General features: G+C 41.5%; 4 protein-coding genes across 5 annotated transcripts in view; 2 read left to right on the top strand and 2 right to left on the bottom strand.

The window, feature by feature from the left end:
* Positions 1-22,271, bottom strand: part of bahd1 (bromo adjacent homology domain containing 1) — a 33,588-nt gene extending 11,317 nt beyond the window's left edge. The window contains exons 1-2 of one of the 2 annotated variants that reach the window (XM_004540521.6): positions 21,904-22,271; positions 1,728-3,485 (exon numbers count right to left, since the gene is read on the bottom strand). In XM_004540521.6, the coding sequence (XP_004540578.1) occupies positions 1,728-3,354 (1,627 nt within the window). In that variant the 5' untranslated portion in view covers positions 3,355-3,485; positions 21,904-22,271. Of the gene's footprint in view, positions 1-1,727; positions 3,486-11,904; positions 12,412-21,903 lie in introns of those variants that run through there. The other variant, XM_076877251.1, reaches the window with a different exon arrangement.
* A 9,976-nt stretch (positions 22,272-32,247) lies between these two features.
* ivd (isovaleryl-CoA dehydrogenase) lies at positions 32,248-41,388 on the bottom strand. The gene is made up of 12 exons (XM_004540520.4): positions 41,095-41,388; positions 40,213-40,302; positions 38,802-38,853; positions 38,469-38,638; positions 38,277-38,370; positions 36,017-36,147; positions 35,843-35,939; positions 35,645-35,738; positions 34,573-34,654; positions 34,339-34,443; positions 34,006-34,078; positions 32,248-33,199 (listed from the first exon to the last, which is right to left on the bottom strand). Exons 1-12 carry the CDS (start codon positions 41,224-41,226, stop codon positions 33,066-33,068), a joined length of 1,254 nt encoding a protein of 417 aa, XP_004540577.1. The 5' UTR covers positions 41,227-41,388; the 3' UTR covers positions 32,248-33,065.
* A 1,127-nt stretch (positions 41,389-42,515) lies between these two features.
* On the top strand, positions 42,516-69,427 carry LOC106676766 (ubiquitin carboxyl-terminal hydrolase 42-like). Its single transcript, XM_076877386.1, has 16 exons — positions 42,516-42,966; positions 43,552-43,758; positions 43,835-43,929; positions 50,307-50,430; positions 50,551-50,600; positions 50,692-50,774; positions 50,822-50,932; positions 61,468-61,556; positions 61,669-61,841; positions 62,005-62,094; positions 66,393-66,598; positions 66,882-66,942; positions 67,218-67,358; positions 67,598-67,698; positions 67,879-68,044; positions 68,140-69,427. Exons 1-16 carry the CDS (start codon positions 42,732-42,734, stop codon positions 68,917-68,919), a joined length of 2,712 nt encoding a protein of 903 aa, XP_076733501.1. The 5' UTR covers positions 42,516-42,731; the 3' UTR covers positions 68,920-69,427.
* LOC111501293 (uncharacterized) lies at positions 63,697-65,489 on the top strand. Its single transcript, XM_023154537.3, has 2 exons — positions 63,697-64,365; positions 64,617-65,489. The coding sequence occupies exons 1-2, from the start codon at positions 63,725-63,727 to the stop codon at positions 64,717-64,719; spliced, it is 744 nt and encodes a 247-aa protein (XP_023010305.3). The 5' UTR covers positions 63,697-63,724; the 3' UTR covers positions 64,720-65,489.
* Positions 69,428-71,845: the final 2,418 nt, after the last annotated feature.

Below are 71,845 nucleotides of genomic sequence, written 5' to 3'. Positions count from 1 at the left end.
GATCTATCGCTTTATCACCTATTCAGGTTGTAAATCCTGTTTTTAAAAAGTAACTAAGTAACTAAGTAATTAATTACTTTTGAAAATAAGTAATCAGTAAAGTAACGGGATTACTTTTTTGGGGAAGTAATCAGTAATTAGTTACTGATTACTTTTTTCAAGTAACTTGACCAACACTGGTTGTGTCCCAAATTACTAATCCTGATTCATTTTTTATAGTAAGAAGGTAAAATTTTCAGACGTTCAAACATCCAACCAGCCCTTTTTCTTGCACTTACATACATTTATGTCTGTATTATTTATAATAGTGATAAGACATCTGTATTTTTCATGCATTATGTGATGAACAGCAGGTCCTCCTGCACATTTGCTGAGACTCTGAATCATGAGGTATTGCCATCTTTTCTTAAAAACTGATGCTTGGGTGAATGAGCACTTCGAGACATGCATTTCCTCCATCCTTGCACTTCTTCCTCATTTCCTTCCTCGCATCCCCCGCTGGGCGAAGCCGAGATTCGAGGAAGAGACGAGTGAGGGAAGCGAGAGGGCCCATTAGCCAAATGAAATGCAGCTTAAGCTGTACACACCTCGAAAGATGCCACAAAATGAGCAAGAGAGCGAGGAAGCTGTCAATAAAACCGGAGGTGTATACACCCAAACAGTAATGAGGTCTGTTCAGGCAGAAAAGTGGCAACACCTGTGTGGGTGGACCACAGACCTCTTTGACAGCATACTTGTCACAACAGGAAAAGCACAAGTGTACTAATGACATTAACAATGGGTCTGTGCTATTTAGGTCTCCTAGTAAGCCATGACAGTATGACACAAACACACCCCACACACAATACCAGCAGCCAGTAAGTAAGCAGCCAAATGAAATTCAGCCATTATTTATTCTATTATGTACGTCTGTTCTTTTCCAAGTTAACATTTCCACTGAGATTAAACTTGGTTCTCTAGCAGATAAAAGCGTAAGTCCTCACAGACAGCGTGACCTGGTTGTGACTGCTAGAGACCAAAGCGTGGCAGAGAGAGAGTGCGTGTGTGAAACTAGTGTTATTTTGAGATCGCATTCAGGTGTTTCTAACCATACCCCCACATATTCAGACACTGTTTAACCCCAGCGTGCTTTCCTGTTCAGGCTCACATCGCTCACTTTGAACACAGAAACTCACAGCAGACACTCGAGCCCGTACAGCTCAATTGTATTCAGCCGCACAGGCCTCGTGTTCACCGTCCAATGACTTTTATTCAAACGGAGACAAAAGGGGTCTTGCCCTTTATCTGATATTTTTTTTTTCCAACTTCCCACTCAAGTGACATGCCAAAGTGGGAGAATATAAATGGCTCATATAATAGCTATTCTCAGCACATTGTACTCCTTTGGCAGCTGGATGAGCGGGGCTCTGCATGCAAAATAATATACCCATACTGTGCTGATGAACATTTAATACTTCTTCAAAACGCTTACTTAGATAAAAGGAGCCCGTCACAGAAATACGACTCCACTTGTGAAAACAGCTGTTTTAATGTCATTTATGAATCTTGAGGGCACTTTCTGAAGCCTAAAAGAAATCTGATCTCAGTTTGTATTTGGAAACAGAATACTGATGCAAACTTTGACAGGAAAATGTAATTTTGGTTGCACAAATGCCATAAGTAACTCATTAACTTGGAATTTCTACTAAATGAATTCTTGCAAATTAAACCGTGTGATCTCCGCTTACCTCTTTTTACGCTGTGGTTACATTTGATGCAGTCTGTGGGGCCAGAGGAGCACGCTCCTCTGTTAATTGCTGGAATCACACTGGTATAAGCAGAGTAGCCGTTGATCCTGCAGGGCTCTCCGTAGCACGGTTTCACTGAGGTGCAGCAGTACACTGGATGGCTAATCCCTGAGGGTTGGGGACCCGTGCTGGGGAGCAGCTTCGGCCTCTTGCTGCCGCTTGGGCATAAAGCGAGGGGTGATATGGTGGAGGCGGAGTTGTCCGGGTGGCTGAAATGGACGTAGTAGCCTGGGAAACAGGTGTACGTGTGCGGGCTGATGGTTATGGCCGCCGGGTGGCCGACAGAATGGTGGTGGTGATGGTGGTGGTGATGATGATGGTGGTGGTGGAACACCTCAGACAGTGAGCCGTCCTCTGGTTCCTTGAAGGTTTTGTCATCCAGGAAGAGGGCTAGCCTGTGAAAGTACTCGACACATCTCTCCTGGGAGCAGCAGTAACAGGAAGACACCTCCGTCTCCACCTGCTCCTCTTTGATTGTTTTTAAGGAGAATCCCAGAGAAGAGCCACAGTGGAGAGGATGCTTGACACACTCCTGCCCCCCTGTGGCACCCTTCCACTCCGGATCCAAAGTCTCCGTCTTACACAAACTGCAGCATTCCTGGATGGCGGGGCTCACCTGGGAATGGACTGGATCTTCTGTGCCCTGTTTTCTGTGCTTTAGTTGCCCCTCATGTTTGGGATGTGTTCTTCGTTTGGTGTGTGTTGTTCCTTTGCACACAGGCTTACCACTCATTCCATCCTGAGTCGTAGCTGCAGCTTCACTTCTACTCCCTGGCTTGGACTCCACCTTCCTTTGCCGTTTGGCCCCATATGGGGCACTGGTGAGTTTGAGCAGCGTTGCAGCGGTGAGGCCTGCTTGACGCCGAGGTGTCGGTGCAAGCAAACTCAACCAGTCGATGTTCTGAGCCTCAGCTGTGGAACGCTTTTGTTTTTTCGGTCTCTCTTTTTGGACTGCTTTCCCTTCCAAAGAACCTTTTTTGGTTTTCTGATCTCCGTGTTCAGTTTTAGTGAGCTCTTTTGCTGGCTCTTCGTTGGATGGCTGACATTTCTTTGCGTTATTCGCCATGAGTGAGTCGCCTTTGTAGAGCAGCAAGCTGTTGACAGCCTCAGCGTTAAGCGAAGCCATTCTCCTTCTGCGGGGCTCAAACATAGCTGAGGGCATCATGAGTAAGGCGTCAGATTGGTTGTTTTTTGGTTCCAGTGCTTGCTGATTGGCGACAGAGGTTTTCTTGAGTCTATGTTTGGTCCCTCTTTGGATGGAGTGTTGCTTCTTTTTAACTTTTACACTCCTTTTCTTCCCAGCTTTTAGTGCATTCTTCTCTTTACCAGCAGCTGCTTTCTCCTCCAGACGGGTGAGCAACACGCAACAGTCCAACGCATCTCCATCACTCACGGCTAGTTTCTTCTTTTTATTTCGGTGCAAGTCTTTCTTGTCCCTCTTTTTCTTCCTCTTCAGCTCAATCACCCCCCCTCTCCCTTTCTTCACACCATCCTGCTTTTCCTTACTTCCCCTCTCCTTCTTGGGCTTTCCGCATTTCGCCGTCTGGCACCGCTGAGCTTTCACCATATTCTCAGCTTCTGGGAGCAGATTCACTAAACTGTCTTCATCCACGGGTTTCTGATTGGTGGAGGGTTTCAGCTCAGACTGGGCTTTCAGTGGATATCATCATGGATCATCATCTGGGTCCATATGGCTCTCTGAGAAGACACAGATCAGACATTCAACATTAAAGCTTAAGCCACACACAGATGTTACTCATGCAGAACCTGAAAGTGACTTAATGTAACAGACAGGATCTTCTGATGCATTATGTAGCAACCAGTTTTACTCCGTTTGCTGTCAATTTTCCACATCCACAGAGAATAGGAGCACTTAGGAAACCCCTCTCCTTAACATGCAAATACGCTTCATGCTCAAGACAGAGGATCAGACACCAAAAGCACATCACACGCTGCACGCACATTATGCATTCAGACTGCTCTCCCTTTTTCTTTTTGATGCATTTTAGATTTAATTTTTCTCCTTTTACACTATCTTGATCACAACACGCTGATAACCACAACATTAAGACCACTAAAATTAAGTATCATTAATTAATACACTGTTAAGCTGAGAAACTTTGGGTCTAGCCATTCATGTGAATCTTACTTTGACACCTACCGCCTACCTAAACCTGTTCTTGATTGTTAACTTATTGTTCCAGAGCAACAGGTGTGCTGTTGCCATCACACCTGTAGTATGGGAACAACACACCTCGACAGCAGTGGTTTTCCTCTGGCTGAACAATGCAGCCAGCCCCCCCACAAAAAACAGGAACACAACAAAAATGCTGCAAAAGCGGTCACTGTGGTATCTGTGACATGATCATGACAATAGTGAGAAAGGGCACACAGCCAACTCTTCACATAAAATGCTCATATAGATAAATCAGAGTCCTTTGTAGTAAATGCACACATACTTACTTAGTGCCTTTTAAATTTTTTTACTCTCACACAGCATTTTATTCTATGCCTGGCGTACATCCATCCATCCATGGAGTTCAGTTCCTTGGCCAAAGCACAGATTGCAATGAGGACTGGAGCCTCCTGGAATTGAACTGTAGATCTTCTGATCAGTAGATGACCTGCTTTGCCTCCTGAGCTGGCACTTTAACGTTTAGGTTTAATATTGAGAAGGGCTGAATTTTGACCTAACCCACCATCTTGTCCTAAATAAGATGCACAAAAAGGACAAGAGGTGGTTGTAGCTCAGGAGGTAGAGCAGATCATCTACAAATCGGAAGGTTTGTGGTTTGATCCCTGGCTGCTCCTGCCTGCATGCCAAATATCCTTGGGCAAGATCCGAACCCTAAGCTGCTCCCTGATGCATCCATCACAATGTGAATGTTACACAGAAAACACATAAGCATTGAAAAAGAACTGTTTGTATAAATGAGGGAGGAAGTGTAAAGTGTTTTGAGAACTCGGTTAACATAGAAATGCCCTGTTTAAAAACCAGTCCATTTGCCAAACTGACCCAAATTTCCTTTTTTTTTAAAAAACAAAACAAAACAGGAAGTGAAACTCTTGCCATTTACATTTACAGGAGTATCCTGGGCCAAGATAGGCAGCATTAGCCTAGCATGTTATATGGCAGGAGAAACCAGAGCGCCTGTAGAAAACCTGCAGAAGCACAGGAAGAAAAAAAAAAACTCCACACATAAGTGTTTGTCCTGGTTTGAACCCAGGATCCTGTTGCTGTTAGGCAAGCACTGTGGCTAACCTCTGAGTGCAGTAAAAGCCGTTTTTGCTTAACCTAAACAAGCAGCAAGCTGTGCAAAACACAAAGCTCACAAATATGATTTGAACTGCGGTCTCTTGGCAGACAAACCAGTGCCTTCTTCTTCCACTGCCTCCCCCTCCAGCATTCTGATCTGGACTGTTTAAAGGAAGGCCGTTATCTCTCTGGATCCAATACTGCTGTGGCTGTTGTGTTCAGGCACCAGTGCTAAAGGGCACCTTGTTCGTATCACTGTGGCCCCACTGCATCTAACTGAATGGCAGCATTTGATGCCCTGGGATGAGAATGCACTGGATGCTCCCAGAGGACCCGTGTGTCCATGCCCTGATGGGTCTGAGCTGTTTTAGCCGCACGAGGGAGGCTTGCACAATATTCCACAAGTTCTTTTAATGTTGTAGCTGATCAGTGTATGTTTAGTTTAATGTGCTGTAGCTTCCACGTTTCGGTTTTTATTTTGATTCGAGTTTTAAAAGAGAACTGTTGGCTTTTGATCCTTCGTATTAAAAGACCATTTTGCCTTGAAGTCACATTGAAGCAGATTAATGACTCAAGCAAGTCACTGAGAGCCTGTTGGGTTGCAAGCACCCACTCACTGCTAAGACACAGAAGCCAAAAACCAGAAAAAGGTGAGGCATTTGAGTGATGCATTTAATATTTGATACGATGGATGCTCAGACACTCGCTTCTCATATTCTCATTTATAGTGTCAACGACACAACAAACTCTTTCAATTCACTGTAAGATATGAAATTAAGCAATGATTGTCTGACACTTAGAGGCACAAAACAAACAGTACCACGAACAAATGACTCATGAATCGATCCCGATTCTACAAAAAAAAGAAAAGAAAGGGAAAAAAACTGGTGGCAGAAACACTTGTCACACAATAGCCTCTTCAGTTTCCATGTCAACAGGCTGATACCAAAGCAGCTCCAGCAACTTTAGAACAAACGATGCATAACAAGACTTACGGCCCTCCGTAACTCACGGCTTTCTGCTCCCTCAACGGGAAAAAACACCTCACTTAGGAAAAGCCTTTAGATATCCTGATGACTCAACTCCAGCGACCTTTATGTAATGACACTCGTGTGTGCAGCAGAAGGAGATGGATCGTGCTTCTTGCTGCAGCAGTGGAACACAATTATGCTACTTGACCTCCAAGGAGTAAGTCAACATGGGTCCTTTTATTATAAGTGACTCTCCAGTGAGAAAATCCCTGAGCTTTCACAAACATACACAAATGATCAAGTTCTGAGCACGCTTCTTATTAATAGATTCAGTGTAAGTGTATGATATGAGTTAAGAGGCTAACGATACTACATTTCAATCACTATATTTCAGCCAATCATGGAAGCCTATTTCATTTACACACTAGTAAAGGTCTGTTCAGTATTTAATGTGAGTCTAAAAAACTCTTCACTTCAAAACACTGCTAGGTTTCAGATTTAGGGTATATACATATAAATAGAGTAAATGTGGCATAAGTTGTTTTTTACGATCTTAGGCACAGACATATGGGCAAAAGAAATAAAGGAAAATGACAAAAAATGTGCACAATTACTTTTAATGTTGAAGGAACTACTCATGTCATACACAACTACAAATCCCAGATTCCACAGCGACTTCGCAACTTCCTTTCTTCTTCTCAAATGTAATGCTTTGAATTTTTACTGTAGTATTTATATGGTTATTAACAGTGTTGTATGTTAATAGTTATTTAAATAAATTATTTTGTACTGTGCATGTATAATTATTCACACCTCGAATGTCTTAACATTAGTGGGTCGAAACATTTTCACAGGTCATTTAAATTAAGGGTTGTAGGTAGAGTAGTTCTTTACATGAACAAATGTATTCTTGTTAAAAAAGGTTAATATCATGTAGACTGATGGTTTCTATCCGGTCGTTAAGTCTGACGTCACTAGCCGTGTCTGGACCTAAACTCCGCTGCAGGTCCATATATCAAACGATCACTATGGCATTACTGAGAGTTGAAAAACTGTCTAAAGTCTTTCATCTTTAATAAAATGATCAGCGTTCTGCTCTACCAGGTGTAACAATTGAGTTTAGCATCCAGGCATCCATGAAAACGGAATTTATGACATTTAATGGAGTTAGAAGTTAGCAGGGAGTTAGCTCGCTAGCTTCTATCTAAATACAATATAGCATGTCCTGACTGCGGGGTTTTGGAAACAAATTAAAACGTACAGCTCTGCTATCACTTCCAACATAAATGAAGACAGAAAACTAAACAGCAGTGACGTTTGTAGGGTTACTGAAGTTGGGCTAGCTGGTATATAATGATGTGCTACGTGACCGCTAGCGACACAGCTATGTTAGCATAATATAAACAAGCTAACTTTTTTTCCACTCGATAAAAGTTAACGTGAGTGTTCTCGGTGGTCAGGAACAAATGTAATCGCATGGCAGGATGCTGTAAAAGGACCAAACTTCAGCCAGAGAACAACTGAGATAATGCAGCCACAATACGAGGTTAGTCATTCATATACTGCTGCGTGGGCTGGGCTGTAGTTACATCCTAAGGTTTTAAAAACTGAGCTTAAATAAATGATTAGCGGTAATAAAAGCCGAGGGAGGTCAACAGTGATCACTGACTGTTTTAGGAGCTTTTTGAGATCAAATAGAAGAAAATACAAAACATTAAACATGTTAACAACACAAAAGCCATATTAAACGCAGACTACTTTAGGCCCGGAAGTAGGATTCGTCACGTCATCACTTAACGACCGGATAGGAGCACATGCCATCGTTTAACAATGTCTTGGGTCGCAGTAAGTCTGCTTTAGATGGTTAAAACATTATGGCTCATCATCAAACTCTCTATGGAGAATATGAGTGGGATTTTTACGTCCAGAATGCCCCTGTTGAGACATTAATAATAATTTGAAATATGCATATTATCTCATTTACTTTAATGGAAAAAAAATCCTATAAGTCACCAGAAAAAACAAAAAACCTTTCACACTTTGAACACCGAGCAACAACCGCCTGCCATCTTTCTAAAGGCTACGATTGACAACAACTGATTGGAGCTGATGGTATTGTGAGACGCTCTTACAAGCCCACAGTAAGTGATGTTTATTATCTGTACTCATGTTGGCTTTCTATAAATCAAAGCGCATCACATCATGCTGTAATCTTTTTTGCCCGTTGTCCTGTTTTTAAAGTGAACCACTTAGGAGTTCCAACAGGGCTTTAATGGCTGCGATGGGGGCATTCAAGGAGAGTGTATGCGTGTGTGCGCCGGAGAGGGTTATGAGAAACAAAACAAGGATCTCATACACTGCACGCTATGAGCTGTCTCTTTGAAATTCACCTTTAATTATGGATTTAAATTTTTTAAATTTTACAATTAGGCAGCGCAAGTCTAAAAAAAAAAAACTACATATAGGGCTGTGCCGTATAACATCGTCCACGACATTGTGATATTGCTGTTATAGCAACGCCACACGTTCTTAGTGCGCATAATAATGAGACAAACCCGGGCATGCACCTAAAAAAGGCGAGCCACTTTAGCAACCTCCAACAAAGCACGATGCTTTGCAAAATAAACAAGAACACTGTTCCTGCCGAAGGTGGAAACAACAAACTAGTTTTCCACTCGAGGCTGAAAACATTGTCAACTATAACCGGGCTACAAAGGAGTAGATACTAGCAGCTGGTGATGTGCAACCCAAAAGTAAACAAATGACTCAAACCAAGCATCGCCGGCTGCTAGTTGCACTCCATATGGCAGGAAGAGCAAACGGTGGATGGAAATTACTGATGTGGTTACACGGTGGAAAATCAGTGCTTTAAGCAGCTGGTTAAAAAGTTAAGGTTAACTTAATATACTAAAGTTTTAAGCAGTTATTCTATATTTTTACTTAAAAATTCCAGGCAAAAGCTAGCTGGGACACTTTTGTGCTTACATTTGACTTCTGCCATGTCACTGGATATACTGCTGTGCCACTACTATCACACTATACTGCTGATGCTGCTTCTGCTGGCACCTTGTTTCAGTAGATTCACACTTTGATTTAGAAGGTGTGCCATCAGTGACAGCAGCTCACTGGAAAAAAAGGAAAATCCCCCTATTTACTTACACTGACTGCAAGCATCACTGAAATGTAGCTTGCTATTTTTTCTATGTCATGAGAAATATCATTGCACATCATCTTGAAATATTTTAATATCATTTTAAGGCTGTATTGCCCACAATAAATGGTGTAAAATAATATTTTAAAAAACCATAAGGCACTCTAGTATTTACACGAGTTGACCTTATCAGCAAGTGTGCAACAAAGTGCATTTTTTTACTATGTCAGCTTGCTCTCAGGTCCCACTTAATGAAAGGTTGATTAAACCAAAACCTTGTGTAGCTCCTTTTGGAGTTCTTTAATTATAGTGTGAATAGTTTTATTCTGCTTTTCCAGTCATTTCCCCCCCGTCTGCTAATATAAAATATGTGCAAGACTTTCTGCGCTAAAACCTGAGTACAATTTTTTATAAGCCACAGTGCATTAAAACGAATAACGACACCGAACATACTCGGGCTTAACCAGGCGAACCACTGTAAACCCACTTAGATCCGGAGCGGACAACTCCGCCCGGACGTTTTTGAAACCATCTCATAGCTCGGTCTTACGGCCCTTATTGGCGGATGAGTCGGTGAACCGTGAAATGCAATCCATGAGGGAGAAATTTAATTTTCAGATAACAAGAGGACAGAGGGAGCCTCACATTGAGTTTCTGTCTGTGGATATCAAATCAAGTTACTTCATTTGAATAAGACAAGCGTGCACAGTGGAAGGACAGGAGCTCATTGAAGAGCATCATCGTTTCCCCTGGCTAAAGCATCGCCACGCTGACCACAACAAAGAACGCGGCCTTTCAGCAGAGGGAATTAATGCCAGAGTGTTACGGTCACTTTTCTTTCGTGCTGTTGCGAAAATCTAACTAAAACACGTTGCCAGTTTAGATGAGCTTTGCTCACACCGCCTTATGCACAGCAGCAATGCCAGTAGGCTGCATAAAGCCACCCACACACACATACACACACAGTTTGAAAATATTAACATTTGTATTACGACTCTTTGAGGGAACATTAAACATAAGTCTTGAAAATCCCTGTTAGCAACAGTTTGTTTTTTTTCTAACATCCCCCGTGTCCATATAACCCATTCACAGAGAACACTGAGTCTTAATATACAGTGAAGGATGTTTAAACCCTGTTTATCTTTATTTTACACGGGAAACCTTTTTCTCCACTATCTGACTTTAAGACAACAGTAGACATGCCGAGTACAAATCTCTGTGACTAAATCTGTTTACTTTGAAAGGTCAAGGATTTAACAGATGAATCCAAAGAGGTCAAAGGCCATCGAGTGACTAAAGGCGGAAATCCATTTTTGCCTTCTTTGCTTTTCTCATTACCTTTGTTGTCGTTTTTTAAATAAATGTATCCCATAGCTGAGAATTAAAGGCTCTTTCCACGACATACTGCATTTACAAAAATATTTCATCTTTTAAAACCTCCTTAATGTGATACACTGCTATATTGTATTACACTGTTATATTCTTATACAGTTATAATGCTTTTTTAAGGACTCCTTAGCCCAAAAAAGGAGGATTTGATGATTTTAAGTAATCCTTTTTTTGGCGGTGACTATTTTCAATGTGCAAACCTATAGAATACAGTGTCAGTGTGAATATACAGTATACGCTATTTCATTTTTATAGTATTAAAAAAGCTGAAAATGCTGCAATGTTAACATTTATTCATTTTAAAGTCCTTCTTTCCAAGTGTTACATAAGTAACACTATTAAAACTAGTATCTTGCAGTATGAAGTTTCAAAAGTAAAAGGGTGCATTCATAATATCATATTGTTTAGTGCTGTGTTTTACTACTAATCTTCCAACATCTAAGCTGCATTTACCTGCTGCTGGGATTCAACACATTTATCTGCTTTTAGGCAGTTTGTCCTGCAGGAACACGTCACACAATAGAAGCTGTTAGTATTACTGTGTAGAAAAACCTTAATTTGCACACAAATCGCCAACCAAATAAATGTAGGAAAGGAAAAAGCTCAATATTTAAATGTAAAGTACTAAAACTGAATTATTCAAGTACTTCATCAAGTACTTTGGTTGATGCAGTGAAGAAATATCAAGAAAAAGAAAACATAAAGCAAAAGTGAGTAAAAATATAGTCATTTTTTTCCTTTTAAATCCTTTTAAATATCTTGAGACTCCCTTTTGACCCTGAGATTAGTCGGCAGATGATCAAATGCCAGTGCAGCTCTACTGTGTGAATCTTACGCATTTTAAAGTAAATGGAGCATAGTTCACACATCAGACCTACTTGCCATTGATTTGACTCTCTCCCTGCCGATGGCACATTAAGAGACTGTAGTTTCATCTACATCAGAAGTCCGATAGATACAGGATTAGGAGGAGGAGGAGGCGGCTCTGCCTGGCTGTCTCACAGGCTCATTCAGAAGAAGGACATGGTGTAGCGCTGTCATCATGAGGGAAACAGCCCCGAGGCTGGAGCTCTCGGAGACCTAAGCTGCTGTGCTTCAGATAATGCATATAACCAAGTCCACTTTCCTGGAGCAAATCAGCAGTTCCACAGTCTTACACCACCAAACAAACGCTAACCATCCTCCACCAACACCAACACCTCGCTTCTCCTACACGCAGGTTCGGGCTCCAGCAGTTACACAAACACCCACATCCACTACTGTTTCGCGAATATATTGGGTAGGAAAAAACGATTAACGTTATAATCACACTGTTCAACAAAATAAAGAAAATACATACAAATGACTCGCCTCTTGAAGATCGTAGTTGGCCACGGTGGTGGTGGTGGTGGACAGTGTTAATCTGACAGCATGCCGTAGCAGGAGTGCAGGCTGCGATATGAGAAGTAGGAAATAAAAGGAGAGATCCTCAGCGGGGAAACGAGTGGAAAACACCCGACCATCCTCACTCAATCGGGCTTTTTCGGAGCTGCTAGTTAATATCAGTATCATTAGGAGGCTCGTATTACAGCCGAGTTGTTAGAAGCAGCCTAACCACCGACCCTGTCATCTCCAACTGTGACTGAAACACAGCAGCGATTCACCATTACCTCGCGTGTCCCGTTGGAAATAATCACCCACTCAATTTGAAAAAAATTAAATAAAATAATAACAATAAAAATCTCCCGTCCGTGATGTTTGTTTCTTTTCCCGATGATCAGTTTCTACTCGGTAGAGCTGCGGACCCGGGGAGCGATCCGTGGACCAAACAGCCCACAGTAGCTGGAGACATGGTGAACAAATCGGTGAGCGGTGACCTACTTCCGAAGTGGCAAGCTGGAGATAATATTCATGCGCTGCCTGCATTCGCATTCGCCGTTGCACCGGGACATCCCCGTGTAAAATCACGGTCACGTTACTGTAATATTCCTACAGGGACTAAACGGTGTCATCGTGACAGTTTTTTCCACACTTCCTCGTGGTTTTTCTTTGCTTTTTAATTCTTTAAATCTTCTGTGCATATGCGCCAAAGACAAGTGCAATTTCCCCATTTCCCAAACGTCGGTCTGTTTTATGATGCATTTGTACCAAATGAAACCAGCTCTATTTTATGTCCCAAAAATAAATAAATAGAGTTATTGATAAGTAAGTTTTCCCTCTGCCTCATTGGCTGCAAAGCAAGAGTGAATGTACTGAAACCTGACTGACTTTCAGCCATTAGATGGTCAACTTGAAGCCGCACATCCACAAAAAGCGTAAGTTAAACATAATAAAAGCAAGTGGGCATGAATAAAAGATGTGGAATATTAAAATATTCTAGCCATAAAGACCATATCATCACCCAATTCAACTACAAACTAAATCCTTTGTGTAGTTTACTATATAAAGGATTTCAAGTTTCAAACGACTATTTGAATAATTGTTTTAAAACCAGCTGAAAATACAAGTATACGTCCATCTAAATGTTTCATCTTAATGTTCCCACAGCTTCTATACAGGCACATAATGCCAATAGGTACTATTCATTGAATTTTTAACAAGCCTTTGTTCAAATACAGAAGAATGCTTATTACAATAGCTTTAACAACTCATTGCGTATAAAACAAAATAAAACTACAGTAACTAAAACTTTCTTGGGTGCAAAAGGCATAGGAATATTCTAACATGCAGCCCTGCTATAGGTTGGATTGTGTTCTGGTTTTCTTTTAATAATAAAATAGGGATACATTCAGTTCAACTGCTTGTTAATGCAAATATCGAATCAGCCAATCACATGGCAGCAACTCACCGTGTTTAGTCATACAGATTTGTTTGAGATGACCTGAAGATGACAAACTTCTAGCCAAGCTTTAGAATGGGGAATAAAAGTGATTTAAGTCAGTCTGAGTGTGGAATGGTTGTTGGTTGTCTGCAGAGAGCAAAGAACTTTGTTTGTGTAAACAAACTTAACCAAATGAAGATGAATCTGATTCTAACTCAAATCATTTATAATACAACCAAAGTGTGCAGACAAACATCTCTGAACGCATCACGTGTCCAGCCTTGAAGCAAGTGGGCTACAGCAGCAGAAGACCACACCAGGTGCCACTCCTGTCAGCTAAGAACAGGAAATGTCAAAATTAGACAGCAGAAGACCGGAAATATGTTTCCTGTCTCATGAGTCTTGATTTCTCTTTCATTAAAATGTTAAGGTCGAATTAGAAGTAAATAACATAAAAGCATGGCTTCATCCTGCCTTGTTTCAAAACTTAGGCCGATGCTGGTGGTGTAATGATGTAGGGGACATTTTCCTGTTACACTTTGGGCCCCTCAGTACCAACTGACCATCAGTTGGTACTAACACCACAGCGAGCAGTATCGTTGATGGCCATGCCCATCCCTTTATGACCACAGTGTACCCATCGTCTGTTTGCCACTTCCAGCAGGATGACACACCATGTCACAAATGTGAATATATGAATATAACAATGAGTTCACTGTATTCAAGCGGCCTTCAAAACCAGCAGCTCTCCGTCTAATAGAGCACCTTTGAGATGTGGGGGAAACAGGAAATTCGCGTCCTGGATATGTAGCCGACAAATCTACAGCAACAATATGGACCCAAATCTCTCAGGAATGTTTCCAGCACCTCGTTCAATCTGTACCACAAAGAATTAAAGCAGTTCAAAATGCAAAACCCAGCAAGAGCAAGATGTGCCTAATAAAGTGGCTGTGACTTTATATGAAGCACAGTTTATCTGTAAAGAAGCACAAAGATGAATTGCATTAAATGCATTCATGTTAAACTGTATTCATTTAAGTAAAAGCTACAAAATATCACAACTTCCATCCATGTGTTGACAAAATAAGTCATCTGAACAGATCTCGTTAGAGAAGAAGAGACATTTTAATCAACATTGATAACATTTACATAGAGCCCCAGGAAAAACACTAAATAATACGATATATTATGTAATGACGAATATGCAATGAGCTATAAATTCATCATGTTAATGCCTAATGTAGTAGGTTAGTAATGTTTTTCTCATGAATAACATCAAAAAAATAGAAGCATGTATCCCTCTTAATTAGGCTAATTTACTGTATCCTCTGCTCTGAATGAGACATTCAATCTAAACATGACTGATCATTTGCTGCTCATCATTTATTACCTCTTAACACAGATAAGATCGGCCCGTTGCGATACACACAAATTACGGACTATCACTGACGGCTGCTGGACTCACTCAGTGGGCGTTCAAGTTAAAGAAAAGCTTAACGGACGGTTCAATTTTGTTTTTCCACAACAGCCTGATTGGAAAGCCACCATGTTGTCAAGTTACTGACAAGTCAGAATCAAGCTTAACTGGGATAAATGCTGTCCTCGCTGATATCAGCTTTACAGTGTGTAATTAACAGCTGCAAAGGACCTGAGTGTGTTGAGCTAATGAGGCGTGAGCACCGGGGGGAGCTGAGGGAGAATGGACTGCTGAGAGGTGACCTGCGCTGCAATAAACACGCTGCAACACACTGCGGAGAGGTGCAGGGCAACAACTTAGAGGGCTAAATGCTTCCTACATGCAGGATGCACTCACTTACCCGCTCAGTGCTGATCTATAGACATACAGCAAACATCTCAATCATTTCAGGAGAAGCAAAACAAAACAAACCCACCAAAACATTTTACCAGAAGAGACGTTTGTAATGTGAAAGAGGAAGTACGTCCTTTTCCACTACAAGGCTTTTATATATTAGGAGATAATTTTAAAAAAAAAATCATTTGGTCCTTAGCAGGATCTGAAATGATGTAAACTCAACCTCAGATGAACCACAACATGACATACTACACCGTGTCATTACTTATTTAGCAAAATGAAGAAGAAGCAGTGTGTGGAAACTAAGTACACCCTTCCTGCTTTTGTAGGAATTATTGGATAAGTAGCATCCAGACTCTTAATCAAATGCACTTATTTAACTGATCATCAGCAAGTGAACAACTCTATGAAAGCAGATGTTCTGGCAGTTTGCAGGTCTGGTGCTTTCAGCAACAGAAAGTCAGTCAGCTTCACTAAGATTGGAAAGGCTAATGTCTCCTCGTTAAGACGTTGATCGATTGATGATCTAAAGTTAATCTGGGAATGGATGTAAAACCATTTACAAACAATTTGAAGTGAAACAAAAGATTATTCACAAGTAGAAAACATTAAAGGCATTTGCCAGTAAGCGGAAGATTGCACAGCACGTTTGATGAAAACCTAACGCAGCATATCAGCACGAACACCTCATAAAACTATGGTGGTGGTGGAGTGGTGATGGTTTAGGCTCGTTTTGCAGTCGCAGGACTTGGTTATCTCGCAGTCTTTGAATTGACCTTGAATGGTTCCGTATACCAAAGTATTTACAGAGTCAAATGTGAGGCCAACAGCCATTCTCTTGTAGACCGGCTCCTTTAAATAATCAAGATGTTGCAATGGCCCAATGAAAGTCCAAACTTCAGCCCAACTGAAATGCTTTGACAGGATCTTAATAGAGCTGCGTATGAATCAGTTCAATTGTACTTATATAATGCCAAATGACAACAAAGATATACCAATGCCAACAAACCTCAATGAACTGAAGCAACTCTTTAAAGAAGAGTTTGGAATTCAAACTGGGGTTTTTTTTTTCATGCCAAATGTTTATTTATACCCTCAGCAGACACAAAGTACTTACAGAGCACTCATTCACTGGAGATGAGTTTTTAGTCAGTTCTAAAAAAAAACTGGCCTGAAACAAACAAAAAAATCATTTATTTGTTCTTTTCTGGTCTCCAACAAGTCCTCAGAGGAGTCATTTTCTAGCAGATAAATACTAGAAACTAAGAATAATGTCCCAGTGCAGTTAGGCTGCACACAGTCATTTGAGCCACTTGTTGTTGTTACAACAAAAATATTAATTATGGCTGCTCTAAAGAGCTAGTTAATGACTGGAATAATTGTTATGAGATTTTCAATCATGTCCCACTAACTGTGAGCCAACACCTTCAGTCCTACAGCCATATTTTTATATAACCAGTGTGAAGCAACCCAAATGTGATTTTTTTTTTTTTTAAATCCCCAAACTAAAACATCACTACACCAGGAGACTAAATATTTGTGACAGGCATCAATATGTTCAGGGAGTGAAGCCCTGATGAGACATCATGCAGCGAAGGTACTGCAGGTGGGCTGAGAGGTCATTTCTCATAAACACACACAACACACTAAAACATTCAGTTAGAAAACTCTTAACTGAATATTTAATCATAATTAAAAGTTTTAAGTTATAAATTCTATATGATCAAATACTTTGGGAATTTAAAAATAAAATCACTTGAGTTGGTTGTGACTAAAGGTTTGGGTGGGCTGTGGAAGATTTTCACATTTCAAGCTTTGCTGTGGCGGACTGGCAAGGCAAGGCCAGCGCAGTTAGGAAGCCACACTTAGATGTGAATGCACTGCCTAACAACAGTGACACAGGCACAAATAATACCTTCAGGTCAGATCTTTAAGAATAAACTTGCAGCAAAAAAACAGGATACAGAAATGTACGATTTAGGCCTTTTGAGTTGAACTATGCACTCAACCTATTATGTCACCACATGGGTTCAACACAGTCCGTGGGGGGGCATTTGATTCAGATCGGTCATGTGCCCTTTGCCCAGCTGCCTGACTACGCAATGCTGGTTTTGTGTCCACAACTCGCTTTGCCTGCTCAAACTGACTGAAACATCGTGTACCAGTGGAGCTGATGCAAATACAGTTTCTACTGTTGCTCAAAACCTGCTTGTGGTATTATTCGCTGCAGCTCTTATGACTCTTAGCCGAGGTGTCCTCACTCTCAGGCTAGCTACAAGTGGCTGATTTGAGACTAATGGTCAGTTTGTCATTTTCCCTACAGTGTTTTGGCTGCACAGCAGCTCTGAGCCTGACAGTGATACCCACAGCAGATAATGTGACTGTTACACACACCAGCAAAGCCTGAATGCAACAATGATGTAATGAAAATCACATACAACCGCACAAAGCTCCACATAAAACAGCTGGGTGACACCCTAGAGATTAAAATAAAAAAGTACCAGCAGTGCTAATGAATGGGAAGAGTCAGTTTAAGAACAGAAGAGGAAGTGCCGTGTACACCAGTCTCCTGTCATTAAAACAAAATGGACTTTTTCAGCAGGGCATATCTCTCTAACCACTTTAACAACCTGTCATTGTTTGGCTGCAGACTGTTTGTTTACCAGGGGCTTTCTAAAGGGAGCGTGTGTGCGAGAGAAGTGTTTGTGTCAGTCTTGGCTGATAGCAGCAATGTGACAAATAGCTGGTTATCATGTGATTGAGTTTGCATGTGTTAGGAAAGATTTTAAAGTCTAATCTTAAACTCAATTTTAACTTAATCTGACCATTTCTGTTAGAAATAGGAAGACAGGGTGCACAATTCAGTCTGACGCAGGCGGGGGGGATACACGGAGCAGTCAATGAAGCTTTTTAAAAACAGCCAAGAAACTGATAAACATGATAGACAAAAATCATCTTAATTGCACACGTGCAGAGGCAAAACGCAGCTTCAAAAGAGAATGTGTCATGCACACAGAGCAGCGCTTCGAGCTCAAAACTGGTTGTAAGCTGTTTATCGTCTTCAACGTGTAGCCTACCGATGTAAAGATGACAGTTGAGCAACACAGAGCAGATACAGGACAGGAAGTGTAATTATCTGCTTCTACTGTTCTGCTTCAAAGAGACGGGGCAAGATGCCAGGCTGCCTGACTAGCAAAAGGGGAGGAGAGAGGGGAAAAAAAGAGAAGTAGATGGAGAGATACTGATGAAGATCGAAGTGAAGCAACAGAGAGGAGAGGAGAGGAGAGGAGAGGAGAGGAGAGGAGAGGAGAGGAGAGGAGAGGAGAGGAGAGGAGAGAATCTCACCTCTTACATCTCACTGAGCAGAAGAAAAGTCAAACTCAGTAGAAGTCAGAGAGACTTTTTTTCCTTTCACATTCAGCTTCCTGTTTTTCTTTGCCTGACAGCTCTTCAGAGATACAGGCGTTTGACACAGACTTTGTGAGAGAGCAGGGGAAAACAAGAGGGGGGGGGGGGGGGGATATTTAAGAGAATGTGTGTGAGACAGCGATGGAGGGAGGAGGCAAGAGACAAGAGAGTGATGGATTGAGATAGCACGGTGAATGGAGACAGTGAGAGATTGTCATCATCATCATGAACAATGACTCTCTGATAGAGGAGGCCTGAGGAGCTGAGGAGTGAGTGAGGAGGGGGTGGGGGTGCCCGCCTGCCCACCTGCCAGGGTCTCAGTCATGCTTTTAGCATCTGCCAAACTGAAGGACGCTTGGTGCCATGTGCTTTTCGCTGAAGGAGCCTGACGTTTGTCAGTCACAGGGAGGACTTCTGTTCTGTTTAGTCGCGGCCAAACAGGATTTACTGTAATGCCTCCATCAAAACCCACACACACACACACACACACACACACACACACACACACACACACACACACACATGTAAACAATCCCAGTGTGTGTCAGAAGTAGAAGTGAGTGAGACCCCATCTCTAAAATCTCCACTGCAGCTGTGGACCAGTGGACAGCTGACAGCAGTCTGTGGATCTCTGCTCCACTTCTCCTCCCGTCCACACCAGCCCTGCCTCCTCTTCTTCTATGTTTCCATGAAGCAGGCCTGTAATTTTCACAGCTGTGTCTTGGAACTGAGCCAGCGTGAGTCGGGGAAAGAGAGCGCAGAGCAGTATGGGCTGGCTAATGGCTTTTAGACAACTAAGGGCTACAGAGCAGCTTTGCTAATCCCGAGGTTCGCTGCTCATTCAGTACAGAGAAATATTCATACCAGTGAACAGGGATAAGAAGGAAACTCATTAGCATTGGAAAACATTTAAAAAAAAAAGGTGCAAAGTTCTGTAAATTGTATGTTAACCTGTAACAAGCACTTCTTTTGTGGTTATGATGGCATTTAGTCAAGTAACAGCTGAAATCTACGATCGCAGCAATTGACCTCATTATAATGTCAATAAAGACATAATTACAGGTCAGCCTGGCTATGTGCAACGCTGTGGTTGGGGGTTAAACTTCACTATTTGCCCTATTTTCTTCCCAATAAGGCCAACTAACCTGTGGCTTTGTACAAAATAAAATAATGATGTTACTTTCTGTTCCACGTGCATTTCTTTGGAATCCCATCATACACCCACATCTCAGCTGAGGCTGGGTTACCTGCAGAGGACAGTGGGCACCTGCTCTGAGGTTTCGTAACTTTGCTGGGTCAGGGTTTAAGGATAAAGCTCCCAGGTAGCTCTGTGTGTCAGCTGGTTCCTTTAGATGTATTATATGAAAACATATCTGGTTCTTGCTTTATGTAAAGTTAATTTTAGGGCTTTATAAGAAGTAAGTTTGGTATTAGAAACAAAAAAGCTCACTTACTGAGCTCAGCGCATGAAGGCAACTTAGATAAGCATGATTATTTTTAACATAAAGTGCTCTTTAAACTCAGCTGGTTTGGACAGCACTGTGATCATGAAGAAACGACTTGTGTTCTTCACTTAGTGAATAAGTAAGTACATAATATAGGAAATGGATTTCTCTAATGTTCTCCCTAAAAAATTCTTTAGAAATACAAGTTTCTCTGCTAGAAAACAAATCTTGAAAATGTAACAACAGATATTAGATTAAAAAGCAAATTAAAAAACTAAACTGTTACAAAAAAACCCCAAAAAACAGCCCAAAGTGGTGTTTCTATTAGACAATATTTAACATCACTCTGTGGGGAATTACAGTGTGATGACAACCACACAGTGATGTTTTGGAAAATTGGGACTTGTCAGTGTGCTTTTCCTACGCAGCTGTAGGCGGAAATTGTTTCACTTTCAGATGATCTTTTCAACAAGTGAAATATATTTTTAAAGATGATAACAGGGCGACAACACAGCCACTGTTTCAGTTAGTCTGCTAACAGCTATTCTTTTCATTTCTGCCCTCTCCTCCTCCTCCTCCTCCTTCTTCTTCTGACCACATGTGTCCCGACTGCAGGCTGGAGGTATTCGTCTCCTCTGGGACATCTGGGAGGTCAGTGCGTCTTTCCTCCGTGGCCACATCAGGGCAGTTCTTCAGCAATAATGGGATTAAGTCCTGGATTGATATCCAGCTTTATGGCTCACGTGTGGGCAGCGCAACGCTATTCAACATGCTGCTATGGCAAGCCTGTCAAGGTAACGCTGGAGAACCGACCAGACACAAATCTACCACGACCTCCAAAGCTGGCGTTCTATTGTCAGGCTCTTCTGCTCACAAGGGCCTTTACAAACACTATTATGCCCAGGAACTCACCAGGCAACTTGTGTTATAAAGCTCATGTCATATGAAAAGCCTGCACTTTCCAGTGGCCTTTAACAGCAGGAGATGATTCTTCCCAGATTATGGCATTTCATTTCCTTGACTTACTGATTGTTTAGTCTATGAAATGTCAGGGAAAAGTGCAAAACAGTCCAAGTTAAACCTTCAGATTGCTTATTCTGTCAAACCAGCGGTAATGCAAGACGTATTCAGATGTTTTACCTGAGTAAAAGTGCCAAAACCGCAGTGAAAAGGCACACAAGTAGGCGAACAAAGCATTAATAATCTTCTATAGAAACTACAGCTGTTAAATAAGTAACCTGCAGAGAACTTTCAACTGTTTGGAGCAGATGGATTAAACCACGTAAAACTCTAACATCAGTTTGTTTATCTTTCTGAGTAAATCAACGTTTAAACCGTCCAAAACGCCACTACTACCACTACTACTTTGGTGGCATCATTAGCTTGAAAGTGTATAAAAGATTAATAAACCCCTCAGATTCGACTAATCGGCATGCTTTAGCCGTGTCTTTAGAAAAAAAAAAAAAAAAAAACCAACCCCTTACATGTTCCAAGAGGATCTCCCTGCTCTTACAAACCCACAAATACAAACTCCAACACAGAGCCGAGCCTCAAACTTGACTCTAACAGAAGCTGCTTGCGTGACATTTTCTGCGATCACGAGCTGGGAGTCTCAGCCGATCGAGCCTTGCTACCCAGTGTTTGGCCGATTAAAAAAAGAGGCAGCTTTGCCACCTGCACAAGTGACACCACTGACAACAGATGTCTCCGAAAGTTACCTCCGAGGGTTTTACAGATCCCCGGCAACAAGAAGGATCTGCTATCTGTCAATAGCTGACAGATTATTCCAACCCGAGCTGCCTCCTCTCTCTCGATCCTGTCCTGCCTGACACTTTCAGTTTTGCCTCGAATGCGATAAGAGTTGAAACGCTTTCGCGTCTTACCGTTTCGCAAAGTGGAAAATAACCCAGCGGGAGTCGGTATGTTGGAGAGGAAGATCAGTTCCACGGCAAGAGAGAGTGATGCGTCAGGTGTACGCTTCCCGCAAGTGAAGGAGGAAAACCGTGCGGAGGGCGACTCATGTTGAGTTGATCGGCTGAAGCCTTTTTTCTTCTTCTCCTCTCTCCTGCTCCGATCTGCGCCGCTCCACGCTCTACGCGTAAAAATCGCCACTCGGTAAACTTAGAACTAAAGCAGAGGTCAATAAGACGGAGCGAGGCGCACTCGGCACTCCGCAGAAATCCTGCAAACTACGGCTCACTTTGGCATGTTTTTACATAACAGCATCATCCGCTTTTTGTGTTGACGCATCATGTAGCCTAGAGAAAACATGGAGTTTCTTAAAGGGCCACGGACGCATCGTCCACATGTCACCGTCCCCAGCAGCCCCCGCTGTGGCTGACAGATGGGTTTCACCCAGTTAATGTATTTAAGCCTTTTCCTTTTGACGGGTGTATTAACCTAACCCTGGAGGGGGGATTGAGGGGAGAGGGTCGGGCTCTGCTGCTGAACACTGAGTGAAGAATTTATGGAGTTTATGGTCTCCCTTTTTTTGTATTGTGCTTTTGTTTGCGATGATATTTAAAATGGCTTGTTTGCAGAAATTGGTCGTCGGGTAGTATTTTAGCATTTGAATGTGATCGCGGAAACAATAACAAAGGTTATGATTAATTTAGATGAACTGACTTAAGCTAAACAAACGAGTAATTTCTAAAGTAAAATTAAGCTTCTATTTTTAAAAAAAAAAAAGTTGTAAGAAATGAGCAAAACCTTGCAGCAAGTAAACTACATTTGAAAATCTGCAATGTGTAATCACGTGCTGTGGTTGTGGGTTTTCATGTGGGTGTGTTTTTAGCCCTAGACTCTTATTGATTGGTGCACCAATATGGCTTTTTAGCCCCACTAGGTATCAGGGGAATACCCACTAATTATACCTCACGTTGCTGCTAACCCTGCAGATCTACAATAACACAATGACATCAAGGAAACCCATCCATCCATTCAGCCAATGATTTTCTTCTGCTTATACAATTCAGGGTTGCAGGGTAGCTGGGGCCTATCCCAGCTATCATAACTCAAAAGGCAGGATAGCAGATTGCCAGTGGATCAAGAAACTCCAAAAGAATAAGCCCTAGAAAGAGTTCATTAAAATACAATACAACACCTGAAAATGGCAAAAGCATCCCTCAAAATTGCATCGTTAGAACCACATCGCCATACCAACATGCAAGATCAGTAATTAAACTCACCACTTCAGATAGATGTGCAAAATCTCATGAGTTTTTAAGCACTGATAATAGATTTTTAAAAATTATTTTGGTCACTTGTTGGGGAAATTATTTGTGTAGAGCAACAGAGGCTATATGCTTTGACTCATTAATTTCTGAAAGCTCATAAATAAAATCAACGTAGGGAGTGAAACGATAATTCATCCCAGGCCACTTGATATCACGAGCTACATGATTATCAAAGAATTGGCATTAATTTGGAAAAGAACAATAATGTTAAATATCAGCTGTCAATTATTAAAACAAAATCTGAGAAATAATTCCACCTGTATACTAAAGATATTTAAAAATGAAATATGTTAATATCACATGAATTAACCAGAAAATGTGTAATTGCTCTTTTAAACTGCTTTTGTTGAGTTACACTAAAATACAGGTAATATAATAAAAGTTCATTCTTTCAGCCAAATTAATCATGTAGTCAAAATATCCATCATCCATTCCCAGTCACATGTCTGAGCCATCTCAACTAGCTCCTTTTTATGTGGAAGGAGTAGTGGCTCTACTCTGACACCCCCCGAGCCCCCGGCGCACGAATGACCAAGCTCCTCTTCTTGTGTCTTAGGGAAAGCCCAGCCACCGTTGGCAGCTCATTTCTAGTGTTTTGTGTGAACAGAGTGACCTGGGATGGACTCAAAATCCCTTCTGACTTGACTTAAGCTACTGAATCCTTTGTAACCAGACACTTTTGTCAATTCATCTCCCGTTTCACCTCACTTTACAGCAGCAGTGACTGCTTTTTAACGAGACGCTCATTTCATTTGGTGTAAAAAGCAATGCCCCTCAAATCTCTTTGCTTTCAGCAAATGTGAGAGAGAAGAGAAAAAGGTTAGCTCAGTTCTAAAATTTATGAATGGATTCAATTTAATTAAACGTCTGCTTCACAGTGCTTTGACTTAATAAAACAGGCATTATATTGTGGCCTTTGGCTAACATTTAAAAAGTAATTTCTACAATTTTAAGCCAAAAAATAATTCTGTAGTTTATGTTTTCGCTTCCTTGACACACCTGCACTAACATTTAAACTGCCTACTGCTGATAGACTTGCTCATGTTTTGTTTTTTGTTCTTTGTATTGTTGTGTAAACTGATTTAATGTGCGTTGTGCAGCGCTATTTCAAGAGAATGGCATATTTTTCAATTTTCCATCCAGACCTCAATGGTAGTATAACATGTGGAATTTATTTTATTTGGGAGATAAAACCTGGTGCTCACACAGGAAATTGCATTGCCACTGCAGCTTTAATACAGTCGACGCATCCCAAACAGCTAAACAATATCAATTCCAAATACAGTTAATAACATAAAAATAATTAAATTGGCCAATAACCAATGTGCAAATATGCAAACATGCAGATCATCTTATCATTACTGTGCATTAAACAGTCCTGTAGCAGCGGGTAAAAAGGACCTCCTGAGATGCTCAGGCTTGCACTTTGGTGCAATCAGTGTTTGAGTGAAGATGCTACTGTCGATAACCTCCGGAGCATGAAGAGGGTGGGCAGGGTTGATGGTAACTGCTTTCAGCTTCGAGAGCATCCTTCTCTCTGCCACCTGCTGGACTTTCTCAAGTTCAGACCCGAGCACAGAGCCGACCTGCTTGATAAGTTTGTTTACTCTGTTCCTGTGTGCTGTGTGGACCCCTTTCTCCCCAGCAGGCCACAGCATCAAACAAATCACCACCATGTGGTTGACACTGTGGAGCAAAGGTTGACAGATGTTAACCTCCTTAGGAAATTAAATCGTCTTTGTCCCTCAGTGTACACTGCTTCCATATGGCTCTTCCAGTCCAACTTAATGTGCAACTGCACATCAAGGTATCTGTGGCTGAACACCACATTAATGGTGGTTATAGGTGTTGGTTGGGTCCTCCTCCAACCTCACCTGAAGTCTAAAACCATCTCATTGGTTTTTGCGATGTTAAGATGGAGATGACTGCAATCACTCCGAGTCAAGACAGTAGGTTTTTAACTAAGCTTTAGTTACCCTGTGATAGGCTGGTGACCTGTCCAGTACTCTTGTCCAATAACACCAGTGATGTGATCAGGCCATCCCTGACCATTTTACTGCTTTTTGATATCAAATGTGTTAAATAGAAATTCATTTCTATTTATTTGTGATAGTTTTAACAAAATTTGGGACATAGTGTTAAATGCTTCATATTAGTAATACTTCAGAATATCCAAAAAGAAAAAAAAAAGACCTTTTAAACTTGGGCACAGTTGCTGAATTGCTTTGTCACGTGTCTCTACAATGGCAGGTGCTTTCAGGTCAACGTGAGGTCCTTGTCGAGCAGGTATGCCTGAGACGTGCTGCTAAACAGAGGCTTACCCTCATCCAAAGGGAGCTGCCCAATAGGAAAGAAGAAACGAGACAATGCTGTCCAGCAGCTTGAAGTTCTGCATGTGTCAGCAAGCTTTGGGCATGACGGTGAGTGTGTTTACTGCAGTAGGTTGTTTGGAAATGTCTTTGCATTTTAGCTGTCTGCTGAAATAAAATTAAAGATTGAATAATATAATAAGTATATCTAAAAGACAATGTCTTTCTGTTTTAATTCAAAGGCTTAAGGAAAATACATTTCAATAATTTCTGCAGAATTCTCAGTGTCCTTGTAGGTACACAGGTGAGCACATTGTTCTTATTCTCAGAAGGATGGCGGTATGGAGCCCGTTAGCACTGTAGCAATGGAATCAGCTGTAGGTGACTACAGAGGGATGAGCTCAAAATTCTCCCCTTCACAATCAACATAACACAGCACAAGCACAAGCAGGTACTGTGTGGCAATATCCATGATCTCATCTGTCTGGACTGACACAACAGCCCTGCTCTGCTCTGGGCTGATGACGTCCTCCCTCACGAGAGAAAACAAGTATCTCATGAGCTCGTTCTGCATCGTTCCCCTAGAAACCGTGGCGTTCTCAAGGCGCTCCTTTCTGGGGTATTCTGGAATCCCGGGGTTACCTGTACTCCGAACTCACCGCCGCTGGCTACACATCAGTTAAATGGAGCTCCATCAGCTCTCACTTGTTTCCTCCCAGAAACCTGTGGGTTGATTTCCCCAAATATTTTGGCTCATTGTCCATGTTTCCTGTGAAACTTTGCTGATCAAACAATATTTTCTATCCCTGCATACAATAACATAAGAAATAGTGAAAAGGTCTAAAGATAGAGAAATTTGTCTATGTCAGGTAGTTCACTGTGTCAGCTTATAGTCAAGTCAAGTCAAGTCAAGTTTATTTATAGAGCACATTTAAAAACAACCAAGGCTGACCAAAGTGCTGTACAGTAAATACAGATAAAAATACAATAGAACACAATTTCGTAATAACACCTCGCTGATAAAAATAAAATAAAAATATATAAAACAAATAAATTAAACCTTTCTAAAAGCCAATGAAAAGAGGTGAGTTTTAAGAGCGGTTTTAAAAGTTTCTAGGCTTTTGGAGAGTCTGACGTGAGGAGGTAAACTGTTCCACAGTCTGGGTGCAGCCACAGCAAACGCCCTCTCTCCCTTTGTCTTTAATTTATACCTGGGAACATCTAAAAGCATCAGATCGGCTGACCTCAAAGATCTCCTGGGGCGATAAGTACTAAGGAGTTCTGACAGGTAAGAAGGTGCAGTGCCATTTAAAACCTTAAAAGCCAGCAATAAGATTTTAAAATCAATCCTAAAGGCAACTGGGAGCCAGTGGAGAGAGCAGAGAACCGGAGTGATGTGGTCTCTTTTTTTTGAACCGGTCAACAGGCGAGCGGCAGCGTTCTGCACCAGTTGAAGGCGATGTAGACAGGAACGATCTAGGCCAGCATAGAGGGAATTGCAGTAGTCTAGCCGTGAAGTAATAAAAGCATGGACCACTCTTTCTAGATCGTTCCTGCAAAGGTAAGACTTGACTTTGGCTAAAATCCGCAAATGATAAAAAGATCCCTTAACTACAGAGCTAATTTGTTTATCAAGTTTAAAAGCATTGTCAAAAATAACACCAAGACTCTTAATGGAAGAAGTGCAATCGGAGGTTAGGGGTCCCAAAAAGTCAAGAGAGAAGTTGGGATCTTTAGGAAGCCCAAACACAATGACTTCAGTTTTGCTTTCATTAAGGTGTAAGAAGTTAAGAGTCATCCAAGTCTTAATGTCAGACAAGCAGGAGAGTAGCGGCTGCAAAGAAACATTGCAGTTCAACCTCAGAGGGAGGTAGATCTGAATATCATCGGCAAAGATGTGGAAGGACACATTATGTTTACGGAGCACATCGCCCAGAGGGAGCAAGTACAGAATAAACAACAGGGGGCCTAGTATGGACCCCTGAGGTACGCCACAGGTTAAAGGAGCTCTGGGAGATGACAGTTCACCAAGGTGAACAGAAAAACTCCTATTATTCAAATAGGACTGGAAAAACTTTAAGACAGTGCCCTTTAAACCGACACAATGTTGAAGGCGGGATAGCAGTATGTTGTGATCAACAGTGTCGAAGGCTGCTGTCAGGTCCAGGGTTACTAAGACAGCAGCACAACCAGAGTCAACAGTTAAAAGCAAATCATTAAAAACTCTCAGAAGGGCGGTTTCTGTGCTATGCCGAGCTCTAAAACCAGACTGGAACTTCTCATAGAGATTGTTATTGTCAAGAAATAGCTGGAGCTGCGTGAGGGCGGCTCGTTCCAGTACTTTAGACAGAAAAGGGAGGTTGGAAATGGGCCTATAGTTAGAGAGTAGGGATGGATCTAGATTAGGCTTTTTAAGGAGTCTACCTGAGCACCGTTTAACAAAACCACTGTGTTTATAGCAACTAATAACATTACAGACATAACTGACTACCATTGTAACGATATAGACAGTAATAGTGTCAACATATATTTGCTAATTTTGCATTTTTGTGTATAACTTTGAAGACACAGCTGAGACCAGCATTCAAACTAAGGAGGAGTTCCCTGATCTGATCCAATCCTTCCTTGTCTTAACACATTCCTTTTATCTTCCGTGTTTACTTCTATTTGTTATCCTCTCCTATTTTTTCTTTTCTTTTTAGGGGGAAATCAGTCATTAAAGGGTTATTTTTGTTTATGTACTTTGTTATTTATGTCATTTAGGTTGTGTCTGCATTTTGGTTCTTCTCCATAAAGAGCTAAAATGTCACAATGGGTGAACTAATGATCAAAACTAAATGGCTTCAGACTGCTTATATCATACTTACGACATATACTTGCATGCGGTCCACCAAAAAATACCAACCACCCATAGCCCTGTGGTGATGACACTATGCCTGAGAAGCACACAGTGTAACTTCATTACAAAGAAGGTCTTTGTCTATTATGACTCAGTGTTTTCTGTGTAGGAACAACACACAACCATGCTAGTCCTTAAATTTGGAAAATTGTAATAAATGTGTTTCGGGCATGAGGATCACTGTGATCTTCAAGTTGTATTGTACGTAATGACACATGATGGCGATGCTATTAAACATAGCATGAAAAACGTTTGCATCATCATGATCTGTAGGTTTTAGTCACCAGTACAGAGGAGGGTCTGAATCGAAATCCACACATCCATATGCGCTAAAAAAAAATGTGTGTAATATTGTTTCATAAGTACAATATAAAATGTTGCATTTAATGGAATCTGGTTATTTGAAATTCACTTGACAGGTGCACATTCAGTTTACACCAAGCACATTTTCCTTAGTGATCAATTATTTGAAAAAATAAATCTTTCATTTCATATTTCAGTCGCCTTTTTTAAAATATTGCTTCATGTTTACTGAGGGTCAGGGATGTTTTTTTGTTTTGTTTTTTTTTGAGTGTGGCCTCATGCTAGAAGTTTTAATTCCATGCTACAAGTCTGGTTAATTACACGTTAAGGTTTCTTGACAAAACACCATAATTCACCACTGTTCCATCGACACGCCTTTCAATGAAAACTCAGAAACTCGCAATTTAGCTTCCCCGAGGTCTTTAGACTAAACTGACCAAATATGGAGGATGTCATTAAGATAGAAAGCCTGAAAATGATGAAATCTGTAAAGTGGAAAATCACGGATTTCCTGTTTGGTTGAGGGCACTGTGTTTTGTACAGACATGTGGACTTCCTAAGGCCTCGACTGTTATTAACTGATGTACACAGAGTTAACGTGTAAATTCCTGAACTAACTATGTGGTTAGAGAACACCTGTAAATTAAACACCATGTTGATGTAGTATATCATGATTAGAACGCACAAAGCTCACTTCCCACTCACGTCTGCCATGTAAATGTCTGCAGACTTGAATACTTGTAAAGGCTGTGAATTCTTGGGCTATTTGAGTTATAACAACTTCGTGTGCCATAGCGAAACAACTCACGTGCTCCCCCAGATGTGCTCTTTATCAGAAAAAGCCTCATAATTTAGCATTATGAAGAACAATTCTGGTAAAAAAAAAAAAAATCCAGTACATTTTTCTGGGTGACTTAAAGTACAATGGCTGAAAACTGCAAAAGCAACTGAAGACAAAAAAAGACGTTTTGCAACAACTACATGCAATATGAAACGTATTACCATGTACGAGGTGTGCGCTAGGTGTCATAGATGTTCAAGCATCCCTAGTCCCTCAACAACAACCTCGTGTCAGAGGTGATTTATCATGTCGCCAAACTGAAAACTCGGCGCATTCACACGAAAGCAGCACGGAAGTGTGACAGTTCTTCTGACCTCATTTGAAGTGGATGTGGTCAACCTGCTAAGAGGGCTACATCAAAGTATCAAACATTTCCTAAAAATCTTTTATCTTTTTGCCTGACTTACTAGCCCAGTATCAAAGTTATTGGAGTGGGTGGACAGATACACATGGCGAATGTGTGAATTTATATCCTGCTTGATACTAATGAGCGTATCCATTTAACTGCCAATATTTCTAGTTTTGTGGATTGAATTTAGCATTTTTTTTCCTCAAATGGTTTAGTATGTGGTTTCGACCATAAATTTTGCTTGTTCTGCCAGGAATAAACAAACAGTCCCAGTGTTGCCGCCTCAGTTGCAGAATTATTTAACTGAAAACTATGAAATTACAAACCAAGCATCCGAACTAGGAAGAAACGTAGTTTAAGGAACTTTGGCATTGTTGTTGGTGCCAGATGGGCTGGTCCGGGTACAGTACCGTACAAAAGTCTTGAGGCAAAATGTCTGGAGCAATAGTTCTCCAGGTTTTCTGAAGATCTTTTAAAGTTTTTCCTCAGACATTGGCTGCTTTTACTCATTTTCAGTCCAGTCCTTGTACCTGACCATTTTCAGAGGAATGCTTTTGATCTACTTTAACTATGATTCACTTAACCATAAAAAAATGTCACGTTTACAGACAGACGACAACTTGGAAAAGAATCCATTTTAAATTGTATCTTTAGGCCAGGGGTGTCCAACTCAGGCCTCAAGGGCCGGTGTCCTGCAGGTTTTAGATGTGTCCTTGATCCAACACAGCTAATTTAAATGGCTAAATCACCTCCTCAACATGTCTTGATGTTCCCGGCCCTTGAGGCCTGGAGTTGGACACCCCTGCTTTAGGCACGTTATTAGCAACAGCTTGTCATAAAAATGCATCATTTGTGCTTATATAGTATTAAAAAGGCACAGCACCTCAGAGATGCATTCAACCATGAGCTGAAGCATCTAATTTTCTCCAAAGCCTTGTCAGAAATGGCCTCAATTGTACAAGTGATTTTTCCCATAAATACTGTATTTCCATTTATGTTTCCATTAAGTCTCATATTTTCTACAGAATTACAAGGCAATGAGGAGTAGCTCAAGACCACATGTAGTTTATTTCTGCTGTGATATTCAGATGGTCAGAACTCAATATCAATGTGGAGTGTGGGAGATCCTTTCTTGGGATACCTTGAGCCCCCTAGCACCCTTGAGCACAGTTTAAATGTCACAGTCTTCATAAGTACTGTTCATGTTTGCACCTTGTTGAATCCAAATATGTCTCTCTCTCTCTCTCTGGAAATGGGTGAAAATCCACCCAGTAACGCAGCTCCCATCCATGTTTAATTCCCTTCAATTATAGCTCGAGCTACTGGCTCCTCTTTGGCTTTTCCCTGTGTTCAGTGGATACAGAGGAACTATAGAGACATGCTTTTACCAGACCTCTTTTTTATTCCAAGATACAAACAATGCACAAATGCTCTTCTAGTTCACAGAAATAAATCCAACCTCCCTATCTTCTGCACATTAGTCAACCTGACTCATACACGGCAGATATGATATCATGTTAACAGGTGATGGAGAAGTTTCAGCCACAAGTTACTGAGAGGGATTGTAAAGCCACAGGGATCACAGAGAAATCATTAAAGATTTAGTAAGATGACCCGGAAATAGAGGTTAATTTTTTTATTGCTGTTTTATATGCTTCTAAAGTTCAGATGTATAATTACACATTTAACTTCAACAAAGTGACTGTCAGGAGTACCTCATGTGTTCAGATATAATAGGCTGTAATAAACGAGTTCCCCCTCAAACTATTAAAATGTAAAAAAAATGCAAAACTATGCTAACACGTTGTCCTCATAGTTTAACATTTGATAGCCTCGATTATGAATTTGACTTTTATAACTTATATTTTAATTTAGGGCATGTAAATCATCCCTAAACCAATATTCATCTTGGTTGTTTTAAGGCTACTCTAACATGTAGGACAGGGGGTTTAAACACATATCACAGGTTATGCAGTGCAAACTGGAGGTTTTGCATTTTACAGACAGGATGCTGTTCCAGCGTCACAGGAGATATATCACAATAATTCTCCCCAAAATTGAAATAAAATGGAATTAAACCAAATTAATCCGGGCTTCATGGATTGAGGTATGGAGCTCGACAGCAGATTTATTTTCCCTGCAATATTTCTCCCACCCATATAAACCTGACTAATCTCATAATTCACAGCAGCTGTAATTCTCAATCAGTGCAAAACGCAAGGAGAAAAAAAGTTCATGGAACGTGGATTACAAATCTTTCATAAATGTGTGCAATAAACACAGACAGAAATAGAAAATTACAATTTTTATTTTATAAGATTTCATTTCATACACGTTCACAATGTACAACTACATAATTCTTTGCAGAAAGGAAGACAAATCTGAGAGATTTCTACAGACTGATTTTTATTGTATACAAACAGTGACATATGCTCCCAAAAAGAAACAAATGCTAGCAGAGCGCTGACAGACATTTGCCCTTTTCACATATTTCAGTTTGCTTTGAAATCATGTTTCTGAAGATCTGAACTACAGTTAGATTCGATTTCACACTTACAAATCAAGAAAATTCAGACAATGATGGCGGCAACGTCATCAGACTTGTTTTTTTAAACTGTAGTGATAATAAGTGAGGTAACACTGAGCCCCTATATGATACACGGTTCTTCAATGCAGCCAGTGAGTGTAAAAGTTGCACAATTTGAAACATGTTGGCTGAAGGGTTTTTAGTGTATACCTCTCTGTGACCAGCGACTGCCAGTAACCTCCAGCAACCACACAAGGAATACACATTTCAGTGACCAATCACCAAAATGATTGGGCCTTTATCAACAGATTTCACAGCAACTTCTTGCTACCTGGTTGGAGAATACGAACATTTTTGTACTGTAGCTAAAAAAAGTCACATAAAGGCCACTTAATGTAGTTAAAATTGCTTTTCATTATGTCGAGTTCTAATATCACAATTTCATAATGATCTGTTTTGACTGAAACTAATCAAAATCCTTGGTGACAAGTTCTTTTGTAGAGTAAGGCCTTGTGTGTGTGAATAACTTTTATCATCCACAGCAAACCACTCGCAGTCTTTTGGTGATCACCCCCTCAGCTTTATTTGAACAAGGAGTTGAAGGCTCGTCCAATGATGAGTCTGCGAACTTCACTTGTCCCGGCACCAATTTCATACAGCTTTGCGTCACGCAGAAATCGCCCCAGTGGGTAGTCATTGATGTAGCCATTGCCACCTGACAAAGGACATAAAGATGTTAGTGCAAAGTTACCGAGTAGTAACAGAGCTGAAGGGTGGCCATCTGTTAATCAACAAAAACCATGTTGGAATATCAGATATCTATGTCTCCAAAACAAAATGAATGAAAAAGTGACTTCATATAGGCACCTCAGCAAATAAATTCTATAGATCTACGTCAGCTCCAGCAGCCAGTGACTGTCAGAGCAGAACGGATTAAAACAAGTCAGACTGTTGTTGCGGTTTATTAGGAAAGAATCAGTGTAATGGATAAGGGGTTATCACATCAACTAATTAGTAAGAGGTTTTTACACATGAACTCCACAAATTGTCGGGCGAACTAAGCTGGTAACAGATCACAGTGCTGCCCTCTCACAACAGGAAAAATATGTGTTTCAGGCACATTCTCAGTACTAGAAATCCTCCAGCTGGTTTAACAGGGTCTGCAAATAATTTGCAAGAAGTCAGACATGTGACCTACACTCGACTCTTTTTCAAGTAAACTAACAAGGTTACACTCATTTAATGAATAATCTGACTGCTACAGACATCTTTGTTTTGTGCAGTTTTGCTGGGTGAAGCCGAGAAAAGCTCAGCTATAGTCTACGTGTGAAACTGGCTTTAGGGGAAATCCCTCATTTTACTATGAACTTTCTTTCTGTTAACTAGACCTTCCTAACAGCTGTGTGTTGGTTGCAACCTGAAATATGTTGTTTGTACATTGTACATTGATTAAATCATGACAATTTCCTCAGTTTAAGAATCTACTCTCATTTCATTTCAGCTCTGGTTCTTGGCACTCACCCAAACATTGAATCCCATCCAAAGCAACCTGAGTGGCATTCTCAGCACAATACAGGATCACTCCAGCACAATCCTGCAAACACACAAAGCATCACAGTCACTGAGTTAGACAAGAAAGTCTCTACGGAAAGAAAAAAAACAAGTAACTGGATGCAGACTTGAAAATGAGAACCTTTAGGATCCAACAAAAGATTATATATTACAACATTTTCTATAAAATTCTTATTTAATGCTTAAAAGGGGCCATTATACAGGATATGAATTTAGGAAACTTCTTGGCTAAAGTGACTGACTGAGTGCTGCAGAAGCAGACGTGATTACAAATCTTCTCACCTTTGCGCTGAAGTGTCCTCTGTCACAAGCACGTGCAACACTGTACAAATACTGCCGACAGGCGCTCAGCCTGGTGTACATGTCAGCCATCTTCCCTTGCATCAGCTGTCAAACAGATGAACATCAGGTCAGTCTGACTTGAGTAAACGTGAATTAAACAAATCATTAAACACAATGGTCGTCAAAATATTTGAATTTTTATTCTCTGAGGAAAGTGAAAAATGAAGGCAAAACCTGAAAGTGTCCGATCTTCTGTCCGAAAGCCTCTCTGACATGCAGATAGGGAATAGCAGCATCCAGAACCGCCTGCATGATGCTGAAACACAATATGAGGATGTCACATTAAATGAAATGTGTCACATCTCTAAGGTTATAGGACAACATTCAAAAAATATATGTTAAACATGTTTAACTAAATTTAAATTACAGGACAGTCTGGCCAATGAACTACCAGAACTTTTCTGTAATTGTACATGTTTATCATGTAGTTTCATTGGTCTGGGCCACTTAAGATTAAGGTGAGCTGTATGTGGCCCATGATATAAAAGGAGTTCCTGCATTAGCCAATCAAATACTGCAAATCAAATGAACTTAAATTAACCACTATACAGAGACGTGAGATTTCAGCTTTGAAACGGCACAAAATATCACTTCATCAAAGTCAGCATGGGCAAACACCTAATGTGCATGGAGTCGTTACGGCAACACGGGCAAAAGTCCGGTGACGTCATGTGTGCGACATGAACACCACAACAAAGGAGGGCGTTGAGGCAGCGGTATATACCTGCTGCTCGGTGTATAGCTTTTCGTCCAACTCGCGGGCCACAGTGTTGCGTTTTGTGCAGCCATTTTCTTTCTTACTGGGCTTTAAAAACGGCCGCATCACGTGATGCCACTGACTAGCCAATCGGTGGCATGCAGTCAGTTGAAGTCACATTTTTGGATCGCCTCAGATCACTTGGAATCTCAGCCAAGTGGGTACTAAAAAGGTGGCTAGTACCAGGTGCTACCACTTAATGGAAAACCCTAAAAACCAAGTGGAGCTGAGCCAACCTGAGCAGGTAATAGTGGAAAATGGCTGTGTCAGTCCAGGCTCAGCATGCTAATGAACAACACATAAACCAACTTCTCGCACACCAAGTCCAGTAACTTTCAAAGCTGAAGCACACACTCACAGAATCACTGGATACAGCATTTATGTACTAAAATACTTGGTCATTTCTAATTAAATCAACATGTATATGTGATTAGATATAACTTGACATCAGTGTAAACCAACCAGCCAACCTCTTCTGGTGAACCTTACCCAATAGGTCCAGATGCAAGCACCAGTCGCTCCAGATCTAAGCCGCTCATCATCACATACACGCCTTTGTTTAATGGACCCAGGATGTTCTCCGCTATAAAAGACAGGAGAAACGAAAACAAAATAAATTCCACGCTGATAAAAGACAATCAGTTTGCATTAGGATGACATAAAGTAACAATGCATAGTGAGGCACACCTGGGATTTTGCAGTCTTCAAAGATGAGCTCACAGGTGCTTGAGCCTCTCATGCCGAGTTTGTCGAGCTTCTGTGCGGTCGAGAATCCCGGTGTTCCCTACACAAAGCGTATATATAAATGCACAAATAAAGACACTTGTTTATTATTAGTACACCTTCTTTTACTGAATTTACCTTTTCGACAATGAAAGCTGTGATGCCTTTTTGATAGGCCTCGGGATCCGTTTTGGCATACACAATAAGCACATCGGCATCCGGGCCATTCGTGATCCAGAACTTGTTTCCATTCAGAACGTAATAGTCTCCTGTGAAAAGATTATGTTCATATAGTAGTTACTTTGTAATATAACAATTTCAGGGCACTGCATTTTCCAACAACTTAAAAATTCTCTCTGGGCTTTGTCAAAATACTGACAATCACCCACAGCTTGAAAGGCAGTACTTACAAAGCATGAATGCTGCCTCCAAACCTCATGGCTTACACCTGATGGCAATGATTCTTTCACCAAGTGGCGCATGTGTGGAAGCACTAGAGAGCTGTGCAGCTGGTAATTTTGAGGATTTGACATTTGATATTGTCATAAAAAAAATTAAAAAAAAACAAAAGGCACTGATACTATTTTGGTTCTCTTAGGCCTGCCAGTAAATACTATCTGTCACTTCACATCTTTTTGCTGTTAAGGCATCACATTTTCCTGCTGGAATTCATGTTTGTATATATTTGCATTTGTTTTCACCGGCCTTGGGCAGTATAGGTGCTTGGCATTTTGGTCTTGTTGATGCCTTTGGCTTATGCCAAGCTCTTCATGGACAGTCCTAAAACTTTTATGCACACAACCTCTAATATTTCTATTTATGTTGAAGTTTGAAGTGGAAAAACTGCTCGTCATTCAGCCAAATATACACAATAGACTGTATATAAAAGATGGACATGGCATTTGAGTTTGAAAAGTGAAGTGCCTCAAACCTGCATTATTTCAAATGGCAAGCAGACAGCGACTTTGACTGTACAGAGGCCCATTGGAGTACAGTGCTTCGGCTCCCTTGATCCATGACTTCATTAACAATGTTTTATAATGAGTTTATGTTCTTAGTTTGTAGTGTCAAGTCTTAATGAATAAAATACGATACATTTTACAAATAATCTTCCCCATTTGTGTCCAGAAGGAAGATAACACAGGGTATGCTTTAGGATGAGGGTTAGTGTGCATGTTTCCCTCAGGGTCTTGATCAGATCCACCACTGCCTCATCACTTCACCAATGAGTGACCTCATGGTAGCTATGTTGATCTTTTATATACAGTCTATGTATAAAAAAAAAAAAAAAAAAAAAAAAAAAAAAAAACACTGCCTGCATCCACTGCAAGGAGACAAACCTATCAAAGACATGTGAGAACTTTGCTTCACAGCAGTGAAAATTTTCTCCCCATCCCCGAATGTCGCACCAGGCAGCAAAAGTAATTCATCCATGTTCTTCACCACAGCTTGAACCCACCCCAGCAGTCCCTGAGCAAGCAGTGGGGTGCAATCTGTACAGGTTATCACTCCATCAGGAGGCTGAATCAGTGAAACTGAACAACACATTCACCTATTGCCAATTTAGAATCAGCAGCTAAACTAACAAGCACTGTGGCAGGAAGTACCAGGTAGAAATCTGATGCAGGTACAAAACTGTCTTCCTGTGAGCTGATGGTGCTAACAAGGCTGCGAAAACAGCAGCTCAAATAGTTCTATTCATAACTTGTTTATGACATACGCAAAAAAAAAAAGCTTTTAACTTCAATACTTACATAATACAGTCTATAACCTCACAAACTCCATTTTAAAAAAGCCCAACTTTTTGTTGCTGCTGTCACATCTTATTAACTATCAAAATAATGTTTTCAGATAAACAACACAGTCAAATTTTATGCCTCTATAAGCAGCTCATACTCACAATCTGGCCATGCAGCACACACATGACACCTTGCTGAGTCTGACTCATTTGTACATTTTCAGTGTGGTAAATGCCAATAGCATTTCTGTCAAACCCTGAGCTAATAAAGCCCTGAAAACTCTCTCCCCCCCCCCATCAAGAGAGTGTCCAACACATATCTATTAACATACCATGATAATAGCTTTCAGAAGATGTTCTTATGTAATAATGCATTCAGATATTAATGATTTTGAGGTGAACAAAATAATAGAATAATTAATCCTTCTTCTTGTAAAGTCCTTGATATTAATAGCACTCAATAAACACACAAATAAAGCTACGTGACACTGGCAAAGCGGACCAAGAGTACAAAAAACAAACACAAAACAAACACACAGATCTGTAAGACCAAGAAAGCTAATAGCAGATCTTATTTATGTGCTCCACATACTGGATGTATGATTAAGCTGAACATTTATCATTACCACAGAGAAGTGAGTCACAGTTTGGGCGTCTTACCTTCTTTCTTTGCTCTGAGTTTCATTGACACAACATCAGAGCCAGCATTGGGCTCACTCATTGCCAGGGCTCCAACATGTTCTCCTGTCAGTAACTGGCAAAGGAAATAACACGATTAATGAAATAAGTAAACAAGCTCATTACGTTCAATGTTTTTCGATAATATTTAAACATGAATTGTTTGATCCTGACCTTCGTCATATACTTCTCCTTCTGCTTTTCATTGGCGTGGCGTACCAGCTGGTTAACGCAAAGGTTAGAGTGGGCGCCATAACTGAGACCGACGGCTGCTGACACTCGTGACAGCTCCTCCATCACAATTATATGATCTAGATAGCCCAATCCTGTGCCTCCACATTCCACTGAAAGGGATATACAGTGTGAGCTGAGTGTAAACTCGCCTAATAACAGCTAAAAAAAAAAAAAATAGAAACCTTTATGCCTTGATATGAACCATAAAATATGTGTTAGACATAACTGTAACTGTATGAACTGCCTGCTACATAAAAATCACAGCTGTCACACCTGGAGCAGTGACGCCAAGAAGTCCCATCGTCCCCATTTCTATCCAAAAATCCTGTTTAAGAGGGAAAGCAGAAAGTTAGTAGAAACAATACACTGGAGGTACAGTTGAACATGCATATCTACTAGAGCTCAACCAATAGTAACAGCCGATATTAGCTATATATACATATATTGGTGTCATGCAGCTGTGGTCAGATGTTTACATACAGTCATCATGGGCATGAACGTCACGACAAATTTGGTCTTTTAATGATTTCTTTGAACTGTTCTCTTTCCAGGAATGCTTGTACAGCATCTTTAGAGACTTAAAAAATACAAGTGGTTGTTTTCCTGTGGCAGCACAAAGAGGATTTGTTTGATTCTCCACTCATTGGCTTGACCAATGCTCAGAAATGACTTGTAAGTAATTGCAGATTCGTCAGTTCACACAGTTGCATGCAGGTAGAAGTAAATTGGATGTGTCACAACTTTGCCAAGTTCTGGAAGAAGACCCAAACTGTCACCCAAGATGAGAGGAAACTAGTTAGGAGGTTCAGGAACAACCCAGAAACCACCAAAGCTCAAGCCTGAACTGGAATCCCCTGAAAAGAAGCCCCTGCTCCAAACCAAGTTTTAGCAGTGGTTTATGTATATATTTGAGCCTATACATGTACTTTTGAGCCTGTGTGGATTAGAGAAAATCCAAAATAAATTCAAACTTGTGAGCCAAATTCTTGTTTTTTAAAGTTATTAAAGATGTATGCTTTACAATCGCTCCACCCTAGAAAAAGAACAGCTTAAAGAAATCGTTGAAAGTACAGTAAGCTTTTGACAACCACATTTTCCGATATGATTAGATATAAAAGTGCTTTTTTAAATGGTAAATGGCCTGTATTTATATAGCGCTTTACTAGTCCCTAAGGACCCCAAAGCGCTTTACACATCCTGTCATCCACCCATTCACGCACACATTCACACACTGGTGATGGCAGCTACATTGTAGCCACAGCCACCCTGGGGCGCACTGACAGAGGCGAGGCTGCCGGACACTGGCGCCACCGGGCCCTCTGACCACCACCAGTAGGCAACGGGTGAAGTGTCTTGCCCAAGGACACAACGACCAAGACTGTCCAAGCCGGGGCTCGAACCGGCAACCTTCCGATTACAAGGCGAACTCCCAACTCTTGAGCCACGATCGCCCCGTGCTCAAAAAGCAATGCCGATTCCTTTAGAAAAGCCAGCTGAGCTCACTGGATTGCTTACGATACTCAGAAGTGGTGGTGCAGGATACAGCAAGTAAGGAATGTCAACAGATGTATCAACAATGTGTTGTTTTCTTTTACCACCTAGAAGTACTGTCCCCAAGTTCCATTACTACTTGGTACATCAGCTACAACTTTCTGAATTTTGTCACTTGTGCATTTCAACTCACCCGCATTCCTGGGAACTCGTTCTTCTTATCGATCTCGTCGGCATGAGGTGCAAGTTTTTCTACAAAGAATTTGCGAACTGTTTGCCTCAGCTGTGGAAAGGACGTAAAACAATTACTTAGCAAAAAACCATACCTGTAATGACTGTGCTGGGAGGATGAAGATCATAAAGTGACGGCTTGAGAAAGCTTTTCACCTGCCTGGAGATGGAGGTAAGTGTGTTGTTTGATTTACAGGTGGACGTGTTGTTTGCCCAATCATACTGAAATGTTTTAACTGGCATTGCATGTATATTTGACTTTATAAAAGGTCTGGGATCTGAGACAACTCCTTCCATCCAATCAAATCCTGTATATGAACCCCACCCACCCCCTGCTCTCCTTGCAGCCTCGGGTCCAGTCTCCTTCACTTTGCGCAAAAATATACCCGGCCTGCAGTCACCTTTGATTTGATTTAATATCGACTGTAAACCAATGTCGGCATCAGTCACTCCATTACTACCATTTATTACCACAACCTACTTTGTAAAGTCATACGTGGAAATTTAATAAAATTGTTTAATAATGTAACTAGTAAAATTAGTTAAATAGACCATTTTCTAATTAGATAAATGTAATTAGATAAATTAATCGAGTATTAGTCGGTAGCTTTTGATTTTTTTCATTTAATTTGTAGCTGTTAGCTAACTTATGTCATCACGTAATGGGGGACGGTGTCCTCGCAAAACTGTCTTCTTTTATTGCCCTTAAAATTCACAAAACTATACAACACACTAAAAATGTTGGTCTCTGAGAGTATGTGATTGTTTTAATGCCTGCGGTTGACACGCACAGACACAAGTGTGCACTTTGTTTTGCTAGCATTAGCTAGCTAGTGTGGCTAACCTGTATCTGCTCCTCTGTGAGTCCGTTCACTACGTCGTCTATGGGGATGGCAGCTCCGGCACAGCCTCTTCTTGTCACCGCAGGGATGAATAACCTGGAGCCGAGGCGAAGTGCATTTCTGACAGCAAACATGGTGCTGCTTGCAAAATAACAAGGATGAAGGTTAGACCACGGATGAACGTCTGAGGTCTCCTGCCTGGCTGTCTTGTAGCAGATAAAAGGGAAGAGGTCTCACTCCGCCAATATTTCCTAGTCCTACAAAAGTAGTCCACGCTGTCGTTCTTCTTACCTGAAGGGTCGCGCAGGCACAGGAGTGCGCTTAAGTACCCCGCCGCCCCCTGAACCGGTGAAAAATAAAACCACATCATATCTTCCACTTCGTCTTCTTCTAGTGCGATACTGCAAATTTTGGTATCGATCAGATATCCAGTAAATACAGGACCATCGATAACGATACCTATAACTTACAAACTGTAGGGGAGGAAACTCACAATTTCTGAAATGAATCATCATTAATTTGCAAATTTAATGGCCACTAAATCACTGTGATATTTCCTTTTAACAATAATTAGTTAACACAAAAACGCATCTTTCAGCTTTTCATTTATTGTTTCCAGCATAGTATTGTGATATTTTGCACGGCAATATTGCATTTAGATACGGGCTGTACAACAGCTTTGTGTTAATGTACAATCCTTATGTTTTATCTGTGTGTCTGTGTGTCTGTGTGTGGGGGGGGGGCGCCAAACCACTGGCTACGTTGCGTTTGGCGTTTCGATGGTTTTTGCATCTTCTTTAAGTGCACGTCATTACATCTCGGAATTCGACAAGACTGGTAAGCTCTCAACTTGCTCTCCGTCTGATATGATCAGGGTTTTTTGTGTGTTTTCTTGAGGTTTTGCGACGCTGCGTGTTAAAGGCCTAGCAGCCGTCATTTAGCCAATGTGAGCCACTCTGTAAGAGCAGGTGGGAGGGAACAGCTGCTTCTGTTGTAAACGTGCTTCCGACTTGGAAATTTCCTCGGTCGAGTGGGTTATCTGGCATTTCCCCTCTTGAGTTTTCTAAACACTAATTTTTGTCGATATTTTAAGCTTGTTAGTTGGACAGAGTTAAATTAGATGTCGAAAGTTACTCTTGTCTCCTGGTGTTTGTTATTTAAAAGGAATCTGACAAGATGATTCAAATAAAAACAAAGGGTCAAAAACAAATATTTGGTCCTCACTTATGCTAGTCTGTTTTTGAATGTAAACAAATCATCCAATCTAACACAATTTCAGATACTTGTTTGCTGAAAGTTTAGTCGATGGTATGAGGGCAATGTTTAATATAGCGTTATTTAACTATAAGCTATAAGAGACTTAGAGCTTTTTATTGTCATTGTGCAGTTTCTTGCACAGCGAAATTGGGTATAATCTGTTAATGTGGCTTTTGTATTTAGTTGTTGTTGTCCAAACTCACTGTACTGCTACCTAACCAGTGTAGAATTGATGTAGTATTTAAGTTTTCTTTCCCTTTCCCTTTTTCCAAATTAACAATGAGAAAATTCAAACCTAGCAACGACTTTGTTTTGTTTTTGTTTGTTTTTTGTTTTCAGTTCATAAACGTATGTGTCTTTGTTCCTAATGCAGCTATGAACAATGACCATAGTTGACAGATCTTCAGAAAAGTCTGACCACGAGTCAGCCGGATGTAACCGATCCTCCTTCACCAGTGGAGACGTGGGGATGGACGGCAGTTGTTCCAGCAGCTGGGCAGTGGGCCCCACTGTACCCAGTGACTCTCCAGACTCTCCAGTAGGCTGCCTGGCCCCCACTCCTGGAGCTGCTGTGTACAACAGTACACCCTCCTCTGTGGACCGGCCCAAGGACCAAGGTCAGAGCAAAGCCTGGCTTTTTTTCAAAATGTCTTTTTAAGCTGTTTGAAGATTTTTATTGTCAGACAGAATAGTTTTCCAACCTGTTTTAGCAAATATGGAACCACACTTTTTAGCCATTATTTACCCATATTTGTCAGAATTGGTTTTAGTAACATACAGCTAATCTTTTTGCTTCTGCTTTCACACAAGTTTGACAACTGCTTTTGTGGGTGTTGTGTTGCTGCTTCCCTTCTCCATTCATTCATCCAGTTATGTAATGCATCCAGCTTTGCATGATCAGTCACTTCAGCTCGTGATGCAATTGCTGTTTTTATATAAAGACCGGCAGTCCAACTTGTTTAGCAGAAACAAAGGAGAAGGCAAACTGTCCTGTCTTTCTTCCTGAGCCTGTTTAGGAGTTGTTCACAGTGGCCAGAATCACATTATATAACTGTTAATAGTTGTAGCTATTACTGTGATGTCCTGACATGACTTTGCCATGTGCCAGTGTGTGGTTGTATAAGTAAGGTAGCATTAAATTATGTCCTTTTTAAAATGTATTGAAACAGATTTTTAGTAATAATTGTGGCTCTGTGTGTCAGTGATGAGCAGTAGCGATGGAATTGACTTGCCCCAGAAGGTGCTGTTCTCACCAGATCGGCTCAGCCTAAAGTGGGCCGAGGTTCACCGCATTGGTGCAGGCCTCCAGAACATGGGGAACACCTGCTTCCTCAACTCAGCCCTGCAGTGTCTCAGCTACACCCCTCCTTTAGCAAACTACATGCTGACGCGGGAGCACTCCAAAACATGTACGTTATTTCACCAACAGTGGTGTTACGCAGTCCTGCGCTGATTCTCACATTGTATCACTCCTTACTCACTCAGTATTTTGTCTCTGTCTCTGCACAGAAAGTGTTGGAGCACTCAAGTTCATTAAAAAACTTGATATAATAATGAGGTATTATATCAACCCAGTGTGGGTGTGGTAGCTTGTTTTGGTAACAGGGCTTGAAAAGATCAGAAGCAGCTTAAACGTGTAGTAAAACAGGTGTCTGGGATTATGGGGGAGAGCTGCCAGACTTATGCTGGGCAGACACTGTGCGATTTTTTCAGTCGCTCGTCGTGAGGTGTCAATCGCTTCTCGTTACCCCACGTATACTATACGATGCATGACGCACGATGAAGGCCAAAATCGGGCCGATCGCCAAAACGCATAATGCTGGGCTTATTCTGGGCTTACACTGTGCGATTTTTGGCCCATTTTGAGCCGATTTTTGAGTCGTGCGACCGTCGTATAGTATACGTGGGGTAACGAGAAGCGATTGACACCTCACGCGACCGTCGTGAGGGTGTCACCGCAGTTTGTCACACTGCGCACGCGCAAACACAAATGTCAGCGAAAAAGACGGCGCAGCACGGCAGTGCAGCGTGTGATCTGGACACAAGCGACGGAGCGACAACTTGTAGAACTTTGGAAAGCTCATCCGTGGTGGTGTGTCTGTGTGAGTGAAAGACAGAGAGGGAGAGCGAGCGACAGAATTTCTATTATAACCTTCGTTTTATGTACGCACAGTGTGAGCACTCAGGTCGCATCAGAGCATCAGGCCGTATAGTGTGAGACCCTGCATCGTGACCTATGAACTTCTAACCCCTGCGAGTCAATCGTACAGTTTGAGCAGGAGCTGAATCGCGCGACTGAAAAAATCGCACAGTGTCTGCCCAGCATTAGTGTCTAGTATCCGGTTGTTCAGTCTGACGTCACTAGCCGTGTCTGGGCCTAAACTCCGCTGCAGGTCCATATATCAAACGATCACTGTGGCATTACTGAGAGTTGAAAAACTGTCTAAAGTCTTTCATCTTTAATAAAATGATCAGCGTTCTGCTCTACCAAGTGTAACAATTGAGTTTAACATCCAGGCATCCATGAAAACGGAATTTATGACATTTAACGGAGTTAGAAGTTAGCAGGGAGTTAGCTCGCTAGCTTCTATCTAAATAGAATAGAATAGAATTCAACTTTATTGTCACTGCACATGCACAGGTACAGGGCAACGAAATGCAGTTTGCATCCATCCAGAAGTGCTTTAGTGATATAGATATATTACAATATATATTAGCAATAATATAGATATGTGAGTATATTACAGAAATGGGTCTATTATGGTATGTTATAATGTACACGGTATGAAGTATGTTGTGAATATTCTATAACTATAAGTATGTACAGGCTGTAGTGAGTACAAGCTATGTACAGGCTATGAACAGGATATAAATATGAAAAACTATACAGAATATGAAATAAATAACTTTACAGAATCTGGGATATACAGCTATACAGAAATGGGAACTATGCAAGTTGTAAACAGTTGTAGGATTAAAGATTATCGAATGTACAGAATGATTATTTACAGAGCTATACAGTAGTGCAGTTAAGATAAGTGAGATATGTGGATAATTTCTACAGAGGCTATATAAAGTGCTAGTGGTTGTGAGTGGTGGTTCAGTCCATGTTATTATTGTGTTTGAGGGTACAGTTGTCCATTGTGGGTGTGTGTATGTTCAGTCCATGAGTTTAACGTGGGTCAGATGTCAGGAGGCAGAGTTAAGGAGTCTGACAGCTGTGGGGAAGAAGCTGTTCCGGTACCTGGTGGTCTTAGTCCGGAGGCTCCTGTGGCGCCTCCCAGAGGGCAGGAGGGTGAAGAGTCCATGTGATGGGTGACTGGGGTCTTTGATGATTTTCCCAGCCCTTTTCAGACACCGCTTCCTGTAGATGTCTTTTATGGCAGGAAGTGGTGCTCCGGCGATGCGCTGGGCAGTTTTCACGACCCTCTGCAACGCCTTCCGGTCCGAGGCAGAGCAGTTCCCGTACCAGACTGTTATACAGTTGGTCAGGATGCTCTCGATGGTGCAGCGATAGAAGTTCACCAGGATGTCTGAGGACAGGTGGTTCTTCCTCAGAGTCCTCAAGAAGAAGAGGCGCTGGTGAGCCTTCTTGACCAGCTTGGAGCAGTTGGTCGTCCAGGTGAGATCCTCGGAGATGTGGACTCCCAGGAACTTGAAGCTGCTCACACGCTCCACAGCCGTCCCCTTAATGTGGATGGGTGGATGTGGGTCAGCATTCCTCCTGTAGTCCACGATGAGCTCCTTGGTCTTCTCGGTGTTAAGCAGCAGGTTGTTTCTGTCGCACCACTCAGCCAGACGATCCACCTCCTCCCTGTAGGCGGCCTCATCGTTGTCACTGATGAGGCCAATCACCGTGGTGTCATCTGCAAACTTAATGATGGTGTTGGAACCACCAGCAGGTCTGCAGTCGTGGGTGAAGAGGGAGTAGAGGAAAGGGCTCATCACACAGCCTTGTGGTACACCGGTGTTCATTGTGATGGTAGATGAGCAGCGGTTATCCAGCCGGACATGTTGGGGGCGGTTGGTCAGGAAGTCCAGTAACCATTTGCAGATGAGGGAGCTGATGCCCAGGTCTGTCAGTTTCCTGATGAGTTGTGAGGGGTGGATTGTATTGAATGCTGAACTGAAGTCTATAAACAGCATTCTGGCGTAGGTGTTGTTGTTGTCCTGGGGCCCGTTCTTCGTACCTCGCTAAGTAGGTTAGCCGGATTAGATTGTTGACGATTTCGCGTGATCCTGGATCAGTCGGTTCCCCGAAGCTCATCCGGGACTTGCTGTCATAGCAACAGAGCCGTAAGCATAAACCTGCTCGGGAGCAGGTTTACTTTATGTAAACAGGATTAGATCGCGGCCACGCAGGTATGTCCGCTTCATTTATACGAAAGCAACAGCGATATTTTTCCACTGTTTCACCATAAATAAATATTATCAATGTAACTAAAGATAATGCAGCACTTGATCCTTTTATTGATGTCACACAGATACATACAGGTCATTTCCTAAAAAAGGGAAATGAACTATTAACATTCTATTACATGTATGTGATTATTACAGATGTAATTCATATTTCAGAGTAGTAATTGTAAATTACTTCGTGTAATCAAGATGAGAGACCACGGCTATAAAAGCGAAGGTGGATTTGGGAAGCCTGTCGCAGCCATGTCCTGTCCGTATACGCGACCAACCCATTGCGGAAGGTGCAAGATTGATAAGGAGAGTCCTCAGAATTCAGCGTATATTGCGGGATAGACAGGATCCTTTAGCTCAGCGCGACAGTGTGCTCATAGAGAGATATCGATTTTCCCGTGAGGGTATTATTTACTTAACCAACTTGTTGACGAGGGGGTGCAGGACCACCACCTGTCTTTTTTTCCTCTGCCCTTTTCTTGGTTGCTGTTATGAACAAACTAACAGAGTATTACAGGCCAGTATTACCTTGCCAAGAGACGAAAAGCAATCTAAGAGATAAATATTACCATTCTGTAGAATACTCCTGTATTCCACTTTTACTTGTTCCCATGTTCTTGTGGGTCCTGTTGTGGCTCTAATGTGAAAGGGGATATAATATAACATATTATAATATAATATAATGCCATATGATATTGGACAATATAGTGTCATATGATAGATCTACCCTACCGCCTACTGGTGTTGGCCAGAGGGGCCGATGGCGCGATATGGCAGCCTGGCTACAACCGTAGCTGCCTCCACCAGTGTGTGAATGTGGGAGTGAATGAATAGTGGTATCGTAAAGCGCTTTGGGTGCCTTGGAAAGCGCTATATAAATCCAATCCATTATTATTATTATTATTAAATTACCTACGAGTTTGATTTGTCAGCAACTTTCTGCCAGCCCTCTCTCCTTGCTTTTGCAGCCTTTGCAGTGTTCTCTTGCGTTTTAATTAAACTCTGAAACTCCTGAAATCCCTCACTCATGAGTTCTTGCTCTGCTGCCGGAAAATACCGAGCACGCCCCTTCGACATTTTCGCCGACCAATCAGCGGGTTGCCGATCAATGTTTCTACTATCGATGCGTAGCCCCTTTTACGACACCCAGTGATGTCACATTCCTGCGTCCAGCTGTAGTAATCGTCAACAGCAGGTGTGTTCGGGGAACCGGATTAGCGAGCTCACGGTTAGCGCGATGATTTGATCTTGGATGTGTCATTTGATCTTGGATGTAGTAAGCGACGTACGAAGAACGGGCCCCAGGTGTGAGAGGACAGCGTGCATTGCGATGGAGACTGCATCCTCTGTGCTCCTGTTCCGGCGGTATACGAATTGGTGGGGGTCCAGGGTGGGGGGGAGACAGGATTTGAAGTGTGCTAGGACCAGTCGCTCTAAGCACTTAGTGATGATGGGGGTGAGTGCTACTGGGCGGTAATCATTGAGGCAAGATGGGTTGGAGTTTTTGGGTATCGGGACGATGGAGGTGGATTTGAAGCAGGCCGGTACCACAGCGTGGGCCAAGGACAGATTGAATATGTCTGTGAGCACTCCTGCAAGCTCCCCAGAACACGCTCTGAGAACACGCCCGGGGATGCCATCAGGACCTGCAGCCTTGTCGACATTGATCCTGCTCAGCACCGCTCCTACATCGGTGGGGGAGAGAGTCATAGGTTGGTGGTCTGGCGTCATGTCTGCTTTGGTTGTGGTTGTGGGGTTCCCTCGCTCAAAACGAGCATAAAAGTTGTTGAGCTCGTTGAGGAAGGAGACATCAGAGGATGCGGGGGAGGGTTTGGTGGTCCTGTAGTCTGTGATGGTGTGGAGTCCTTGCCACATGCGTCGGGGGTTGGAGTTGGAGAAGTGTTCTTCTACCTTCTTTTTGTAATGGTGTTTGGCTTTTTTGATGCCCTTCTTTGGATTAGCCCTGGCTGTACTGTAGGCGTGTGCATCTGCTGACCTAAAGGCGGTGTTGCGGGCCTTCAGGAGGAGACGAACATCCCGGTTCATCCAAGGCTTCTGGTTGGGGTACATGGTGATCCGTTTCTGGGTGGTGACACTGTCTGTGGTTTTGGAGATGTAATCCAGTACAGATGAGGCGTACTGGTCCAGGTCTGTGTGGGTGAACATATTCCAGTCTGTGTTTTTAAATCTGTCCTGGAGCACTGCGTCTGTCCCCTCTGGCCACACTTTAATTGTCCTCACAGCAGGTTTCACACGTTGGATGAGTGGTGAATACCGAGGTGTGAGGAACAGGGAGAGATGGTCCGATTGTCCAATGTGGGGGAGGGGTGTGGCTTTGTAGGCTCCAGCCAGGTTGGAATACACATGGTCTAAAGTCTTGTCTCCTCTGGTGTGGCAGGAGACATGTTGGTGGAATCTGGGGAGGACTGTCTTTAAGTTGGTGTGGTTGAAGTCGCCAGCAACAATAAAAGCAGCCTCGGGGTGTTTATTCTGGTGTTTGTTAATGGCTGCAGAAAGTTACAATATAGCATGTCCTGACTGCGGGGTTTTGGAAACAAATTAAAACGTACAGCTCTGCTATCACTTCCAACATAAATGAAGACAGAAAACTAAACAGCAGTGACGTTTGTAGGGTTACTGAAGTTGGGCTAGCTGGTATATAATGATGTGCTACGTGACCGCTAGCGACACAGCCATGTTAGCATAATATAAACAAGCTAACTTTTTTTCCACTCGATAAAAGTTAACGTGAGTGTTCTCGGTGGTCAGGAACAAATGTAATCGCATGGCAGGATGCTGTAAAAGGACCAAACTTCAGCCAGGAGAACAACTGAGATAATCCATCCACAATACGAGGTTAGTCATTCATATACTGCTGCATGGGCTGGGCTGTAGTTACATCCTAAGGTTTTAAAAACTGAGCTTAAATAAATGATTAGCGGTAATAAAAGCCGAGGGAGGTCAACGGGGATCACTGACTGTTTTAGGAGCTTTTTGAGATCAAATAGAAGAAAATACAAAACATTAAACATGTTAACAACACAAAAGCCATATTAAACGCAGACTACTTTAGGCCCGGAAGTAGGATTCGTCACGTCATCACTTAACAATCAGATAGATTTCTTCTGAGCCAACAGGGTAAGCAGTTTGAGCAGGAGCACTCAACCCCTCAGGTCATCTCTTATTCACCCTAATGGCATTCGTGCTATTATTGCAGCAGCAAAATTCAGAAAATCCAGGTTTTTCTATGTGTTACTATAGAGCTTCAAAGTCTATGTGCACATTTAATCAAAACTACACGTTTAACAGATGCACTGGGCTGAGTGTTGTGCTTCTTGTTAGACTCCTAAAAATAATTTATTAATTAATTTATTTTTTTAAGAACCTAAAGTGTCAATTCTCATCAAATCAATTCTTCCCGTGTAGCAGCAGATGGCCTCTTAAGTAATTAATCGTGCTCCAATTCCTCCTATTGTCTTTTCTGCTACTTGAATACTGTAAAGTGATCGTCTGGTTCCAAAATGCTAAAAAATAAATGGTCAATCAGTTAATTGTTGCACTGTCCTTATTAGTTAACTTTTGTGCTTTATCTTTTTATTATAGATTGGACAGGCAAACGCAGGCAACCTCTTTCATCCATCAAGTGTTTGGCGGGTACCTAAGATCCAGAGGTAAGTCACTGTTTTTTAAGGTTTGATTTATTTTTCTTTTATTTGTCTTTTTATGTCTTACAGCTTGTGTGATACTCATAGCACTGATTTCTGTTTCTGTTAAACGTTTAAACTGCAAAGCTGTCTCAGATACATTTGACCCTTTTCTGGATATCACTCTGGAAATTAAGGTAATTGGACAACATTCAAAGTGACGTTGCTACTATGTATTCTCTGCATTATGGAGTGTGAGGTTTTTCCTCTCTCTCTCTGTTCATATAGACTGCTCCAAATGTCTCCAAAGCTCTGAAGCAGTTTGTCAAGCCAGAACAGCTGGATGGCGAAAATGCTTACAAATGCACCAAGTAAGTCAAAGAGATGCCAAACCATGATGAATGTTTGTTTCCTTCAGGTGCAAAAAAATGGTAACGGCCTCAAAAAGATTCACAATCCATCGCAGCGCCAATGTGCTCACCCTCTCACTCAAACGCTTTGCAGACTTCAGTGGAGGCAAAATCACAAAGTCAAATGGCCAATAGTGTCTGCTTAAGTCATAAAGATACATGACAGATGCTTTGTTTTATTATAAAACAGGATATTTGCATGTAATGTTTGAAATTCTTTGTGTGGTGGTCATCAGGATGTGAAGTATTTGGAGCATCTGGATCTGCGGCCCTTCATTCACACCCCAATTGTACTTGATAACAAACTGTAAGACCCCCAAAGAAGCATGGGAGATGCTAAAAGCACAGTTTGAAAGAGATACTGTTGCTAACAAGCTATTTCTGAAGAAGTACTTCCAGTGTGAAATGAAGGAAGGAGAACATCTCAATGATCATTTAAAGAGGATGAAGGAACTTACTGATCAGCTAGGGGCAATAGGTTCTGTAATTGAAGAGGAAGATCAAATTGTCACTAGGGCTGGGCAAAACGATTATTTTCCTAATCGATGAATCTAGCGATTAATTTTTCGATGCATCGATTAATCTAACGATTCGTTTTTCAATCCGATTCGATTTCGATTCGATTCGATTAACGATTTTTTCCCCATTATTTGACTTGTATAGCAATTTCACATTTATTAATTTATGTATATAAATGAAAAACACAAATCTATTCATTTGAAGACCTTTTAATAAAAAATAAAAAAATTGCAAAATAAAGTTGTAGAGGTCGTACAATCAATACAATAGAGATAGCATTTAACAAGAAATGAAATGTGCAAACATATATAAAATTAAGGAAAAGTTAACAAAACATTTCAAATAAATAGCAACAATGGTGTCTTTAAACAAACAAAATGTAATATTCACTTTGCTTTCTGCCAAAAAGTGCTCTTCCTTCACAAAACAAAATCCACAATAACATTGTACTACAATCTTCTGTTTTTAACAAAAAATTAAATGTTTTGCAAAACAAATATAACAAAGGAAATCATAGCAAAAAATTAATAATATACGAACAGCAGCAATGGCGTCTTTGAACAAATAATGAAATGACAAGTTACCCCTAAGTAGGACTCTGTGACCAGACTTGTCCAAGCATCAGTGGTAAGGGAGATTTTGGATGTGGCTTTTTTTAGTTCATTCCTTAGTTTCTCCACTGAAGTTTCATACTTTCTCTCCATCATGCTTGTAAAATGACGCCTAGACGGCAGAGTGTAACCTGGTTGGAAAGTGGTCAGCATTTCTTTGAATCCCTCACCCACAGCAAGTGGTCTCTTGTCTTTTAAAATCATAGCTAAGACGCTCTCAGTAAGTACAGCCACCTCCTGGGGGGTGCATGGTGTACTTCTTCTCTGACAGTAGTCCTCCAGACTTTTCTGTTTATTCCTGAAATCATAAATCACACACAGCACACAGATGAATTCGAATAATTACAAAATAATTATATGGAAAGCATAATATCAAAATAATTTGATAAGGATCTGGTTGAGCTAGATAGATAGATAGATACACACACACTGTTATGCCATGTGCTTTCATAGCATAACAGTAAGAGGTTAATAATAATCCCCAATGTTGAACATATGATATGCAGTAATCATGATGGCTGGAAAAGATAATGTTTAAACAGCCATAGCTGATGGCACCTTTACTGGTGCACTGCTTTCTAGTCATTAGATGGCATAACTTTGACTTATAAGATCAAGCTGGAGAAGCATAATGTATAAAAACAGCGTTCAAATAGGATGAAACACATTAAATTTGACAAATCAAGAGTTCATTGTCATTTTGCTTTTGCAAGCACTTTAACAATGTTGTAACAGTGTCCACGACGGCTACGTTTAGCAGGTGGTGCATTATCCTTGTTAACATTTCTCCTGCGGCCAATTCGCTGTCTCACATTTTTGTCTTTCGCCGATTCTGATAATCAGCCTGCGTGCATTCCGACTCATTTTGCCAGCATAGGCCACAAAAAAAAAAACAATAACAACAGCAGCTGCTATATGTTACTGCTCAGCAGCTTAAATGAGTTTTGCATTTACGGAGGTTGGGTGTTTATCTGTGTCTATGAGTGAGTGTACGTCTACGTGGGGGGGGGGGGCGGTCTGGATGAATTAACGGGTAAAAACTAGCGTTAGTAAAAAAGTTGAAAACTTACGGTGGTTTGTCCTTTGCAGAAGCTGCTCCTGGATGCCGTCGTTTGAGGTGCTGGTGCATAGCCGTCGTGCTTTTATGATAGGCCATTTCCACCTCACAAAGCCGGCAAACGACTGAATCACTTCCTTTTCTGTTAAAATATCCCCATACTGTAGAACTGCGTGTTCGGGTGGAGTGATTTAAGTTGACTGCAACTGCCTCACTCATGATTCCGCTACTCGCTGCCGCCATGTCTTTTTTTGAAAGTGACGACGCATCGACGCAGATTTTTTTACGTCGACGTATTTTTTGCGTCGACGTAATCGATTACGTCGATGCGTTGTCCCAGCCCTAATTGTCACCCTTCTAGGTAGTTTGCCACCCAGCTATGCAACTGTTGTTACTGCTTTGGAGACAAAGATGGACAGTCTGACACTACAGTTTGTTCAACAAGCCTTGATAAATGAGGAACAAAAGCGAGTGCTTACTGACAACACCACTGTGTCCAGTAGTGTATCAGCAATGTCATCTCAGATGCATAGAAATGAACAGAGTGGATCAAAAACAGTGGGAGCAAACAGCTCCGACTCATGGAGATGTTACAAATATGGGAAGGAAGGACATATCAAGCGTGATTGTCCAAGCATTAAAAAGAAATACAAGGCCCACAAGGCTAAAAGCGTGGTGTATAAGGACAAAGAGGACTCATATGAGGGAGCTTTTGTTGTAAATGAGTCATGTAAAAGTGATGCACAACAAGAAGAATGGTTAATTGATTCAGGAGTGTCAAAACACATGACATGGAATAAAGAAGCTCTACAGAACTACCAAGAGTTTTCAGAACCACAAACAGTAAAACTCAGTGATGGCAGAGTAGTTGAGGCTTTAGGTCTGGGCAACATAACAATGAAAATGTCATTCAGAGTTAGTAATGGAAAAGATGCCACAATGTATGATGTGCTGTATGTTCCCAAGTTATCAATGAACCTTTTCTCAGTGGGAGCTGCTGCCAAGAAGGGAAACACAGTGAAGTTCAAAAGGACTCATTGCTACATAAGAGGAAAGAATGGAGCTCTCCATAGAATGGGAACACAAAGATCTGACGGCTTGTATCAGCTGGATATTGAGGGAAACTGCACAACCTGTCATGGAGCGTCAACTGCTTCAGTTCCAGCAAGTATGTGGCATCAGCGCCTAGGTCACACTACAAATCTGAAAAGAGTAAAAAACTTGGTAAAAGGAGTTAGCCTTACAAATGAAGAGGAGGACATTTTTTGTGAAGCTTGTGTTGAGGGCAAATTATCAAGAAAACCTTACAAATCAGTGGGAGAAATACGAACAAAACGCAAGTTGCAATTAGTGCATAGTGACGTTTGTGGTCGTTTTCAAACTGAGTCACTACCCAGATAGCAAGGAGACATTGAACAGATGTTGATTTTCCATCTGAACCATCAGAATCGTCAGGATTGAAATATCAACACAAAACCAATGTTGAAACAACATTGAAAACGTATTCTACGCTAGATTCGACACAGCGAACACCATGAGACCGGACAGTGTGCGCACCGCGGATGACGTCAGTGTGCACACTGTGTCTGAGGAGGATGTGCGGAAGTGCTTCAGGAAGGTGAACGCGCGCAAAGCTACTGGTCCGGACGGGATTCCCGGCCGCGTCCTCAAGTCATGCGCGGCTCAGCTGGCTGGAGTGTTCACACACATCTTCAACCTTTCCCTCTCTCTGTCTGTAGTCCCAGCCTGCTTCAAAATGGCCACCATCGTCCCTGTACCCAAATCCTCCACCATCTCCTCATTGAACGACTGGCGACCTGTAGCCCTGACCCCCATCGTGAGCAAATGCTTCGAGAAGCTGGTCAGGGACTTCATCTGCTCTGCACTACCAGACTCACTGGACCCTCTACAGTTCGCATACCGCCACAACAGGTCCACTGATGATGCCATAGCCCTGACACTACATACTGCCCTGTCACACCTGGAGAAGAGAGACACGTATGTGAGAATGCTGTTTGTAGATTACAGCTCAGCATTCAACACCATCGTTCCCTCGAAGCTGGACAGGAAACTGCAGGATCTAGGACTGAGCAGCTCCCTCTGCAGCTGGATCCTTAGCTTCCTGTCTGACAGACGCCAGGTGGTCAGACTGGGCAGCATCACCTCATCCCCCATCACACTGAACACTGGTGCTCCACAGGGGTGTGTACTGAGCCCTCTCCTGTACTCACTCTACACCTACGACTGCACAGCCACTAACAGCTCCAACATCATTGTGAAGTTTGCGGACGACACTACAGTGGTGGGTCTTATCACCAACGGTGATGAGACGGCTTACAGGGAGGAGGTCAGCGCCCTGACCCACTGGTGTCAAGACAACCATCTCACCCTCAACGTCGCAAAGACAAAGGAGTTGATAGTGGACTTCCGGAGGTGCAGAGAAGTACACACCCCCATCACCATCAACGGCGCTGCTGTGGAGAGAGTGAGCAGCTTCCGGTTCCTTGGAGTACATCTGGCTGAGGATCTTACGTGGTCAGTACACATAAACAAAACAGTGAAGAAGGCGCAGCAGCGCCTCTTCTTTCTCAGGAGACTGAAAAGATTCGGCATGAGCCCCCGCATCCTCAGGACCTTCTATCACTGTGCCATTGAGAGCATCCTCACTGGATGCATCACCACCTGGTACGGCAACAGCACCGCCTACAACTGCAAAGCTCTCCAGCGAGTAGTGCGGTGCTCTGAACGGATAATTGGAGGTGAGCTTCCCTCCCTCCAAGACATCTACAGGAAGCGCTGCCTGAGGAAAGCGGGGAGGATCATCAAGGACTCCAGTCACCCCAGCCATAAACTGTTCAGACTGCTTCCATCAGGAAGGAGGTTCTGCAGCATCCGGTCCCGTACCAGCAGACTGAGAGAGCTTTTTCCACCAGGCCATCAGACTGCTGAACACTTCATAGACACCTCAGCTTCACTACTGGAACTTCAACATTATGCACTACATACTGTATATAAATGCCACTTGTTTTGCACAATATCCAACTACAAACCTCTGTATATTTTATATATTTTATTTATTTATTTTTTACTATTTAATTTGTAAAAATGTGTATACACACACACACACACACACACGTAGGAAAATATTTAGTATACACATCCAGAAATGCATACACTATTATATATTGTACATATATTTATTAGTTTCAGATTAGCCATTCTTGTATTTTGCTCGTTTGTGTTGTTGTGTTTGCACATCTCTGTTGCTTGTGGGGCTCGCACACAAGAATTTCACTCGCATGTGCTGTGCCAGTGTGCCTGCACATGTGATGTGACAATAAAAGTGATTTGATTTGATTTGATTTGAAATACTGATGAAACCTGACACTGACATTGAAATAACATTGATTCACTGTTGTTCTGTCATCGTTGATTGTTGATCTATTTATAGTTGACAAGGTGACAACAATCACGTTGAAAAATCATCAATTTATGGTTGAGCGGGAAATTAAAGCTGCTACCACTTGGACTATTCCGCAGCACCCCTATCACATTGGTACGTCCCTCCAGGTAACCATTGTCTTGTACAGTAGAGCGGGACATTAGATTTACTCTCAGCGGAATTGACCGGAGAAGGCATCAGTTCATGCACTGCACTGGCCTGCACCACGATTAGTATAAGGTAAGAATGAATGACTTTTGTTCTAGTCGTTATTTCCATGGTTGCATTTGAATAACAGTAAAAAAAACAAAAAAACAAACTTGTTAATGTAAAGTTTCGGATAAAATGTGGGAGCCCGAAATTTTGTCTACTTTCATCTTACAATCCGGCAACAAATAAATTGCACTGCAAACAAAGTCTATCAACAAAGAAAACATTTTCGTTTCATACTTTTCCGTTATATTCCCTTACAAAGCTAGCTTTAACGCTTCGAGGGTTCCTTTGTTCTTGCCGTCGCCTCGGCGCTTGACCCAGACTTTCGCTCTGTAGTTGCTTTTTAGCATAGTACTACAAAAAATTGTAAATCTGTGATATATGATTGATAAACGTAAAAGTAACTGTATAAATGTGTTCAATGACTTTGTTACTTTTAATGATTGGAGAGCACCCACTTCGATTCGCACTCAATTCAAACTCTACGCTGCACGCTCACCTACCTTGCGTTTGCACCTTTTGTCCACACGTAAACTGCGTTTTCATCAACTGAAAACTGAGATTTTTAACAGTAGAAGTCCCAGACTTTTCTAACCCTCTGTTAGCCAAGTGGAAGCGAACTTTGCTAGTCTTTTAGCATCAATTCAAATCAAATCAAATCAAATCACTTTTTATTGTCACATCACATGTGCAGGCACACTGGCACAGCACATGCGAGTGAAATTCTTGTGTGCGAGCCCCACAAGCAACAGAGATGTGCAAACACAACAACACAAACGAGCAAAATACAAGAATGGCCAACCTGAAACTAATAAATATATGTACAATATATAATAGTGTATGCATTTCTGGATGTGTATACTAAATATTTTCCTACGTGTGTGTGTGTGTGTGTGTGTGTATACACATTTTTACAAATTAAATAGTAAAAAAATAAAATAAAATAATAATAATAATAAAATATATAAAATATACAGAGTTGAATATGTGCAAAACAAGTGGCATTTATATACAGTGTGGAGTGCATAATGTCATATGTAAATTAGGTCGTTACCTGAGAATTCTGGAGGGGAGTGGGTGTGTGTGAATGATTGCTGATGTCTAACTGCCAACTGCCTCTTTGTGTGTGTGTGTGTGTGTGTGTGTGTGTGTGTATATGGGGGGTGGGGGGTGGGACTTCCTTTTGTGTTGAGGTGGATATAATCTCACTGCATTTAGCCTAATCCTTCATTGCCCTGAAGAATCCTGTGGTGTACGAACCTCCTCTCCAAGGAAAGAAAATGCAGCAGGCCTTGGAAATGATCCTGAGTGAAGTCAACCCTTGTGACTCGGATGGAGAAGACCTACAACTTCAGCCGGATTCAGACTCGGAGCTGTCTGATCAGTCTTCAGGTTAGGTTTCATTTCATATTATTTCCTATTTCATTTCAAACAAGTGAAAAATACTAAAAAAGCAGAGCAGGATTAGGGTTAGCTAGTAACCCTAACTCTAGTTGTTTCTTTTTATTTAGGAAGACATTTCATATCATTTCCTATTTCATTTCAAACAAGTAAATGGATGTAGTAAGTAAGATATTTCAGACATTATTCTGATACAGATGAGGAGATACTGGAATTATAATTAGTATCTATGCATGCATTTGTGATTTTTTTTTTTTTTTACCTTCCCATTGCTCACAATTTGAATTTGTTCACACTGCAGATGAGGAGACTGCTTCTCCACCTAAAAAGAGAGCTTGTTTGGGGACTGAGACAGCGAAAGATGGCACAGTGTGGCGCGAAGAACAGGTGGGGACCTGTCTCCCTTTCACCCCAATAGAAGCGTACGCTGCAGATGGAGAGCCAACGGCTAAGGCCAGGAGAAGTATCTCGAGTCGCCTTCAGAGCTTCCTGTGTTTCATCACTCTTGACATGCTTCGTAGCATTCAAGAATGGACTATTCAACATGCACGGCAAACGGAGCATGTTCATTGGTTCATGGACCTCCCTGAACTAATGGCATTTATTGCAATTGTCATCTTGCGGGGGGTTACCAGGGTTCCATCTGTAAATGACTGCTGGTCAGCAAACCTGGGAAACCCACAGATAATTGGAACTATGGCACGAAACCGCTTCCAAGACATCATGCAACACCTACGCTTTGATGACAAGTCCACCCGCAGTGATCGAGCAAAGACTGATAAGTTCGCTGCAATTTCCAGTTTGTGGGGATCATTTGTCACCAACTGCATCACGTGCTACAACCCTGGTCTACATATCACCGTTGATGAACAGCTTTTCCCATCAAAGACTCAGTGCTGTTTCCTGCAGTATATTGCAAGTAAGCCGGACAAGTTTGGGATCAAGTTTTGGGTGGCTTGCGACCTAAAATCCAAGTACATTTGCAATGTCTTCCCATATCTTGGCAAGGACCCCAATCGTCCCAGTGGGGAGAGACTGTCTGAAGATGTAGTGATGAGGCTGATGGAACCATTCCTAGACAAGGGCAGAAATGTTACCACGGACAATTTCTTCACATCGCTTTCACTTGCGCAAAAACTTCTTGGACGGAAAACCACCATCCTCGGCACAGTCAACAAGATTCGCAGGGAAATTCCTCAATCCACTAGACAGACAGATCGCAATGAATTCACCACTCAGGTATGTTGCAGGTCTTTTGTGGTTCTATGTTTATGTGTTTCATTGTGTGTAAAAGGGCTATGGAAATAACAATTTATCTTATTTCTTAGGTGTTTTCAACCTCTGCTGCCACGCTGACGGCGTATGCGGCCAAACGGAAGAGGACAGTCTATATTCTTAGCAGCATGCACAGCGTGGTTCAGACTGATAACACTACCAAAAGGAAGCCAAACACTGTCACCCTTTACAACAAAACAAAGTGTGGCGTGGATGTGATGGACCAGATGGTTCGGGAGTACACTGCCCGCAGAGGAACACGGCGCTGGCCAGTTGCCGTGTTTTATAACATGATTGACATGGCAACACTGAATGCACATGTGCTGTATCAAGCATGCACCGGGACGAAGGAAAGACGGGTGGACTTCCTGGTGGCGCTTACAACAGAGTTGGCTCGCTCTCATGTAGCTGCGAAGAAGGCAAGAAAAGAACAGTTGCTTCGGACACAACCCTCCACACCTAGCCCTGGAAAAAGAGCCACGTGTCAGGTCAAACACAAATGCAAGAAAAATCAGGCCACTATGCGATGTGTTCACTGCTACAGATACACATGTGGTAAATGCAGACGACAGATACCATGGCAGTGCCAGGATTGTGAGTGATTGCTGAAAATGTTGAAATGTACTCACTCACTTTTTATTATTATTTGTACATATGTGTACAAATGGTTGGTTTTTTGTACTGTTTTCATCAATAAATCTCAGCAACAAAGGACCTACACCCATGTGTGTTGATTTCTCCCTAAGATGGCAAACTGAAACACTCCACTCCCCCACCCCCTCAATCACTCACCCCCACTCCCCTCCCTCCAGAATTCCTAGGTAACAACCTAATATACATATGAATGACTAGCCAATTTAGCTTCCACTTCCAGCATTTGACTGACTGCTCTCCGGCTTTTAAAGGTAGAAACGCAAAATGATGACTCCGCGGGGGTCTAAGGTAGAAACCCAAAATGACTGCTCTCCGGGGGTCTAAGTGTTTAAAGACGCCTGCCAGGGCGGATATTTTCGAAAACTCCGTTTTAGCATTTACGTGTGGACAAAGGAAGATGGAGAAAACGCAGCGTCAAAGGTGTGCGCCTATTTTGATGCCACACTGTGCGCCAAGTTTTTGTCTCGGTGCCATGAATTCCTACAATGGCAGACTTAGACAAAATACTGTTAATTTTATTATCTTCAGTGTTTAAATGCTTACATATACACACGCAGTTGTATGTTTAAAAAAAAAAAAAAAAAGTTTTATCGGGTTTGCTTGTAATTGTTGCCTATATACATTTTAAGCTATTATTTATTATTTAGTTCAATCAATAGATCAAGTTTTGTAGTGACTATGAAATATATTGTAATTATCTGTTTCCTGTTTATCCTAGACAGGGCAAAAAAGGACTCCAAATTTTAAAAAAAGATAAAAATGAAAGACTGGTGCATTGTGCAGTTCAGCACTGGTGGTACAGAAATAGTCCCTAGTTCATGGATAAATGGGGAGAAATTGTCATGGCCTCCATATCCTCCGTGAGACACATTCAGGATCCACGCCACAGTAAAGAGGAGAGTTCATCCTGGTGCAACATGGCTCACCTATGCACCAGTCCGACTTCTAATAAGCCATGGTGGGTATCATCTGGATTGGTGTTGTATAAATGTAACAATAACAAGTTTTTCGTGTCCTAATTTATGTCTGGCCATACATTGTGTTTGTACTTCCAGACACATTTCACGAAGCAGAACGCAGTCTTCAGAAATATCTAAGTGAACACTGTGATACGTCTGACCTTCAGTCCGAAGCTGAAACTCAGACCAGTCATAAAAGAAAGCACAAGTAAAACTTTTTTTATTTCACAAACATATCTTTGATTGCTAAGAATTTATGATCTTGTCTTTTATACATATCTGTGGTGCTTCCTTACTGCAATATCACCACATAATATAGTCCAAAAAGTGGAAGCTTGTAAACTTTTTATAGATGCAAAGCCGTGTACACTTGTGCACTTCAAAAATTCCTTGTATACTGTACCTTCTTGCACATCTCCGTTTCCTGTGTGTGTTGTTATAAATCAAACTGTAACTTTAGGAATTAATATTCCAAAAGCACATTTGTAATTACTTATGACCGTTTTCAACTTTTTTTCTTTAGACCAAATCCCCTGTACACATATAGTGACTCAGAGGATGAGCAGCCCACAAAAAAATGGTTTCCCCAGGCGCCTCGAGTGACAATACCAGGTAATAAAATACTGTCTGGTGTCTTTGTACATATCTGTGTGTGACACAAGGAAACTTTTGACAAGTTGTCTGTATTCTTAAATACTTAGAAAAAATTATCTTTTTCTGTCAGACCTGACAAGAGCTGTTAACGAACTCCGTGAGGAGGTCAGAGCCATCCGCAATACCGGCTGCAATGAATCGGTAGATGCTGGGGTACTGCCTCTGGATTTGCCCTTGCACAACATTGAGGAGCTAAACAATGCAGAGGCACCTCTTCAATCACAAGAGGCAAATAAGGCAATGGTAAGTATATAAAGGTTATGTACACTTTGTAACTATAAAGTGTAATAGCTGTCAGATGTGATTTAAATACATAACAACGGCCTGTTGATTAAACACACAAGCACTTGCATACACATTAAAGACATGAGACACGCTAATTCCATCTCTTAAAATGTGTCTATAGGTGAGACGCTTTACCTTGATTGGAGGGACCACACTGGAGGTGCGAGTCCGCCGTGTAATGGCTTATGCCATTACAAACGAGCTGGCCTCGGTACTAAACTGGGCAGGGAAAAAAACCAAGGACCAGACAAAGCAAAAAAGGGCATTTAAAGATACAGCGCTCTGCAAATGCATATTTGGTAAGTTTTACTGTTTTTTTGCTATATTACTTTGTCCTTCTTAATAACAAGACTTTCATGTCCGGTTAATCTGGAGATGGAGTCTTTGGTCTTTGGCTTGTTTAGTCCTCGGGTTGTAGTTTGTACAGCCCGAGGACCCCATGTTTATTTTGTTTTAAAGACAGTTAACAAGAGCTTATTCATGTGCTCTAATTCACTTTTTTGTGTGTGTGTGTGTGTGTGTGTGTGTGTGTGTGTGTGTGTGTGTGTGTGTATGTGTGTATGTATTTTTGTCCTAGATGGCCTGACGCAGCAGTTAGGGGCAAACTCTATGTCCGAGTTTGTCTTTGCACAAGCAGTGCAGAAATGGCTCCAATACGCCCCAGATCGTTTGGGTGGTGCAGGACGCACATCATGCATCCCCATCCCAGAGTAAAAAATTACAAACTTCTGTGAAACATATAAATGTAAATAGGAAACTGTCTTTTAATAAAGTATTTAGCAAACGAAACATGCCTATTGACCTTATTTTGTTTAGTTTTTTCTCTGTTACATCACATGAAATGCTTTCTTATTTTAGGATATTAATATTGATGCAGTAGTTTAGTATTGGTTAAAATACCTATAAAGAGAGGTAGATTTCCAGTCATGATTTAACTGTTGTTTTAATAAAAAGCAACTGTGCGAAAGAGGTGGAAAATCAACACCATAGCTCAACAGTGTTTCAATATCAGAATCTGACATTGTTTCAATGTCAACAGTATTAGAAAATATAACGTTGAATCAATGTCAGGTTTCAACATTGATTCAACATCAAAACCTGACGTTTCAACGTTAAAAAAGGGTGCAAGAGTGACGTTAGGTCAACGTCACACTTCAACGTTGATTCAATGACATCACCTGATATTGACTCAACATTGTTTCAATGTTTCCTTGCTATCTGGGTAGGAGGAAAAAAGTACTTTGTGACTTTCATTGATGACTACTCCAGATGTTGTAAAGTGTATTTCATAAGAGAAAAAACAGAAGTCCTGAGCAAGTTCAAAGAGCTTGAAAGAACCTTCTCAAATGAATGTGGACAGGGAGTAATAAGACTCAGAACTGACAATGGTGGGGAATACACATCTAAAGAGTTTCAAGAATATTTGAAAGCTCAAGGCATCCACCATGAAATGACTGTACCACACACACCACAGCAAAATGGTGTTGCAGAGAGAAAAAACAGAACTCTAGTGGAATCAGCTAGAAGCATGCTGTCACATGCAAAGTTGCCAAACACATTCTGGGCAGAAGCTGTTGCTACTGCAGCTTACATACAGAATAAGCTCCCAACATCTGCTTTAAAGAACGAAACACCCTATCAGAGATGGTATGAAAAAAAACCCAGACATTAGCCATATGAAAGTATTTGGTTGTGTTGCCTATGCTCATATTCCAGACAGAGAAAGAAGCTGGACAAAAAGGCAGTGTTGTCGCAAAATGTGCAACAACAGGGACTGAAGGACTAAATACTAAAGGAGCAGTATCAGTCCAAGTATCAGTCCAAGCCTAGTTCTAGTTGCAATGAAAAACGATCTTCCCGAGACAGGAAAAGACTGTACTCTAGCTCTGGCAGAGATAGAGAAAAACACTACAGGGATAGGAGTCACGAACGAGAAAGCGACGATGATCGTCACCGGTACAGACGGGACTACAAAGACAGTCACCACCGCCAGTACAGGGATTGTTTCCCCCTTTCTGGACGTTACTACAGGGAATGGGAGGCCGATCGTCACCGGGAGCAAACCTTCCAGCACCCTCGGGAGCGTGATCGCGACAGGTGCTCTAACCATTACTACCGCTACCGGTCAAGAGAGGACATTGACCATGAGCGAAGGGGATATGGTTACTCCCACCGAGAGGAGTCTCGTGGCAGTCGGAGGTGGTTGCAGGATAGTAAAGACTCCTGGACAATTAAGGATAAGAGTAATGGCAAAGAGAGAGAAAATTACTCCTCAAAGGAAGGAAATTTCTCACCTTCTACAGCACCAGAAACAAACAAGTTCAAGGGCTCGCCTTTCCTCTCCAGACAAAGAGGTTCAAAATCGCAAGAGGACTCTCGGCAAAGACAGGGACGACAGCTCTGAGGCCCGCCACACTAAAAAACACAAAAAGAGTAAGAAAAAGAAGAAATCAAAGGATAAAGACAGACACCGTGAGAGTGGGTGAGTATTGCCATCTTTCTCTCGATCCTTTAATGAAAACAGAAGGAAATGTGTTTGTTTGTTTTAAGCTAGATTTTTTTTGAAAATAATATGGGGTTAAAGCTCACTATCAGTATTAATATTTTCTTAAAAACGGAAAGAATTTTCATCATTTTATTGATAATGGGTCACTTTTTCTGTCTTAGGCTGGCCGTAAAGCTTGAGATCTTGGTTTTGTTAAACAATGTGATTGGTTCTCTGTCATCCCGTAGAAGTTCTGACGGAGATTCAGACAGAGCTGCGGAAATGAAGAAGAAAAAGAAAAAGAAGAGACATCGGGACAGCGATCCCGAACTGCACAGCCCAGTGCTCTGAGCCAGGGCCGTGCAGAGAGGTTTAAAGGGGCGGGTGCTTAAAGCTAAAAAGGGGCACATTGAGCCAGGCTGAATAACAACAACACACATTCATCAAGAATCTAATATGGGCAACAAGGCAAAGCAAACGTAGCCGATGTTTTACCTGATGGGTACAATGTTGCTGTTGAGGGGTTGCTGTGGATAGTGCTGGAGGGCAGGGCTGTGTTGATCTGAGACTGTAGACATTAAAAAGTCCATAGGAGAGATGGTAGCTGATTAAACAAGTGTCATGAGATAATAACTAAATGCAAAGATTGGTGACAGCGCTTAGGCTCTGCCTGTGAATCACTCTTTGCTTCTCTTCTTCCTTCCATCCCATCTTTTCATATATCACTCTCCACTTGCTATGTGAGAACAAGGCACAACTTGCTATTGCAATAAACTATAATTTAATCATCCACACCTAACAACTCCAGCACTTAATCTACAATAAAATGATGAGAGAAAAATGTTATAGCACTGCCTTTAGTAGCCTCACACAGCTCTGTTTCCTCCTCATGTCCTTACCAGGCATGTCTGGACAATGTTATATCATGAGTAATATTTTTTTTAAAAATCCATCTAAATAAAACACACACATGCACACACACAAAGTGACATTTTAGACCTTCTTCAGAATACTGTATATACTATGGGCATCATGGTGCTGATCCAGAATCCTTACATTATTATTTATTACTAGAGCTACAATAATAAAGCAAAGAGGAGGGGGAGTAATAAATATAATGTATTTATGATGATTCCATTTGTTTCACTATCCACTCTGTGCAGGGGCAAAGCTTATTACATTTTTAAACTATAGAGATACAATCATTTTACTGCTGTAAAATCCAACTTTTGTCTTATTTAAAATATAAATCTAATATAATCTGCTTCTTAATGTATGTTCTTTAAAATACAGCGTGTGTTTTTTAATATATTATAATTATAATAATTATTATGTGGACATGAATATTAGATCGTTTTTTAGTGAAATATAATCCCTCCAGAAAGGCAGGAAAAGCCCGGAAACTTACTTTAAAACTAAATATGTTCTAAATACTTTAAAACTAAATATGTTCCCTAAAACGGTGACAGAGCTACAGACCCATGACAGCCTTACACAGGTAGCCAGCAGCTATGACCAGCACTACTTGTGCAGTTAATAAAAGGACAGGTAATGTTTGTCGCGCTGTTGCACACACAGCACGCTCGTTTGTCAGTTGCAACAAGACAGCTTACCAACGTGTACGTAATAAGATAATACTCCTGGGTGCTACACACTACAGTGTACGCTGTACACCTACTTACTGGTTTTGTGGCATCAGTCTGTATGGAAGAAATATAGTAAGTCTGTGTCTCTGAGTTAACTTGTGTTTCTCCTACAGCTCCGGACCGCAAAAAATGCGCGTGCTCTTTGTGAGCTCGTTCCCGGCTCGTAACCAGCGCGTTCTGCCGTCAAGGGCGATCATTGGTTAAATGTGATCATGTGACTGATGTACGGTGGCCCCTAGAGACAAAGCACTGTAACGTGCGGTGGAGATGAAGCCAGCCGCGGAGGTGTGCAGGTGGATAGCGAATGAGCAACAGCTTCTGACTTTCCAAAAAGTACTCATTTATTTACAATATCAAAAATAAGTGCTACCTCTACCACACATTACTGAAGAGCACACTAGTCCGCGTACACACGGGAGCATCCATTACAGGAGGAGTGCGAAGAAGAACAAAAAGGGGGTGACACCAGTCGTGAGACAGGAGGCGCCGCCATGTGGTGATACACTGCATTACGATAGCAACTGTTACAGCACGTACAACCTCTTTCATCCATCAAGTGTTTGGCGGGTACCTAAGATCCAGAGGTAAGTCACTGTTTTTTAAGGTTTGATTTATTTTTCTTTTATTTGTCTTTTTATGTCTTACAGCTTGTGTGATACTCATAGCACTGATTTCTGTTTCTGTTAAACGTTTAAACTGCAAAGCTGTCTCAGATACATTTGACCCTTTTCTGGATATCACTCTGGAAATTAAGGTAATTGGACAACATTCAAAGTGACGTTGCTACTATGTATTCTCTGCATTATGGAGTGTGAGGTTTTTCCTCTCTCTCTCTGTTCATATAGACTGCTCCAAATGTCTCCAAAGCTCTGAAGCAGTTTGTCAAGCCAGAACAGCTGGATGGCGAAAATGCTTACAAATGCACCAAGTAAGTCAAAGAGATGCCAAACCATGATGAATGTTTGTTTCCTTCAGGTGCAAAAAAATGGTAACGGCCTCAAAAAGATTCACAATCCATCGCAGCGCCAATGTGCTCACCCTCTCACTCAAACGCTTTGCAGACTTCAGTGGAGGCAAAATCACAAAGTCAAATGGCCAATAGTGTCTGCTTAAGTCATAAAGATACATGACAGATGCTTTGTTTTATTATAAAACAGGATATTTGCATGTAATGTTTGAAATTCTTTGTGTGGTGGTCATCAGGATGTGAAGTATTTGGAGCATCTGGATCTGCGGCCCTTCATGTCTCAGTCCCACGGGGAGCCCCAGCTCTACAGGCTGTATGCTGTGCTGGTTCACTCTGGATTGAGTTGTCATGCTGGACACTATTTCTGCTATATTAAGGTACTGGCTGTGCCCGAATCTGTTTGAATGCTGCTGTTGCTTAGTACAAACAAACACACACCATAAACAACACATTTAAGCAGAAAACTGAATGCAAACAGAGAAAAATACTTTGTATGCATTGAAAGAAAGAAAAAAAAAAAAAGACCCCTATATAACCATAAGATTCTTCTTTTTAGCTCAAATTCAATTCAGAAACTGAATCTGCTGTGTCACATCTCTCTCATTCTGTCTCACAGGCCAGCAATTTGCAGTGGTTTCAGATGAATGACTCGTCCGTGTCAGTCAGTGACATTAGGACCGTTCTCAACCAGCAGGCATATGTCCTCTTCTACATCAAGTGAGTAAACATCGGTATTTTTAAACATTCTAGGCTTATTCCTTCAGTAGAACTTTTCCCATCATTATTTAATAATGTAGACATGTTTATTCCCACTTTTCTTGTAGAAAATGTATTATTATAACCTAATGTTATAATGTTGATGCTTTGTCATGGTTAATATTCTTTCCATGTCATCAGGTGCACAGATGTGAAAAAAACTGGGGACTACAGCCACTTGAACCATAACGCTGGCATATCTGGTCAGTCATCTCCCCGGCCGGTGGTGATCCCACGCACCATCGCCACCATGCATCAGAACAGTGTTGGCTTCATAGGTCCCCAGCTGCCACCACACATGAACAAGGTACTTCCTCACCTGAGGGTACTGATAATGTTGTTTTTGTTAAACCCAGTGTTTCTCTTCTAAAAACCTGTTGTTGTGACTTCTTGTTCCTTCAGAGTTCTCTTCATGTTAATGGATCTCTGAGGGACTATCCCACAAGCTCCAAGCCCAGCACGGTGGGGAAACCAAACCATGGACTAGCTTCTTCTGCTTCCATCTCCCACTCAGTAAGCCAGCCCACAATGATTCTAGACAGCGACAAACAACAGAAGCTTTCATTTTCAATTGGGCAAAGCAAACCGAACCGCCCATCTGCTTCTTCCTCCTCTTACTGCCAGCCGTCCTCCGCCAGCAGCTCCTCCTCCTCCAGCTCTTTGTCCTCCTCACAGTCTACCTCAGACATCCAACCAGACGTTCGTTTTATTCCGCGTCCACTAAACCAAGTCAGCGGCATGCCTTTCAGTAATGGGGATCAGAACCCTGTAGGAAGCGGGGCGTCCTTCCTGGTGCCGGATAGCCAAGAGGAATCAGACCAAGAGAACTGTGACACTCTGGATAACGGCAGTTCATCCAAGTCTCATCCTAATGAAAATAAAGACACAGGAAATGTCTTTGATAATTCTCCCAAAACCGCCAATGGGGAGTCAGGAGTGCACCATCACGGCAATGGATTAAATGGACAAGCGTATGGAGACTTCAAATCCAGCCAAAATGGGCACCACAATGGTCATCACAAAGTGAATGGACACAGCGGCCCTGACAAGGTAAATCTTGTCTTTATTTTTATAAGTTCAAGGGCTCCCCGCCACAGGCTCACCTTTCCTCTCCAGACAAAGAGGATCAAAATCGCAAGAGGACTCTCAGCAAAGACTTTTTTTTTTTTTTTTTTTTTTTAAACAAAGTTGCAAAAACTTAACTCAAGGCAACCCACTGCATTTACGTTTTTAGGTTCTGATGGATCACTTATAATTTCAAGTTTAGGAGAAAAGTTGCTTCAACTAATGTTTTTGTGTTTACAAGATTAATAACTGCTTTTTCTTCTCATATTTTATTGTTTTAAGCAATGTATTTCCTAAAGTTTACACAAGGTATTAGTTTTAGTTTACGCAACATTTTGTTTTGCCAATCAATTTCCTAAAGTCTAGAAAAAGTATCCTTTATAGTTTCCCTGTTGTATTAATGAATGTTTACACAATGTTGATTTTCAAATAACTTTATTGTATTCAAACACAATTGCACCACTGACAATGTTTTGAGATGAGCCATTTTTAACATACTGACAACATTCAGCCACAAATAAAGTCCTTTTCCCAAAGAAAAAAAAAAAAAAAAAGGTCAAATTTTTGTAATAAATGTTACAATTTTAAAAGGTGTGGTATTGTCAGACAGAATATCAAACCTATCTTGATTGATAGTCACTAACAAACAGATTCAAAACATCAGATGGCAGGATGTGAACTCTTCTATCTGGTTTCCATACAGCAAACAAATGTGTACTTGAGTTCTTTGGGAAACTCCATGTTGAGTCCATAAAGTAGGCCAGGTAGGCAAAGGCAGTGGGAAGGTCTGGCAGATCATCAAGAATAATGTTCTCTTCCAAAACAATGGCAGTGTTGACCCCTGTGGACTGCGAGTTGGGTCCCACGTAGTCCTCCAGAACAGTGAGGATGCCCACCGTAACACCTCAGGTTGCCCTCTCAACTGGATCTGTATCCTATGCAAAATTAACAACAGTACATATAAGTCTCTGTAAACTAAAACTGAAGATTGAGTAGATTTGCATACTCACCAGACATGTTAAGAGTTTGGTCTCGTCGTCGCGAACAAATATCAGTAACCCTTCCAAACTGATGGTTCGTTGATGCTGGACTATGTTTGAGACCTAAAACAAGGAAATCAAATAAGACTCAGACTCATTTATAAACCTACCATTTTGTTTTTAAAACACATTAAGTGTTGTTGCTAAAAATACAGCCTTATAAAATAAGATGTTAAAATTAGTTATTCCAGATAATTGCTCATGGTTTTGTCAGTGTTTTTAAAGTAATTTTGATGCACAACCAATGTAGCACACTTATGACAACATTTTTTGAATGCATTTATAACAAAAAGTGGAATGAGAGTTGAACTCTCCGTCATGACCTGCCATCTGCCAAACACACAACGCTGCTTGTTAGCTTATAATCCCCATTCAGGAGGACACACTTTTTGAAAACTAATTTTATATCAATTTGGGAACTTCATGCACAAGTTTTGCAAACAAAGTTATATGGTACTATTTACCTAAAAATGCAGCCAAGGCCTCAGGCGTCTTTTATATAACCATTTAAATCTATTTACAAAACAATCAGGTGTTCTGCATCAAATAAGAAGGCACACAAATTATTTGTGCCAGTCCAAAAATAAAATAAAATAAAAAAAAAATAAAATAGTTTGTGTTCAGTATAAGACAGGAGAACACCAAAGGCCTAAACCCTGCAGGTCTGGCAACAGGTGTATCAGTCCTGTTTTCCATGTGGGAACAGCGTTTACAATGGAATCTGCTTTTGATGGCTTTTTTTGAAGCAAATGTGACATTGAGCAGTATAACTGACACACAATACAAAACAATAACTACACAACACACTAACTACAGCCTCCAAATATGGTAAACGTCACTAATGTCTCACATATGAAAACTCGCGCTCTCTTTCTTTTGTTCGCCCGCTTTCCGTCGCGGGTGTCACTCCTAAAACGGCCCCTTCTTCCTAAACAACCAAGTGCCACATGTTGCCATATCATTTTTGATTGGCTGACATGGTAAACTCTAACACCAATAGGGAAGGGGTGTTTTTTGTTTCGCTTTTTTTTTTTTACTCGTAAGTAGAGTGTTTGCTAGCTGTGCTAGGGCGGGGGGGGGGGTTCGCCGCCGTTGGTCGTCAGCCATGAGCGAGCTAGCCTATTTTGTGGGGGGTTTTCGTTCGGTGGTATGTCGGCCACAAGCCGCACTTAATGAAATACACGTAGGGGGTGTCGCGGAGGCTTGTCAGACATGAGCGCGCCTGTTTGGTAGGGATGCTTGTCGGATTTTCATTGTTTTGTGACATGGCGATTTTTATACGAAAACTTTAAAGCACTATTTTATGATGGAAAACATTCAAGTTGCTCACGAGGGCATTCAAGCAGCACGATTGAGTAAAACAGTCTAGGGGGAATCTTAAATGATGTAGTAAACACATATAAATACACAATAAAAGAAACATTACTTGCCTTAAGAAAGTTGAGAAGAACGACCTTAGCCGCATCCAGCTCCTGGTGTAAAAAGCCTCGTGTTCGCGTTAAAGCAGACGGCAAGGTGGCTTTCAGTCCTTGCAAAAGTGCAAGTAGACCCCGTAGTATCCAAAAATATGAGATGCACAGAAAGGCGCCAACAGCTTCAACTCATGTAAAACTTGAATTCATTCATTTTGCCAGCAATAAATTTCAGCTGAGACCAACTTTTGCTCCAAAACGTTAAATGATTAGTTGAAACCCTTAATGTATTTGAGTTTATGGGGCAACTCAGCTTTTATTGTTGAATTGTGAAAGAAATGACTGTAAGCTTAGCAATTGCAAGTTTGATTTTTTACAGTGCAGGGACGACAGCTCTGAGGCCCGCCACACTAAAAAAAACACAAAAAGAGTAAGAAAAAGAAGAAATCAAAGGATAAAGACAGACACCATGAGAGTGGGTGCGTATTGCCATCTTTCTCTCCATCCTTTAATGAAAACAGAAGGAAATGTATTTGTTTGTTTTAAGCTAGATTTTTTTTGAAAATAATATGGGGTTAAAGCTCACTATCA

Source organism: Maylandia zebra, linkage group LG19, assembly GCF_041146795.1.
Source record: "Maylandia zebra isolate NMK-2024a linkage group LG19, Mzebra_GT3a, whole genome shotgun sequence".
Taxonomy (NCBI): domain Eukaryota; kingdom Metazoa; phylum Chordata; class Actinopteri; order Cichliformes; family Cichlidae; genus Maylandia; species Maylandia zebra.
This window is presented reverse-complemented; position numbering and strand designations above follow the sequence as displayed.

Coding starts and splice junctions, on each gene's coding strand:
- ivd (XM_004540520.4), bottom strand. CDS start 41,226: ATGTTTGCTGTCAGAAATGCACTTCGCCTCGGCTCCAGGTTATTCATC. Junction 35,940..36,016: donor CAGCTTTCATTGTCGAAAAG/GTAAATTCAGTA, acceptor CGCTTTGTGTAG/GGAACACCGGGATTCTCGAC. Junction 35,739..35,842: donor TGAAGACTGCAAAATCCCAG/GTGTGCCTCACT, acceptor TGTCTTTTATAG/CGGAGAACATCCTGGGTCCA.
- LOC106676766 (XM_076877386.1), top strand. CDS start 42,732: ATGACCATAGTTGACAGATCTTCAGAAAAGTCTGACCACGAGTCAGCC. Junction 50,933..61,467: donor AGTGGAGGCAAAATCACAAA/GTCAAATGGCCA, acceptor TTTTTTCTTTAG/ACCAAATCCCCTGTACACAT. Junction 61,557..61,668: donor GCCTCGAGTGACAATACCAG/GTAATAAAATAC, acceptor TTTTTCTGTCAG/ACCTGACAAGAGCTGTTAAC.
- LOC111501293 (XM_023154537.3), top strand. CDS start 63,725: ATGAAAAACGATCTTCCCGAGACAGGAAAAGACTGTACTCTAGCTCTG. Junction 64,366..64,616: donor GACAGACACCGTGAGAGTGG/GTGAGTATTGCC, acceptor GTCATCCCGTAG/AAGTTCTGACGGAGATTCAG.